The following is a 71214-nucleotide window of genomic DNA, read 5'->3' on the forward strand; positions in this document are numbered from 1 at the left end:
ACCCTATTTCAGCACACCTTGCACTCCAAGAAACCCTATCAAGGAGTGACTAACACTTACACCTTTTACAAAAAGGAATAAAGGAAAGATAACACCTGAAAGAAGATGCAAGAACTCAAAACCAGTAGTTCAATTGCTGCAGAGCTGCACCAGCACCTTCACCAAGATCAAGGTTTTCCTAGAACAAACACACTTGAAGATCCCTTTGGAAAACCTTTCAAAACCTCAATTCAATTCTTCTTCTCACACAGAAAGTGTTTAATCTCTGTCAAAATCGTGATTGCTCAACAACCTTTCATGTGAGAGAAACTTTTCTTTATATAGAAAATAGTTTCTAACTACTTTTCAAAAACAGTTGAAAAGTTGTTATGAAAACAACAGATTCAGTTTAAACTAAACAAATTTATTTTAGGAAAACTGTCGGTGCCCTAACCAACTTTCGAAAAGCCTTTTAGCAAACCAAAAATAAACCTATTCTTTTACAGAGAAACAAATTTATTTTTGTGCAGTATCCTGATTTTTGAGAAAACTCTAAAAAGCTTTTTGAAATACTTTTAACCATTTCATGTGCTTGATCTAAGCTTGATTAGGCATCTAGGATAGGTCATGTAGCAAAAGGCTACCTTACACATACACAAGCCTAAATACAAGACCATCTAAACCCATTACAAACTTCAAAGAAAACTAGTTATTTTCTACATCAAACACACACTAAAACTAGGTAGAGAAGAAGCTTCATCCATCTTCAACAATCTCCCCCTGTTTGAAGGAGATAAATCCCCTTTGCACTGCATAGCTTTGTAGAAAGATCATGATCAAGAACTTGTATAACACTAGATACCAGAAAAAGCACAAGAGCTTTTAGATGTTAAAACAGAATGTAACAGATTCAAGTATTGTTGTACCTCCCTACAGATTTAATATCTGGATCACATCAGCAACTTATATGAATTATTCCTCAACTGCCAAACCTGTATTAAGTTATTATTCTCCCCCTTTGGATTCATCAAACAGAATGGGAGCACAAGATAAAAGAAACACACCATAGCCATACTTAATAGTTCGAAATAAAAACAGCATAAAGTTTCATTACAAACCAGAAAACAAACATAACCAGTGCAGAAAATTAGAAACCAAATTGTTCAACAGGACATAACAGAAATAGATTTGGGAAGGATCACATGTTCTTATAGTGCAGCTCAGCTAGCTGCTCTTGGACCCCTTCAATCTGGTAGTCTAAGTGTTGAAAGCTTGCTTGAGTCATTTCGAAATATGTCTATTGATCATCTGTGAGTGTGTCCAGCCTGTCCAGAACCTGTCTTTCAAACATTGATAGAGGTTCACCTCTATATTCAGGTGCTTGATATGCAACCAATGCATTGTAATTTGAGGCAACAACATCTTCATTCACGAAAGAATGAATAGGTGATTCATCCATGTGTTGCACATGTTCATCTTCTCTATTCATCCCAGCATTCTCTTCCTCTCCATCTTCATGATGCATTATGCAGTATAGCAAAATCACGTCTTCCTCATGAAGAACAACATGATTGCTTCCTCTAGGAGTGAGTTGCCAAGTAATGATGTGAGCTACGAGTCTTGGGATTAAAGTCAAGTTACCTGCATGAAACCTAGCCACTTGTTCAGTAGGGTTTCTCACACAGCTTCTATAGAATTGCATCTTGTTGAACCCTTGTATTTCAGCAGTGTTCCCTTTGCTCACTTTCAGTCCTGAGTATTTGATTCCACCAACACTGCTCCAGATTTCTCTAGTGATTTTCAGCTTTACTCCTTTCACATAGGATACAAGATTCTTACCATCTTGTTCAAGATTGCTATAGAACACCTTCACTAGGTCTGGATAACGTTTCCAGTCATCTCCAGAAAACTTTTCAGTTTTTGATGCTTGAGAAAAGTTCTTGCTTCTGTCAGATTTTCTTCTCTCAGCCATGAGAATTCCAACACCTTAGGTACATTGATTTGCTTTCTGCTTGTCTCATGTATAAACCTTGTCATAGATTCAGAATCTCCAGCAAACCAATTTTCCAGAATACCTTGACTGTTGTTAGATTGTTCTTTGGACTTCTTCTTCCTGTGTGAAGAGGATGCCATTGCAAGTCAGTTGTTCTCAGCACCTATTCACAAATGGACAGTTCCAGCTAGAGAGAAAAATTAGCATACAATTCATATGATTAATAGAAACAGAATCAGAACTAATTAAAGCAATAGTGTTGAAACCTGAACAACTTGTAACAAGAAGTGAAAGTGTGAAAAGAAATTTGAAATAAACCAGATTAATATAGGGCACAAGGCAGATTTCAAAGATCACGGATTTTTAAAGCAGAATCAAGAGAAACAGATACAATACAGATTTTATTCTTGTGTGGTACAACAGGTGCAGATTTTGAATGATGCAAGAATATATTGGAAACATGTTTCTGCTTAGTAAATCAAATTTGTTGCACAATCAATGTTATCAAATCAGTTAGGATTTCAATACATGAATGTCATAAAACCAATGGTCAATAACCATAAAAGCAGTCAATGGTCAAGAAGAAAGAGAAAAGAAGTTATTTCTCTTTCCTAGTCAGGTCTGAGAATCTGTAACAGAAAAACAACACGTTAAAGCATAAAATAACATATTGAAATTGTTACTGCAGGGGACAATTTAAGCTAATGATACCCAATTCATTTAGAAGAAAGTAAAACCTATCTTTAACAAGAGGTTTAGTAAAGAGATCAGCCAATTGAAATTCAGTGCCAATGAATTTAATATCACAAGTTCCATTAGCTATATGTTGTCTTAGGAAGTGATGTCTAATTTCAATATGTTTAGTTCTTGAATGCATGACAGGATTCTTAGACAAATTTATAGCACTAGTGTTATCACAATTTATAGGTATCTTGTTTAAGAGAATCCCAAAGTCACTTAGTTGTTGCCTTAGCCATAATGTTTGAGCACAACAACTTCCAGCTGCTATGTATTCTACTTCTGCTGTAGAAAGTGCAACACAAGCTTGTTTCTTGCAATGCCATGAGATTAGACTTGACCCTAGCATGTGACAAGTTCCATTTGTGCTCTTCCTATCAACCTTGCAACCTGCAAAGTCAGAATCTGAAAAACCAGTCAAGCTTAAGGAAACATTGTTTGGATACCATAGTCCAACATCTTTAGTCCCTTGCAAGTATTTCAGAATCCTCTTAGCTGCATTGTAATGTGATTCCTTTGGATCAGATTGATATCTAGCACATAAGCATACAACAAACATAATGTCAGGCCTACTAGCAGTTAAGTATAGTAAAGAACCAATTAAACCTCTGTATTTTGATTGATCCACTGATTTTCCTGCACAATCCTGGTCCAGCTGGCAGTTTGTTGAAATAGGAGTGTTGATTGCTTTGCATTGGTCCATATCAAACTTCTTAAGCAACTCCTTGCAGTACTTTGCCTGATTTATGAAGATTCCATCCTTGAGTTGTTTTACTTGTAGTCCAAGGAAGAAATTCATTTCTCCTAACATTGACATCTCAAATTCACTTTTCATTGCAGCAAAAAAGCTTCACACATTTCTTCATTTGTGGATCCAAAGATGATATCATCTACATAAACTTGCACAAGTATAATGTCTTCTCTTTTCTTCTTTATGAACAGAGTTTTATCAGAATTGCCACGGTCATATCCTTGAGAAAGCAGAAACTCACTTAGCCTCTCATACCATTGTCTAGGTGTCTGTTTTAATCCATATAATGCCTTCTTGAGCTTGTACACATGTTCTGGATTTTTGTAGTCTTCAAACCCTGGAGGATGACATACAAATACCTCTTCATTAATGTAACCATTCAAGAATGCACTCTTAACATCCATTTGAAATAGCTTGAATCCTTGTATGCTGGAAAATGCTAAGAGCAATCTGACAGCTTCAAGACGTGCTACTGGTGCATAGGTTTCACCAAAATCTATTCCCTCTTCTTGGTTGTAGCCTTTAGCAACCAGCCTTGCTTTATTTCTGGTGATAGCCCCATGTTCATCCATTTTGTTCCTGTACACCCATTTAGTTCCTATGATATTCATCTCATGTGTTCTTGGAACTAAGGACCATACTTCATTGTATTCAAACTGGTTCAGTTCTTCTTGCATTGCTGCTATCCAGTTGCTGTCTTCTAGAGCTTCCTCCAGATTTTTAGGCTCTACTTGTGAGACAAATGCCATTGTCTTGTAGAATTTGTTGAGAGAATTTCTGGTTGAGACTCTTTTCTCAATCACATTGTCAAGTGTGAGATTCCTAGGAGTCTTCCATTCTTTAGGCAATCCTGCATTCACAATAGATTCTTTGACAGTATTTGGATTAGTTGCATCAAGATCATTAGATTGATTCTTTTGTAGAATGGTTCTTAAATCATCCACACCAGGTTCATCCAGAACAAATTTAGGCACAATACAATCTGTTTCATCAAACACAACATGTATAGACTCTTCCACAACAAGCAATCTTTTGTTATATACTCTATAAGCATGTCCATTTATAGCATATCCAATATGTATCCCTTCATCAGATTTAGGATCAAATTTTCCCAGATTATCTTTACCATTATTAAGAATAAAACATTTGCAACCGAAGACCCTAAGATGACTAATGCTAGGCTTCCTACCTTTATACAATTCATAGGGAGTTTTCTTAAGAATAGGTCTAATCAAGGTTCTGTTAAGCACATAAGAGGCAGTGTATACTGCATCTGCCCAAAAATATTTAGGTAAATCAGATTCATTTAACATGGTCCTAGCTAATTCTTCTAATGATCTATTCTTCCTTTCAACTACACCATTTTGTTGGGGTGTCCTAGGGGCATAATAGCTATGTATGATCCCATGTTTATCACTAAACCTATCAAACTTTGCATTTTGAAATTCCCCCCTATGATCACTACAAATCTGTTTTATGCTATTTTCATTTTCATTATGCAGAACCTTAGCTAGTTTCTTAAAGGCTTTATATGCATCATTTTTAGAAGCAAGAAACAAACGGTTGACCTAGCGTAAGAGCGTTGCCTCGTCACGAACCTCCTTTCCAGTTTGACTCCACGTGGCTCTCAAGTTCGCACCAGAGAAAACCTCTCTGAGAACCTGAAAACACAAGGTGGCGCCTCTGCGGCCGATGGCGCTCCGACGCTCAAGTTAGCAACAAGAACACCCAAAACTCAGAGAAAATATGCTTTGTAGAACCATACTAAAGGCACACAACCCTAGCAAAATGAGCTGTAATGAAAACGTACCTCTGCAAATTCTGTTAAGTTTACCAGCTAGGTTTCTTCTCTCTCCAGGCCGTTATGCTTTTGGACGCGTGGCTCGCATCCAGCCTTGCACGTGTCGTCATCTGGGCTGAGATAGCAGGTAGCGCCCAACCCTACACGTGTCATCATCTGAGCTAGGATAGCTTGAGCGTCATTTCTCTATTGCATCCAATCTTACACGTGTCATCATCTGAGTTGGAATAACAGGAAGCATCCAACCCCTACACGTGTCGTCATCTAGGTTGAGGTAACTTGAGTGTCATTTCTGTGTAGTAACCAGTCGCGCGGCTAGATCCTCTACTCAAGGAGTAAGCTAGCACGCGACATGCTCTAGAACACCACCCGACAAGGCGAGTATCGGGTGCAGCAAAGTGCACCATCTCTGTGATATCGCTTGTCGCTAATGGCACCCTCCTTATCGCCGCGTCATGCATGTTCTGGCTGAGGAAACCTTGCCATCAACGAATGTCCACTCTGGGAATCTTGTCGCTGATAGGAAAGATGTTCCCTTCAACCCACACGCCCTTCACGCCCTATGCTGGCGCAACAATCACCTTACTGAAACTATGCGCTTGAACTTACTCTTCTGAGCCTTCAGTAGCTTCAACTGAGTTTACTGGGAAATTTGGCGATGTGCTCCTCGCGGCGGCGTCAGACCACCTGATCTCCCATTGCTAAACACGTCGACGACAGATAAACCTGGCGACAACCGACCATGTTCACTACAGAACGCCAGTTCCATGAACCGGCGACTATGCTCACCTCTGAACCATCCATCTTTCTCTTGCCCACGTGTTCCGCTGAGCACGCCCCACATAGTCACGTGCTAGACACGTCATCACACCCGATGACCTGGTCGGTACACAAGCCCCCCAGTCTCGAGCTACGACTTGTTCAGCGAGGAGACTAAAGAGGTTTAAATCCGGCGGCTTACGTGGCTTTGCGTGTTGGCGCTCATACTGTTCACTGACTTGACATTTCACCAACTTCTTCGATCATTCGACGCGTGGACTCATCAACGGCCATTATTCACAGTCGTTTGCGCTTCTCGCAACGTTCGAAACTCTTAAACACTTCGCGCAATTTCAACGTTTCATTATCTTCTAGCTTTCTTCAAACTCTCGAAACGCTCCAGCGAATGCTCCGATTTCCCCAACCACCATCTTTCTGAATACTCTTCTGATCATCTAAAGGTAACTTTTTAATCACTCCTACTGATATTTGTTGCATTTTAATCGGTTTGCATCATCCATTATCTGTCTGGAGCATACGTTGTGGGATGTTTTCATTGCTTTGTTTTCTCTTTTCTGCGTTTAGGGTTTCTAAACCTTTCTCTGCGAGCCCCTCTTGTTTTTCCCTCTCCTCTTTTTCTGTCGAGTCTTTCTGTTTACGAACTCTCATACCTTTTCGTCTTCTTGCAGCTTCCTTGATGACTCGTTCAAAAATCACACCAAACCCTCCTCCATCTCCTCGCAACCCTCCGGCGAAAGCCCGTAGGGCAAACCCTTCCTCTTCCTGCGACCCCCCAAGGGGTCCCAGCGTCCCTTCCGACCGAGTCGGGAGACCTGTGTCCTCTCATCCTAGCCAACCACAACCAAACCCACCACAAACCTGCGCGATGGTGAAGCCTCTTCCAGATTACAAACGTCTATACCCGTGGGCCTCCGCAACCTTGCTGGGTGAGACTTCATCCGTCAACTCTGATCGCGACATCCTTAGCCTCAAGAAAGGTGATAAGGAACACCTCTCTTTCAGTAAAGAGCATGATGACAAAGTAGTTGTGCGGCCTTGTCCTCCCAGTGAGCCAATCTGCACCGATGATCAGGGGAGCGACGACGCCCCCTTCTGCTTCGTTTACACTACTATGTTCAAGAAGGTCAAGCTCCGGTTTCCCTTCACACGCTTTGAGAGGGAGCTCCTGACCGAGCTCAACAGCTGGGCGTTCATACGGGCTTACCAAATCATCTGCGCACACTTGGGACACTCGGCCTCTGTGGATGTGTTCCTTTACTTGTTCGAAGCGAAGAACCCGGGCGATCGTCTATGGGTCAGCCTAAATGGGGCCGCTGGGAGGTCTATTCTCTCCATCTTCCAGCAATCCTATAAGGATTGGAAGGGGAAGTTCGTGCGTGTATGCTGCAGCGATCAAGACCCTTCCCTTCTCGACGGATTCCCCTTGTATTGGGTGAACAAGGGGAAGAAGGAGTCAAGCTTCAGGAAGGCCAGGGGGCCAGAAAAAATGGGAGAACTTGACAAGGACTTGTGCGGTTTCTGGAAAAGAGTCGCCTCTTCCAACGTGGTTCTGCCCACTTCCTTCATCATCGCCTACAAGTTTCTTGAAGGCCAGCTAGACGTCCATATAGGTTCGTCCTTAAGTCCTTGAGTTCCCTTAGCTTATACTTGCGTCGCCCTGCCTTTGCTTTGATGTTGTTGTTCTGACTTGTGTGCAGTTTTAACTTTCCCCATGCCTTGTCTTACATTGCTTATGCTTCTGTGCATTGTTAACTGCCAAACTTTTGTGTTGATTGGTAACTGTGGGCCACTAATGCAGATATGATGCTGGGGAAGGATAGAATGGCTGAGCTACGCGCCATAGCCAAGTTCCATAAGCTTGCGGCGGGCTCCCAAACGATCTCGAACTCTGTTGCGGAGATCTCCGCCGCCCAGGGCCAATCTCCACCAGCTGGTCCACCCGCAGCAGCCGCTCTTCCAGCCCTCCAACGCAAGAAACTACCCCTCAAGAAGGCCAAGAGGAAAGCCCCCAAGGTAGTGTCTGACGAAGAGGCGGACGAAAGCACCGAGGACGGGCTAGTCTGCAAAAGGAAAAGGATGGCTGTGATCGAGCCCCCAGCAATTGAGAGCACCGTCCCAAACTTCATCGAGAACCCCCCAGCGCCTCCACAGCATTCGAGTCCGCTGGGGATGCTCTCGTTTCAAACGCCTCAGTTGCTGAAGCCGCTCCTGAGCAACTTGCTAATACGCAAGCCTCCACCCAAGCCGCCGAAGAACTCCCTGCCTCACCACCACGCCTCGAAGCTCCCCCCGCCATCCAACCTTGTGAGGGTGGTGGTGAGCACCGACCTCCACCTGCTCCAGCAACCTCAAGCATCCCAGCCCCTCTTCAAGAAGCCTTGAAGTCTTTCACCGTGCGCTTAAGTGCCATGGTTGACGATTGTCTTCCCCAAATCGTCGGCGAAGGGCTAAGGGACTCCTTGGAGAAGTTCGAACTTGATAACCGGATCAACCAGGAGGTGGCAAGCACCGCGAAAGCCGCAACAGAGAAGACCAAATGCGACATGCTGATGCAAGGCCTCGAGTTTTCGCGGGTCGAAAATGCCCTCAAGGATGAGCTCCAAAGCGTGTGCAAGGACAACAAAGAACTGCGCAAGAAACTTCATGACAAACTCCAAGACGCCGTCGAGCTGGAGAATAGGATCGTCCCTCTGAGGGAGAAGATTGCCACGCTGGAGGAGGCAAAGAAAACTGATGCCCAAAAGATGGCCAACTTGGAGAAGAGGTCAATCGAGAGGGAGACTCTTCTGGGAAAGGTTGAGCAAGATCGGGATAAGGCTTCCCAGGAATTAAGTGAAACCGCTGCTGAGCTTGCCCGAGTTCGCGAAGAGAACAGCGGGCTCAAGAAGAAGGCCGACGAGCTCGAGCTTGAAGTCACCCAGGTTCGTGAAGAGAACAGTGGGTTTAAGACGAAGATCGACGAGCTTCAGCTTGAGGCTACCCAAGTTCTAACTTTCGGCTTTGGCGCTACTTTGGAGCAGTTTGCTTGCAAATATCCCGACCTTGATCTCTCTGAGTTCTCGGTATACAACAAGGTGGTGGACGGCAAGATCGTACCCCCAATTGATTTATCGCCTTGAAAACTCTTATATTTTACCTTGGTCTGTAATAATTTTCATTCTGTTCGAACTGTTCGATACTCATGTGCACACACACACACACACACACACACATATATATATACATAATCTTCTAATTTATCTGTTGTGCAATCAACTGGTTTAACTGGATGGTTTTTTCTCAACTCAACGTACCTTGTACCAACCGGTACTTAACTTTCTGCAAACCACCTTAACTTAAACAAATGGTTAATTTGAAACAATAACGTTTAGTACGAAATCACTTACTCGGCAAAAAGGGCTTAGGTCGATCTTAGTATCTGAAACCTCTCTCGCCTGATCTACCAAGGGCCGACGGTATTTCTACGTCGTCACCCAGAACTTCGCTGACGCGGCCCTTGCCATGCGATTCTCTTTCTGCTTCAATCCCAAACCATGGGCTTTTGGCGACGTCATCTTCCCTTTAACTGAAAACGTCCCTTGCGGGACCACCTTCTGACTTCATCTTTCCTCACCTGGGAGGAGAGCTGTCTTTCAGATTGCTCTCTACCTTCCCCGAGCCTTTACCCTAAGATAACTTACACCATTGTTCCCTCATATGGGGGTAGAGCCGCCTTTCGGATCCTTCTCTACCTCCCTGAGTTTCAGAACAATAATTTGGGTGGTGGGGTGTCCTCTGCGAACCTTCCCCAACCACCCTTCACCTTCGATTTAACTGGTCTTACTAGGTCAATATTGGTGTCTCTCTCAAGGGGAAAAGAGTCCTTCTCCAACCCTCCTTTCCCACACTTGAGATCGTTAACACCCCTAACTTTTCAGTTTCACCTTGCCTGAACTCACTCGAGGGTGAGAAGGACTTTTCCTGATGCCTCAACTTGCCCAGGGGTTACATCTCCTCCTCCCCCGGATGCACTGAGGGCTTTCAACTTGCCTCAATTCGCTCACGCAAAGAGGTTTTGTGATCTGTTTTTGCCTGTGCTCGCTCACGGCGAGTAGGACTTTAATCTTTTCTCGCCTGCGCTCGCTCAGGGCGAGGAGGTCTTTTAAATCTCTTTCTCGCCTCCACTCGCTCAAGGCGAGGAGGTCTTTTAAATCTCTTTCTCACCTGCACTCGCTCAAGGCGAGGAGGTCTTTTAAATCTCTTCCTCGCCGGGAGGAAATCTGATACTTGTGCCTCCGATCGCCGGGAGGCGGTGAGGACTTAAAAATCTTTGTTCTTGTGCCTCCGATCGCCATATGGCGATGAGGACTTAGAAAACTTTATTCTTGTGCCTCGGATCGCCATATGGCGATGAGGACTTAGAAAACTTTATTTTTGTGCCTCGGATCGCCATATGGCGATGAGGACTTAGAAAACTTTATTCTTGTGCCTCCGATCGCCATATGGCGATGAGGACTTAAAAAACTTTACGTTTCGAAAACTTTGTACTGGATGCATGCGGTTTGGATTTACCATTTTTCTTAAAACTACACAAGGGCGATAGAGTCTTTCCCTACAAACTTGGCAAACAGACAGCATGCAAACTTAATAGCCGGGAAACTTTGATAAACTTCGAAACCTCTTTACTGGGTGACCTCATTAAAACCCTCCTTAGGGAAAAAGAGTGCCCCCTTGAAAAATTGCTTAAACTGATACATCTTAAACTGTTGGAGTTAATTGCTACTTACAAGGGCTTAACTGTAGTAAAACTTGAGATGGGTGGCGTTCCAAGTGCGAGGAATCGCCCCTCCCTCCAGTGTCTCCAAGCGGTAGGCGCCGTTCCCGAGTGCTTCAGTTATTCTGAACGGTCCTGTCCACTTGGGTGACAATTTGTTTTCCATCTCGTACTGGTGGGCCTTCCTCATCACCAGGTCACCATCTCTGAAATGCCTTGGCTTTATCTTGGAGTTGTACTTACGCTCAACTCTTCTCTTTACTGCCTCAGCCTTCACCCGCGCTTCCTCCCTGACCTCGTCCACCAAATCCAAGTTCATTCTCCTTTCTTCGTTCGAGTCTTCCGCCACGAAGTTCTGGAACCTCGGCGAGCTTTCCTGGATTTCAACTGGAATCATGGCGTCGCATCCATACACTAAGCTAAACGGGGTTTCGTGGGTTCTCGATTGCTCAGTGGTATGATATGCCCATACTATACGGGGAACTTCCTCAGCCCAAGACCCCTTGGCCTTTTCCAGCCTCCTCTTCAATCCTCTCAGCAGAACCCGGTTAGCGGACTCCACTTGCCCATTCGTTTCCGGGTGTTCCACGGAAGCAAACACCTGTTGTGTCCCGATGTCCTCGCACAGCTTCTTCAACAGGTGGCTTGCGAACTGAGTCCCGTTGTCTGATATTAGACGCTTGGGCACACCAAAACGACACACAATATTCTTCCACACGAAACTCTGGATTTTGTGTGCGGTGATCTGGGCTACTGGTTCTGCCTCGATCCATTTGGTGAAGTATTCGATCGCCACAACCAAATACTTCATTTTCCTGATCGCTAACGGGAAGGGCCCCAGAATGTCGTTTCCCCAAGTGTGGAACGACCAGGGGCTGTAGATTGACCTTAGCTCTTATGGGGGCGCCTTGTGCCAGTCGGCGTGCTGCTGGCATTGCTTGCAGCACTGGGCATATCTCTTGCAATCTTCCCTCATTGTGGGCCAGTAATAACCTGCACAGACAGTTCTTGTCGCCAGAGATCGACCTCCAATGTGGTTCCCACAAATCCCTTCATGGAGTTCAGCCATAATTCTCGTGCACTTCTCTCCGTGTACACATACAAGGAGAGGGTGTGTAAATCCGAACCTGTAGAGCTCGCCATCAATGAGGGTAAACTTGCTGGAGCTTTTCTTCATTTTTCTGGCTTCTGTTGAATCCATTGGGAGCACACCATCTGCCAAGTAGCGCTGGTATGGCGTTATCCACGTATCAGGCTCGTGGATAGCGCAAACTTGCGTCATGCTTACCTCTTTCGCTGGGTGCGCCCTGACCCTTGGCGTCCTCAAGGTCTCCTGCATTAGAGATCTATGGCTCCTCGCCGTTCTTTTCGTCGACCTGCAAACATGAAGAACCTGGTGGTCTGCCACGAATGCTCGAGGCGTCTTCAAAGTTTCTTGAATAACGGTCCTCTGTCTGCCCCCCTTGCCCGAACTGGCAAGCTTGGCTAGCAAGTCAGCTCGGGCATTCTGCTCTCTTGGCACGTGTACCACTTCAAACGAAGCGAAAGATCTCCTTAGCTCTTGCACGTACTCCAGGTAGGCTGCCATCTGCGGGTCCTTGGCTTGGAACTCGCCGGTTACTTGTCCAGTGACCAACAACGAATCGCTCTTGGCCATCAGCACCTTCGCCCCCATTTCCTTCGCCAACAAGATACCAGCGATCAAGGCCTCATACTCTGCTTGATTGTTGCTTGCTTTGAAAGCAAACCTCAGTGATTGCTCTATCAACACGCCGTTGGGTCCCTCCAAAATGACCCCAGCCCCGCTGCCCAGCTGGTTAGATGACTTGTCCACCGAGAGTACCCAACGAAAGTCATCCTTGGCGTTTTGAGCTGTTTCAGAAGACAGCTCGACCACGAAATCAGCGAAGATTTGCCCCTTGATCGACCCCCGGGGCTCGTACTTGATGTCGAATTCCGACAGCTCCACCGCCCACTTCACCATTCTTCCAGTTGCATTCGGTTTCTTCAAAACCTTTTGGATGGGCAAGTCAGTCATTACCAACACCGTAAAGCTCTGGAAGTAATGGCGCAGCCTTCTCGCCGAAAATACAACTGCTAACGCCGCCTTTTCTAAGGTCTGATACCTCACTTCTAGGCCTTGCAGCACCTTGCTAACAAAATAGATGGGTTTTTGGACCTGATCTTGATCCTGGACGAGCACGACGCTTATTGCCCTCTCAGTTATGGCAAAATACAGTCTAAGTGGCGTTGCTGCTTGGGGTTTGCACAGAACTGGTGGGCTTGCCAAATATTCTTTGAGCTTCATGAAGGCTCCTCACACTCCTTCGTCCAGAAAAACCTATTGTTCCTCTTCAAGCACTGGAAGTATGGGTGGCCCTTCTCTCCACTGGCCGATACAAATCGAGACAAGGCGGCCATCCGCCCCGTGAGCTGCTGCACCTCCTTCACGGTGGCGGGGCTCCTCATCGCCAAAATGGCGGCACACTTCTCGGGGTTAGCCTCGATTCCCCTCTCTGACAGGAGAAATCCCAGAAATTTCCCTGCTTCCACACCAAAGACACACTTCTCAGGATTTAGTTTCAGCTTGTACCTGGCGATGGTGACGAACAACTCTTCTAAATCGGCGACATGCTTGCTTTTCTCCAGGGACGTCACGACCATGTTGTTAACGTATGCCTGCACATTCCTCCCGAGCATAGGTGCAAACACCTTGTCCATTAGCCTTTGGTATGTGGCTCCCGTATTCTTCAGTCCGAAGGGCATCACCTTGTAGCAGTAGCATGACCTTTCTGTCATGAAGACAATATTCTCTTCATCCATGGGGTGCATTTGATTTGGTTGTACCCAGAGAAGGCGTCCAGAAAACTGAGTAGCCTTCACCCTGATGCATTGTCTACCAGGGCGTCTATACTCGGCAAAGGATAAGAATCCTTTAGACAGGCCTTATTCAGGTCTGTGAAATCAACACACATTCGCCATTTTCCAGCTTAAACGTCTTGCCGTTGATCTTCTTCTCGAGCCATTCTTCCACTGGCTGAGGCTTCTTTTCGCTGGCGATCAACTCCCTCGCGATACCTGTTTCCCTGGCGGTCTCCGAGCAGCTTCTTTCTCCCTCCAACCGAGCGGCGCTCTCGGACCTCGCCTTTATATCCTCCATAGGCACATCTCCCTCGGCGGCCACCTCCAACACCGTATCTGAAACTCGCCGGGTTTCCTGCGCAGGCTCCGCGCCAGGGGGAGGCGTTGTGGTTACGTGGCACACAGACCTCTTATTCTTGAGGCTGTTTTCGTAACACTTCTTCGCCTCCTTTGGGTCAGAGCAAATGGTGATGATCAAACCCTCCATAGACGGTAGTTTGACTTTCATGTGCCTTGTCAAAGGCACAACTCCCGTTCTGTTGAGCGTTGGCCTTCCCAACAATATATTGTATACCGACGGAGCGTTTACAACAAGATACCTGATCTTCTCTGCTTGTGAGGCCAAACCATCTGTGAAGGTCGTCCTCAACTCAATATACCCCCTTACCTCCACTTGACCGCCGGCGAAACCGTACAGGCAGCCCCCATAAGGCCTCAATTGATCGGGGGACAGTTGTAACTTTTCAAAAGTCGGCCAAAACATTACATCTGCCGAGCTTCCTTGGTCGACCAGCACCCGGTGGACAGTCCTTCCCGCTATGACAAGCGAGATCACAATAGGGTCGTTGTCGTGAGGTACAACGTCCCTAAGGTCTCCTTTGGTGAACGTGATGTCCACGTCGGGTGAATGGTCCTCAAAAACTTCCCCTGACATCACCGACCTCGCGTACTTCATGCGCTGAGATACAGTGCACCCTCCACCTGAGAATCCACCAGCTATGGTGTGGATCTCGCCGTGGACGGGCACCTCGTGCTGCTGTCCTTCATTGCCTGCTGGTTGGGAACCTGCTGATTGGCCCGCTTGCTTTTCCAGCAAGTAATCCTTTAGGAATCCGCACTTGACCAACTCAGCGAGTTGGTAACCCAAAGCCAAACACGAGTTGATGGAGTGGCCAAAGCTCTTGTGGAACTCACACCACGTGTCTGGTTTTGGACCCAAAACCTTCTCTGTCGTCTTCTCAGGCACTTTGAGCCTGGCAGTGATATTCGGGATGGCGATCAGGTCAGCCAACCCCATCACGAACTCATACCTTGGTGGGCGATTGGTCTCTCTGGGCCGCCCTGGCCCCTTCCCCTTACTCTTCTTGGGGTCATAAGGATGGCGCATCCTCTGGTCCCTCTTCCCCGTCGCTGCCTCCATTACTCTTTGCGGCTGGACCCTCGTCTGGGCACGCGGTTTAGCTGGGGCCACGTTTCCCCTTTTCTCGGAGACTTCGCTTTCAGCGGCGATGTGAGCTACGGCACGTCGCCGGATTTCAGCGAACGTGGCGGGGTGACTCCTGATAAGCGACTCACTAAAGGGCGCAGGTAACATGCCCTTCTTGAAGGTGTGTACAAACATTTCCTCGTCTTTTCCTGGCAAGCGGACTATCTGAGCTCCGAATCTATTCAGAAAATCCTTCAAGGACTCCCCTTGGTACTGCCTTACGTCAAACAGGTCGTAAGACACCAATGGTGGTGCCTTGTTCACTATATACTTCTCAACAAACATCTTGGAAAACTGTTGAAACGTGGTAATGTGGCCAGTAGGTATACTGACGAACTAGTCTAACGCTGTTCCACTAAGGGTGCTCATGAACACCTTACAGTAGACCGCGTCCAACCCCCCCGAGAGCATCATCTGGGTATGAAAAGCCGTGAGATGGGCCTCAGGGTCCTCCACCCCGGTGAAAGACGCTTTCACCGCCACAGTATTAGCCGGGACCACCGAGTCCATGATTTCCTGAGAAAATGGCATGGGAAAGCTGCGCGGTGGGAATGGGGGTGCAGATCTGTCCCCGACCGCATGCTCCTCCCGCTCTTGAAGGGCTTTACGCAGCTCCTCATTAACCCTGTTAAGCTCCTCACTTCTAGCTTGCGAGGCCACCAGCGCCTCGTGCATTCTTTCTTGCTCAGAACGTGATGCAGCCACGTTCTCCTGCAGCGTCCTCATCATATCCATCACCTGCGTCATGGACACAGCGTCCTCATCTGTCGACGGCACGATCGAACTGGATCGCGTTGTCCTCATCCTTTCTCAGCAGATTCAGCAGCTCAAAGAAACTTCAAACAAACGGTGAAAACTCTAGAAATCGACTGCGACAGCGAGCAGTCGAACAGAAAGCACCAAAAACTCAACAAACACGAACTATGGTTGGGAATCACCTTTTATACGGCCCCACGGTTGGCGCCAGATGATCCTGCTGGTTGACCTAGCGTAAGAGCGTTGCCTCGTCACGAACCTCCTCACCAGCTTGAATCCACGTGGCTCTCAAGTTTGCACCACAGAAAACCTCTCTAAGAACCTGAAAACACAAGGTGGCGCCTCTGCGGTCGGTGGCGCTCCGACGCTCAAGTCAGCAACAAGAACACCCAAAACTCAGAGAAAATATACTCTGTAGAACTATACTAAAGGCACACAACCCTAGCAAAATGAGCCGTAATGAAAATGTACCTCTGCAAATTCTGTTAAGTTTACCTTTATAGCTAGGTTTCTTCTCTCTCTAGGCCGTTATGCTTTTGGACGCGTGGCTCGCATCCAGCCTTGCACGTGTCGTCATCTGAGCTGAGATAGCAGGTAGCGCCCAACCCTACATGTGTCATCATCTGAGCTAGGATAGCTTGAGCGTAATTTCTCTATTGCATCCAACCTTACACGTGTCATCATCTGCGTTGGAATAACAGGTAGCATCCAACCCTACACGTGTCGTCATCTAGGTTGAGGTAACTTTAGCGTCATTTATGTGTAGTAACCAGTCGCGCGGTAAGTCCTCTACTCAAGGAGTAAGCTAGCACGCGACATGCTCTAGAACACCACCCGACAAGGCGAGTATCGGGTGCAGCAAAGTGCACCATCTCTGTGATATCGCTTGTCGCTAATGGCACCCTCCTTATCGCTGCACCATGCATGTTCTGGCTGAGGAAACCTTGCCATCAACGAATGTCCACTCTGGGAATCCTGTCACTGATAGGCAAGATGTTCCCTTCAACCCACACGCCCTTCACGCCCTATGCTGGCGCAACAATCACCTTACTGAAACTATGCGCTTGAACTTACTCTTATGAGCCTTCAGTAGCTTCAACTGAGTTTACTGGGAAATCTGGCGATGTGCTCCTCGCAGCGGCGTCAGACCACCTGATCTCCCATTGCTAAACACGTCGACGACAGATAAATCCAGCGACAACCGACCATGTTCACTACAGAACACCAGTTCCATGAACCGACGACTATGCTCACCTCTGAACCATCCATCTTTCTCTTGCCCACGTGTTCCGCTGAGCACGCCCCACATAGTCACGTGCTAGACATGTCATCACACCCGATGAACTGGTCGGTACAAAAGTCATCAACAATTACCAAAGCATAGTAATTTCCAGCTAAACTAGCAGTCCTAGATTGCCCAAACAAGTCCATATGCAAAACATCTAAAGCTTTATTTGTAGAAACCACATCTTTTGATTTAAAGGAAGTTCTAATCTATTTGCCCTTTACACAAGCATCACACAATCTGTTATTTTGAAACTTTATATTTGGTAAACCAGACACAATATCTTTATACATCAACTTATTCAAGTGATTAGTATGGATATGAGCTAATCTCCTGTGCCATAGCCAAGATTCATCACTTTTTGATAACAAGCATTCATTTTCAGAGTTCCTATTCATGATATCTAAGAGATAGATGTTATTTACCCTTCTACCTGTGAACAACACCTTACCAAAAGTTTCACTTGAGATTGTACATGTGTTGGTTTCAAAATTGACCTTGTAGCCCTTGTCACACAGTTGGCTAATGCTTAAGAGACTATGCTTTAGTCCCTCCACATATAGGACATTCTCAATTGTGGTTGACTTTGCAGTACCAACATCTCCTCTTCCAAGAATTCTTCCTCTATTATTATCTCCATATGTGACGTGTCCTTCAGCTTTAAGTTTCAGATTTGTGAATTCAGTAACATCACCAATCATGTGCTTTGAGCACCCGCTATCCAAGTACCATTGATTTTTCCTGCTTTTTTTCTGCAAAACAAAACAGATTTAACACATATGGTACCCTTTTCTAGTTTAGGGTCCAGCATGATTAATACCCCTCCTTAGGAAGCCATTTGGCTAACCCTTTGGGAACAAGGTACCTTCTAGCTTTACATATTCTAGAGATATGTCCATTTTTCATACAGTAAAAGCAAGATGCAGTATGCATAGTATTTGAACTGCTAAAAGAAGAAAAACATGTTTTGGAAGGAACAAAAAAACTGGATAGCTTTTTAACATTGTTCTTCATTCCAAGATTGTATCCTAGACCATTCTTATTAAAAACAACATTTTTTGAACCCAGCAGTGTTTCAAGAATTTCTCTTCCTTTGGTGAAACTTGATAGTGTTTTTAGCAGAGATTCAACCTGTTTTTCCAATTTCTTACAATTTTCACAAGTTTTTATTGATGCATGCAGACATGTTAATTCAAGGCTAACCAAGTCAGTTTTAGCTTTGTGTAATTCTTCTTTAAGAGCCTTAACTTTAGGTTCCAGTACCCTATTTACTTTGTTCAGTCTGTTACATATGACAGCCAATCTATTTGCTTCATCATGTGTTTCCATAAAGGCAATTAATAGCTGATCATAATTTTCAGAATCAGTTGAATAGTCACTTACTGAATCAGATGTTGATCCTTCATCATTCACCATGAAGCACAGATTTGCTTCTTCACTTCCAGTTGAAGAGTCACTTGTTGAGGATACATCATTCTCTTCCCAAGAGATATAAGCTCTTTTTCCTTTGCCTCTTTCACTCTTCTTGCTTGCTGATTTTTCTTTGTTTTGATTGTTTGGGCAATCAACCTTTATATGACCTGGCTTGCCACAACCAAAGCAAGTATAACTAGAAGAATTTGAGTCATTGGATATAGAATACCTTTTTATTTGTTGAGTTCTGTCTCGGTTCTTCCTTTTAAGAAACCTGCTGAATTTTCTGGTGAGCAGACTCAAGGTCTCATCATGTTCAAAATTCTTCTCTTCCTCACTTGTATCATGTTCCATGGTAGTCTTTAAGGCAATTCCTTTGGCTCTTTTCTCTAATGTTTCTTGTTCTTTCAATCTTTTGAGTTCTAACTCATGTTCAATCAATTTTCCAAAGAGTGCAGCAGTAGACATCTTGGATAAATCTCTGGATTCAGAGATTGTTGTTACCTTAGGCTGTCAGCTCCTATCAAGGCATTTAAGCACCTTTATGTTGAGCTCTTCCTTGTCAAAGACCTTACCAAGACCAGTGAGATGATTCACAATATGTGTAAACTGTTTCTGCACATCTACAATGCTTTCTTCTGATTGCATCCTAAACAACTCATATTCTTGAATGAGTGAATGCTTCCTTGAACGTTTCACATCATATGTGCCCTCATGGGTTACCTCTAGTACTTCCCACATCTCTTTAGCTGAGTTGCATTGGGACACTCTAAAGAGTTCATCCATATTTAGTGCAGAGGTGATGATGTTCTTGGCTAAGGAGTCATATTGAGCCTTCTTCCTTTCAGTTTCACTCCATTCAGACCAAGGCTTCTTCACAGTTTCTTCTTTGACAACCTGTATAGGTATACAAGGTCCACTGACCACTGCATCCCAAATACCCATGTCAATAGATTCCATGAAGATCTTCATCCTAATTTTCCAGAAAGCATAATTCACACCACCAAACATAGGAGGTCTATTTATAGACGCACCTTCAGCAAAAGGCATTTTAAACTCAGACATAATGCATACACTTGAGAAAAATACAAGCCCTAGCTCTTGATACCAATTGTTGGGTCTATTAATGTCTAAGTTCAAGAGGGGAGGGGTGAATTGAACATATAAAATTTTCGCAAACACAAACTGTTTTCAGTATATCAGAGAAAAAGAACAGATTGCTTTTAAAAGAAACAGATTGATTCTTCAAAACAGTCTAACACAATTTGAACTTATTCAGATTGAAATTGCAATCAAACAGAGAGGTATAACAGAATCAGATTGGTTAACTTTTACCAACTTGAAGAATACAGATTATACCAAGAAATCAATCAAGTTCATTCAACACAAGGTTTCAAAGAGAATGAGTCTTTGTCAGGATTTAATGAATAAAACTATTTGTCCTTAAACCAATTAAAACCTCATATACAAATACTTTATTAGTGATTAGAGAATTTTAACAAATCAAGAAGAACAGTTTTTATTAAACCCAGAATTAACAGATTTGATTTCAAATGAACAGATTTCGATCTTGACAAAATTAAGCAAAAGAACCAGAAACGAGTGCAGGGATGAGAAGAAAAGGACAAGCAAGTTTTTATACCGGTTCACTCATAAAGAGCTACATCCAGTTTCACCTTACTCCAAGGTGGAATCCACTAAAACCAGTTTCAATCACTTACAAACACAACAGTTCTGGAACACTACAAGAACAACACAACCAATGCTGAAAAACCCTATTTCAGCACACCTTGCACTCCAAGAAACCCTATCAAGGAGTGACTAACACTTACACCTTTTACAAGAAGGAATAAAGGAAAGATAACACCTGAAAGAAGATGCAAGAACTCAAAATCAGTAGTGCAATTGCTGCAGAGTTGCACCAGCACCTTCACCAAGATCAAGGTTTTCCTAGAACAAGCACACTTGAAGATCCCTTTGGAAAACCTTTCAAAACCTCAATTCAATCCTTCTTCTCACACAGAAAGTGTTTAATCTCTGTCAAAATCGTGGTTTCTCAACAACCTTTCATGTGAGAAAAGCTTTTCTTTATATAGAAAATAGTTTCTAACTACTTTTCAAAAAATAGTTGAAAAGCTATTATGAAAACAACAGATTCAGTTTAAACTAAACAAATTTATTTTAGGAAAACTGCCAACTCAGCTAACTGAAATAACTGACTGAGTTGTACCTTTGGTGCCCTAACCAACTTTCGAAAAGCCTTTTAGCAAACCAAAAATAAACCTATTCTTTTACAGAGAAACAGATTTATTTTTGTGCAGTATCCTGATTTTTGAGAAAACTCTAAAAAGCTTTTTGAAAAACTTTTAACCACTTCATGTGCTTGATCTAAGCTTGATTAGGCATCTAGGATAGGTCATGTAGCAAAAGGCAACCTTACACATACACAAGCCTAAATACAAGACCATCTAAACCCATTATAAACTTCAAAGCAAACTAGCTATTTTCTACATCAAACACACACTAAAACTAGGTAGAGAAGAAGCTTCATCCATCTTCAACAAAATAGTATCTATCAAGTCTAAATAAAATCCAGTGTCGAGGATTAAACGATAAGTCCCGATTGCTTCCACTGGAACCTTCTCTCTATTCCCCATGAAGACAAACTTTTCATTTGGCTTTATGGTTCGGGTTGAAAGGAATCCTTGCATCATGTTAGAAACATGAGTTGTGCATCCAGAATCAATCCACCAAGAATTATGTGGAACTTCAGTTAAGTTTGATTCAAAACATACATAATAAGCATTCATGGTGGTTGATGTACTCATTAATGTCTCAAAAAGAGACTTATCATCTTTTTGGGAGCGCTCTTCCACAAATTTCATAAATTCTTTTGCATTCTCAGTTTTGGGAAGAGACTTAATATTGTTTGTTATGCTCATTCGCATAAACATCAGGCTAAGTCTATTTGACTTTTCCCAAGCCCTATAATGAGCTTTCTCCTCATTGCTACTATCATCAGAAATAGAAGCAGGTTTCTCGATTCGAATGGCCAAATCAAGATCCAATACACCTAAGTGAAATTGGACTTTTTCACTCTAGTCAGCAAAATTTAGACCATTAAAGACTGGAACAGACGTAGCTTGTGAATGTAAGGCTGCAGGAACAGATACTGCAATCACACATGCTTAACATTAATACTTCGACTCATAAACTAAACATACAATACAGATTCAGAAAACATTCTATGTATACTAATGTTCTCATTTGGGAGATTCATTAATAAATTTAGACCACTAATAGTATTAACTTTATTTGGCAAGATATATGCATTAACTAGAAACACTTGTTATCTTTGGATATACAAGCAAAACCAATAACACATACTCACTACCAACAATCATATCCATTAATTATAGGGACAACTAATCAACCTTTGGGTGATCCAAAAAATGTCTTATAATAATGAATTTCCATTTACCCATATTTAAATAATTTAGCATCCATTCTATAGGTAATTGAAATAAAATTTATCAGTAATCTGAAATTAAATAAAACTTAAAGATTTGATCACTTTGGTGATCAACAAATCTATCATACAAATAATTTCAGAAATTATATCATTCATTGAAAAAAAAATCATCCATTATTTAGAATTAAATAAAACATAAAGATTTGATCACTTTGGTGATTACAAATCTATCATACAAATAATTCCAAAATCATATCATTAATTGAAATAAAATTCACCCATAATTTGGAATTAAATAAAACTTAAAGATTTGATCACTTTGGTGATTACAAATCTATCATACAAATAATTCCAAAATTTTAATTTAAAGAAAAATGTTCCGTCCGGTTGACCGGGACGTCTTCGTGCACGACCTCAACCGTCAGCTAAGGACTCCTTCCCACTGATTGCCTGTGAATTCCTGCAAAAAAGAGGACAAAGAGGCGCCCTAGCGGCCGTTTGCACTCCGACGCTCAAGTCAGCCAGCAAGAAACACCAAAACTGTCCACCCACGTATCTGAGCACCGCGTATGGCACTCTGAAGGTGGTAAAAGAAACTGTGTATATGTGTGTGTTGTCCCCTTCAGGCAAAAATATTCTCCAGTCACTTGTACGTAATCCTCAAGCACGGGCAAGCAACTAGAGAGTTTCTCCTAAATTTGTCAAAGGTTCCAACCCTTTTTCCAACATTCTCTGCGCTATTTAAACTACCCAAGCATTTAAAGCGCCTTAAAGCGCTTTTACTCACAAACGTAACGCACTCATTAAAGCGCTTAATTAGAAAACGTAGCGCATTTAAGACGTTTGAAACGCTCGGGAGCCATTATAGTACCTGAATGCTCGAAAGGGAAACTGTATTGAATAACTTTTAATTACCTGGCACCTGACTAAAGGGTGTTTCTATTCTGGCATGGCTGTCGTACACGTGGAGGGCCTCACGACGCCATGACCCCATCTGGGGGCGCTTCGACCCACCTGGGGACGTTTCTACGTGTGAGTCCTCCTGCTGGGGAGTGCTACTGCGCTAGGGGTGACTTTTTGGGTGCCAACTCATGCCCCCAAGTATCTAGCCACTTACTCTGAGAGCGTATCTGCCTTCCTCTCACACCCTGCACCCGGTTATCCTGGGCGTGACCTTCCTCTTGGGTCGTATCTGTCCCGAAGGCGTCTCTGGGGCGGCAGGGGTACATCGCGAGTCAGGCTACCCTTCACTGGTACTATCACTATGGCCTTGAAACCACCTTTTCCTTCTCTTTATCACTTTCCCGAGATATCGGGACCTGAGGCTTTCACACGGCGTCGTTCCCTCCATGGTTTTTCCTACCCATGGGTATCGGGGAACCACACCGTGATTACCTCGCTTTTACACTGTTCGATCTGGCGACGCCCTCACCTGGGCGACGCCTTCACCTAGGCGACGCCTTCACCTGGACGACGCCTTCACCGAGGCGACGCCTTCATCTAGGTGACGCCTCCACCTAGGCGTCGCCTTCACCTAGGCGACGCCGCGCTTTGGCGACGCCTTCTCCTGCCTTGGCGACGCTTCCTCTTGGCGTTCCTACACCTGGGCGACACCTTGAGCTGACTTTGACCTTCCAGTCGTTGACTTCGACCTTGACTTAGTCAACGTCCTGATACGGGACGGTACACAAGCCCCCCAGTCTTAAGCCGAAGACTTGTCTTCAGCGCAAAGACTAAAGCCTTGCCCCCGCCATCAATGTGCTTTCTTGATGACGTGTCATTCTCTGCTAACTCAGCAAATTTTCGAATTATTGACGCGACATTATCTGAACCACAGGGGTATACTTAATGACCGATTGGACATTCCCTGCAATGGGGATGATTACAACCTTTGGGCTACCCTTTATCACGCGCCACGTGGCCCATCGCGTGGCCCTCCTTTAGAGACCTTTGCGCTTCCCCTGGGCAAACGACCTTCTGACGCGTGGCTCGATCCTGCGACCCTCAATTTGCGCCTCTTGGGTTACGAAATGTAACGTTTAAGTTACCCCAAACCCCGCGCTCACCCTACTGTTACATTCATTCGCTCTGCAACTCCGCACTGTTCATCGCCTTCGAAAACCTTTTTCCTCTGCGACTGCGATTCTCTCCTTCCTGTGCCTTCTGCTGCCTCCATTTCAACAGCAAAGGTATGGTCTCGGATACCCACGACCTTTCCCCTTCGTCGCATTAGATTGATTTATTGAACTGCCTGGGACTGTTGTTATTCACGTATTACTGCATTTCTTCGCTTCTTCTTCCTCCTCTGATTTTTCTCGCGTGGGTGACGCTTCCTGGGGTTCTTTCCCCTTCTTGCCATGGCTAAACTTGCTAAACCCTTTTTCCTCTCTTCTTTCTCCAGCTATCTATTTTCACCATGACGCACGCGAACGCGGAGCCTGATTCTTCCCCTACGACCCCCAAATCCAACTACAAAGCCTTCTACCCCTGGGCCTCCGATGAGCTCCTGAGTGAATGCACCAGCCTGACTTCCTTCCAGGACCTGGAAGCTCACCGGGGGGATCCCCATCTGTACAACTTTAACGCCTTCTGCCGCACACACGACGCCCACATATCCGTCCGTCCCGGCAGGCCTGGGGAACCTGTTTGTTTGGACGACAGACCTAGAAAGGGGAAACCCTTCTTCTTCATGTACCAGACCGTGTTCAAGCGCGTAGGAGTGCGTCTCCCTTTCACTCCCTTCGAACGGGAGCTTCTTACTGAAATCAACACTGCCCCCGCCCAGCTTCATCCCAATAGCTGGGCATTTGTGAGGGGCTTTCAAATTCTTTGTGGATACCTGGGCATCCCTCCTTCCGTAGATGTCTTCCTGCATTTTTTTGAGGTGAAAAAACAGGGGAAAAGCTTTTGGGTAAGCTTTTCCAGGATCGCTGGCAGGATCCTCCTCTCCCTCTTCCAGAATTCTTACAAGAACTGGAAAGGGAAGTTCTTCAAGGTGTGCTGCGCCAAGCATGATCCCACAGCTTTGGATGGCTTCCCTCTTTACTGGACGGAACGCCCCAAATTGCTCAGGGCCAAAACCCTGGAAGAGCTATCCCCCGCCGATAGGGAGGTAAGCAAAGCCTTGGCGGGGTTGGGGATCGTCTTTGATACCTTGAAGCTGGTCGCTAGCGAGTACAATGCTCACGCCCTGACCACCTATTTTGGTAAGGGGCTCTCCCCTCATCTTTTGTGCTATAAGCAGCCTGCTATCGATCGTTTGTCTCCCCATACTATTATGCTTGTTTTACACTTGTACCGTGTTACTTGCATTTCATGTCTCTTTGCGTATCGTGAATTCGCGTAGCTGTTTTAGTACTAACCCTTACTGTTTGGTCTGTCTTGATGTAGGATCGGTGATGGGCGCTTCTAAGAGAATGATGCTGGCGAAGGCAATGAAGGAGGCACGGGCCGCCAAGGCGGGCACCTCCTCCACCCTTGCTGCCGACCCGGTTCCCCCACCGACTCTGTCGCCGCCTCCTCCGATCACCGCCGAGGCTCCCCTGAGTTCACCTCCGTCGTCTCCACACAGCCTCGCAGCACTTCAGACTCCTCGCTCTCCTCTACCCATCGCCGCTGTTCCCCTAGCCACGGTTTCGTCACCGGCTCCAACCCCCCTTGACAAAGGGAAACGGGTTTTGGAGATTCTATCAAATGATGAGGACTCAGAAGGCGTGGCTCCCTTCAGAAGAAGAAAATCTGCGCGGGTTCCTCTTTCGGTAGAGGCGTCGCCCCAGGGAGGGAACCCCTTCATGGATAACCCCCCGAGCGCGACCTCACTCCCACCCATGACACTCCAAGAGGAAAGGGGCGAAGGCGCCGAATCTGCCCCGCCTCCGCCGCCGGCAGAAACCATTGCTTCCCCTGCTTCCGTCGCAGCCGCCCCTGACTTCATTGCCATCCCTCCTCCGATTATGCATCTAATAAGGGGCTTTAGTGGCGGGACTCTGCCAGAGGGCACCGACAGGAAGGAAGGCATGCCCTTCTACTTGGGGGCCTTCTTGGCGGTGGCCCTTGAATGGCGCGCCCAGGCCAGGAACGCGGTCATGCAAGCTCAAACTCTCCAGGCCTTGGAAACAAAGGCGACTACTCTGGAGGAGGAAATGAGGACCCTGGGGCGTCAGAACGAAACTTACCAAACCTCTCTGAAGCAAGCGCAAGAGTCCAAAGCAGAAACTGAGAGGCAACTGGCGGAGGCATTGGAGCTCCAGGCTGGCTTCTTTACTCGTGAAGTCACCCTCCAAGTCCAGGTAACGGGCCTTCAGGAATTGCTCAAAGCTGATGCAGAAATCCAAAAGGACCTGAAGGACCGTTGCCGTGAACAGGCTGACAAGACGGAGCGGATGGAGGGGGAAATGGCCACCCAGGCCAAAGCTATGGACCTTCTCCGGGCTGACTACGACAAACTACAGGTCGAGGTCAGTCGACTTCGCGTTGAGAAAGAGGCTCTGGAGAAGCAGGTGACCTCTGGGGATGCCGCCGTTGAGGAGCTGGAGAAGGAGAAGAAGTACCTTATCCAGGAGATGGCGGGTACTTTCGAGGAGGGGTTCCAGGAGGCTCTGACCCAGGCGTCCTGTGAGAACCCTGGCATCAATGTTTCGAACTGCGACCCCATGCACCATGTCGTCGACGGGAAGGTCGTGCCCATGGACGTGGATGACTGAACCGCTGTCTCTCAACCGCCACCTTCACTTTCAAGCTTAATTCCTTTATTCTTTACGCTTGCTTTTGACTTTCTCTGTTTAAACTTGTAATTCTTTGAACTATCCGCACTCTTGTTACTGACTTAGGACATTCGCACGGTTGTCTTTATTTCTTTTTCACATACGATTCTGCCTATGCGATCTCGCTCTCATCTTTTCCCTTCATACGCTTCAATTATTTTATCTGTGTCCTGCCCGTTTCTCGCACTTCGTTGGGCGGTTTGGTATGATTGGGTAGGCTCGCTCGCCAACCCTTACGCCCGTGGAGAGGCCCACTAAGTGGCGCCGTATCGTCCACGAGACGACTCTAATACCGAAAGGCTCTTTCTTTGATCTTTTAACACTCGGCGCCCACGCCTAAGGAGAGGCCTGCCAAAGCAGCACCGTATCGTCCCCGGGTGTCTAAAACGCTGAGTACTGTGGGGTTTTTGTTCCCTCCATGGTCTTTCCTGCCCATAGGTATCGGGGAACACCCTGCCAGTGACTCGCTGGCATTCGACGGTCTCGTCTCCCTCCACAGTCTTTCCTACCTGTGGGTATTGGGGAGGCGACGCCTGCAACTAACTTTGCCTTTCTCTGATTTCTTCTCCCTCCTCAGTCTTTCCTACCTGTGGGTATCGGGGAGGTAACGCCAGTCGGTATTTGGGTTGGCGACGCCCGCGCCTTCTCGTCTGTCGTCGCCCTTTACGTCTTTCCTAGCAACGCCTCGGGCGTTACCTTTGCTTCGACATTGACTTTAATTCTTGCCTTGGCCAACGCCTGATAACAGCGAAGAGCCCAAGGCTTTGTCTGTGCCATCCACGTGGCGCTTCTTGTACAGCTGATGAGACCTTCTGTCATTCGACTTGATCCACGTGGCGCTGCTTGCATGGTCGGTGGGGTATCTAGTCATTTCATTTTCTGACTCCTGCTGTACCCCTGGCTCATTTCCGACGGCGCATCGTACCACTGGATATTCTGCTGATACGACGTTTTCTGATTTAAACCAGTGGTGCCAGCGTCATCCTTTCACCTTCTGCCACGTGTATCAATCGCACGGTGCATCCGTTCGTGTCGTTTGGCGCGCTAGGCGCTTTATTTAACTCTTCAAACTCTGGAACTATCTTCACCATTTTCTCACTCTTCATAACCTACTTGCGTTCTTTCTTCTTGTACCCTTTCTTCTTGCACCCTTTCCTCTCTGTCGAAGGGTTGTTCTAACTGCTCCCCTCGCTCAACTCTTGCATTTCCAGCCATCTTGATCTTGTTAAAGAATGTCCTCTCACGATGCTTCCTCCAGGGTCCGTCCCAAAGACTTGTACCCTTGGGCCTCGAGCGAACTTCTTGATGAGTGTTCATGCTTGCTTTCCACCAGGGCCGTTCGAGAACACAAAGGGGAGTTGTGTTCTTACGACCACCGGGCCTTCGCGAGGAGGCACGATGACGACATCGCTGTGCTCCCATGCACTCTGGGGGAGCCAGTGTGTGGCGACGAACGGGCCAACGACGGGGTCCCTTTCTTTTACTTTTACCAGGTGGTGTTTAAGACCATCGGGGTGCGCTTACCCTTCTCCTGGTTCGAGAAGGAACTGCTGACGGAGATCAACGTGGCTCCAGCCCAGCTGTACCCCAACAGCTGGGCCTTTGTCAAGGCCTTCGATGTCCTCTTTGGGTTTCTGGGTTGTGCACCCTCGGTTGACCTCTTTCTCCACTTTTTTGAGGTGAAGAGACAGAGACACAACCTCTGGGTAACTCTCAGCAATGTACCCGGAAGAGTTCTCTTCACACCTTTCCAAAGCTCGTTCACGGGGTGGAAAGGCCGGTTCTTCAAGATCTGTTGTACTGATCTTGTTCCCGACGCCCTCGATGGGTTTCCGTTGTACTGGGTGAGAGAGGAAAAGGTCTTCAAAGCCAAACCCCTCAAGAATCTGGCTCCAAGTGATCAAATAGCTTGCCGGATTCTTGCTGAGGCGGGAGGTTTTGACTATGCTACGGTGATCAGCTTGGAATTCAACGCTAGGACTCTTGAGAAGTACATAAGTAAGAACCACTGCCTTAGGCAACTTCGGCCTTCGTTACTCTCTAAATGTGCCTGTCTTTCTTCACTATGTCTCTAATACATCTATTCCCTTTGTGCAGGTTCGAAAATAAGCCAAGAAAAGAGGACACGACTTACTCGAGCGCTGCGGGCTGGGAAAGGGGCTTCGCCTTCCTCCAGTGATGACTCTGATGAGCGCTGAGAAGTGGCTTGTTTGTGTTTTTGCATTTTGTACTGAACATTGCTTGTAACAACAATTCTCCAATATCATAACTCTTTACAATGCCACTTTACTTTTCATATGCCTCATACACCGCGCGACTTCCTTTCGTCTCGTTCTGCCAACGATGCATGCTTTTATTTGGGCGACGCCTTCTTTCTGGGCGACGCCAAGGCCTAGGCGACGCCTTCTTCCTTGGCGACGCCATGGCCTAGGCGGCGCATCACATTACTTCTAACAAGGGAAAATAATGGCTGAAAACCAAAGCACTTCTTTTTCTCAACTGGTTATTCCATTCATTAGGGTGACCTCATTAAAAAACCCCCAAAAGGGAAAAAGAGCGTCCCCTTCAACTAAACTGTTACATGCTGCTTACATAAATCAACTGAAATAAAATTTTAAGTTGGTTGCATTCCAACTGCGCGGGATAGGGCCCCCATCTAAAGTCTCCAGGTTGTACGAACCGTTGCCCTTAGCCTCAGTAACTCTGAAGGGCCCGGTCCACTTGGGAGACAGCTTATTCTCCAACTCATAAGGGTGAGCTTTCCTCATCACTAGGTCGCCCACCTGAAACTGTCGTGGCTTTACTTTAGAGCTATATTGCCGCTCCACTCTTCTCTTCATCACTTCAGCTTTTATTCTAGCTTCTTCCCTGGCCTATTCTAGCAGATCCAGGTTTACCCGTCTCTCCTCATTAGATTCCTCCACCACAAAGTTTTGAAAACGCGGTGAGCTTTCGTGTATTTCTACTGGAATCATCGCGTCCGACCTGTACACCAAACTGAACGGCGTCTCCATAGTAGAGGATTGGGGCGTGGTGTGGTATGCCCATACGATCCTTGGCACCTCTTCCGCCCACACCCCTTTGGCCTTTTCCAACCTTCTTTTTAATCCCCTCAGCAGAACTCTGTTTGCTGACTCTACTTGTCCATTGGTCTGGGGGTGTTCGACCGACGCGAACACTTGCTTGATTCCCACCTCAGCGCACAGATTTCTCAACTGCTGACTGGCGAACTGGGTCCCGTTGTCAGATATCAGGCGCCTGGGTACGCCAAAGCGACACACGATGTTTCTCCACACAAAATGTTGTACCTTATGCGCAGTGATTTGTGCCACGGGTTCTGCCTCTATCCACTTAGTGAAGTATTCGATGGCGACAATCAGATACTTCATCTGCCTGATTGCCAGTGGGAAAGGGCCCAGGATGTCAATACCCCATGTGTGGAAAGGCCACGGGCTGTAAATGGACCGCAACTCTTCAGGCGGCGCCTTGTGCCAGTCGGCATGCTTTTGGCATTGCCTACACCGTTGGGCGTGCCGTGCGCAATCTTCTTTCACTGTTGGCCAGAAGAACCCTGCGCGTATTACCTTGGAGGCTAAGGATCTTCCTCCCACATGGCTTCCGCAGATGCCTTCGTGTAGCTCTGCCATTATCCTGGTGCACTCATCGCCACTGACACATGTTAGGATAGGGTGAGTGAAACCGTGCCTGAACAACACCCCATCCACCAAGGTATATCTTACGGCGTTCCTTTTGATTTTCTTACCCTCTTCAGGGTCCACTGGAAGGGCCCCATCCGCCAGGTACCGTTTATAGGGCGTCATCCAGGTGTCTCCCGTGGACAGGGCACAAACCTGCATCTGCTCTTCCTCAGACACACCCGCGTACGTACTGATGCGAGGCGCCCTCAGCGTATCTTGGGTTAATGAGGAATGACTCCTCGGCCTTCCCCTTGATGCATAAATCTGGAGGACATCCACCCTATTGTCTTCCACGAATCGACGCGGAGCTTTGAGGGTCTCCTGGATCACTGTCCTCTGTCTACCCCCCTTGCCTGAGCTGGCCAGCTTTGCAAGCAGGTCTGCTCCCTCGGGACGTGTATCAACTCAAGAGCGTTGAACGCCCCTCTCAACAACTGGACGTATTTGAGATACGCCGCCATCTGTGGGTCCTTCGCCTGGAACCCACCCGACACCTGCCCCGTGACCAACTGGGAGTCGCTCTTCACCAGGAGGTTCTGTGCGCCCATCTCTTTGGCCAAGAGCATTCCTGCAATCAAGGCTTCGTATTCTGCTTGGTTGTTACTTGCCTTGAAGGCAAAACGCAAGGCCTGCTCGATTAGTATGTCGTCGGGTCCTTCCAGCACTATTCCCGCACCACTCCCTTGCTGGTTTGAGGAACCATCGACCGAGAGCAGCCACTGTGAACCCGCTTCCACTTCTTGCTCACCTCCGGGCGAAAGTTCTGCTACAAAATCCGCATACACCTACCCCTTAATGGATCCTCTAGGCTCGTACTGTATGTCGAATTCCGACAATTCCACAGCCCAGCGTACCATTCTTCCTGCCACATCGGGCTTCTGCAGCACCTTCTGTATGGGGAGGTTGGTCATTACCACCACCGTGAAACTGTGAAAGTAATGACGGAGCCTCCTAGCCGAGAACACTACCGCCAGTGCCGCCTTCTCCAGCGCCTGGTACCTTGTCTCGGCTCCCTGTAAGGCTTTGCTTACAAAGTAGATGGGCTTCTAACTCTGGCTCTGCTCTTGTACCAACACAGAACTGATGGCCCTATCTGTTACAGTAAAATACAAACGGAGGGGCACGCCCGTTACCGGTTTGCAGAGAACCGGAGGCGTCGCCAGGTACTCCTTCAGTTTAACGAAGGCCGCTTCGCATTCCTCAGTCCATGCAAAGCGACTGTTTCTCTTGAGGCACTGGAAGTATGGGTGCCCCTTTTCTCCTCCAGCGGAAACAAACCTCGAGAGCGCCGCCATCCGCCCTGTCAACTGTTGAACCTCCTTTACCGATGTCGGGCTCCGCATGGCAATAATGGCCGCACATTTGTCGGGGTTCGCTTCTATACCCCTCTCGGTGAGCAGAAAACCCAAGAATTTACCGGCCTCTACCCCAAAAACACACTTCTCGGGGTTCAACTTGAGGCGGTACTTGGATATCGTGTTGAACAATTCCTCCAAGTCTGCCATGTGCTGTATCCTGTTCTGCGACGCCACCACCATGTCGTCCACATAGGCGTATACATTACTCCCGAGCATTGGCGCCAAGACCTTATCCATTAACCTCTGGTACGTGGCGCCCGCATTTTTGAGTCCGAAAGGCATCACCTTATAGCAATAACTGCATGTTTCAGTCATGAACGCAGTTTTGCTCTCGTCCCTGGGGTGCATCTTGATTTGGTTGTAACCTGAGAAGGCGTCCAGGAAGCTTAACACTTTGCTGCCAGACGCGCTGTCCACTAAGGCGTCAATGCTGGGCAGCGGATAGGAATCCTTCGGGCACGCCTTATTCAGGTCCGTGAAGTCAACGCACATTCTCCATTTCCCGTTTGCCTTCTTCACCAGAACGACAGGCGAGCCACTCAGGGTACTGAATCTCCCTAATGTGGCCAGCACTCAGCAGCTTCTGCGTTTCGTCTTTCACCACCTGTTGTCGCTCCTCATTGAATTTCCTCCTTCTCTGACGCACGGGGCGAACCGTGGCGTCCATGCTGAGGTGGTGGCACAGAAAATCGGGGTCAATGCCCGGCATGTCCGAGGCGGACCACGCGAAGGCATCCATGTGGCGCGAAATCACTTCCGCCACCCCTTCCCGCTCTTCTGGGTTTAGCGAGCTTCCTAACTTGAAAGCTTTGCCGCCAATCTCCCTTTCTAGGATGTTGGTAGCGGGTTGCTCCCTATCATCATCATTGGCGAGCGCCGCTTCTTCTACGGGCGCCGCCTCCTCCCCGTGCGCTTCCTCCATTGGCGCATCTGCTTTGGGCGTCGCCCTTTCTGCTATGGCCTCTTCGGGGGTCTGCCTAGCGGGCGTCGCCTCGATCATCGTTGCGTCCGTGATCGGTGGACGCTCGTACACCATGAAAACGCCTCTCTTCGTCTTCAGGCTGTTTTCGTAGCATTTTCTTGCCTCCTCTTGGTCTGATCTGATGACTATCACCCGGCCACTGAGGTCCGGTAGCTTCATCTTCATGTGCCGGGTGGAGGATATTGCACTCAGACGGTTTAGCGCTGGTCTGCCCAGCAAAATGTTATAGGCAGAATTGGCGTTAACGACGAGGTACCGAATGCTCTCTGTTCGGGAGGCCTCTCCGTCCGTGAACGTAGTCCTCAACTCCAGGTACCCCCGGACCTCTATCTGGTTATCCCCGAACCCATACAAACATCCCGTATAGGGACTCAGTAGATCGGGGGACAGCCGTAACTTATTAAAAGTCGACAGAAACATGACGTCTGCCGAGCTTCCTTGATCAACAAGCACTCGGTGGACCTTTCTCCCAGCCGTGAGGACCGAGATGACAACGGGATCGTTGTCATGGGGCACCACATCTCGGAGATCCCTTCTTGTGAACACAATATCTGACTCCCAGGGCTCCCCCGAGAGCCTCTCTTCGATTGAATTTACCCCCCTCGCGTATTTCTTCCGCTGGGAGGCGGTGGGTCCACTGCCGGAAAAACCTCCAGCAATGGTGTGGACCTCGCCAAGCACAGGCATCTCGTGTGCTGGCTCATCCGCCGGCGACGGCAGGGTGGCGGTCGCGGTGGACTCTGCGACATAATCTTTCAAAAACCCAGTCCTCACCAGCTCATCTAGCTGGTAGCCCAACGACAGGCAATTATCAATTTGGTGCCCGAAAGCCTCGTGAAATTCGCACCAAGAGTCTTTACGGGGCCCTAGCACCTTGTCGGTCTTCGCCGGTCGCCTCAGCCTCTCGGCTATGTTGGGCACGGCGATCAAATCCTTCAACTCGACGACGAAGTTGTACCTCGCCGGTCTTGCTCTTTCTCTGGTGGGGCGTTCGCCTCCTGCGGGGCCCCGAGGCTGGGGCTTTCTGGCCTCGTAGGGGCGTCTCGCCTCTGGCTTCTTTCTCCCCGTCGTGGTCTCATTGACTCTGACGGGTTGAACTCGCGCCGGTCCCCTTGGGCGTGAGGGCACGGTACTAGTGCGCTTCACACATACCTCCCCTTCCGAAGCGATATGCTCCACCGCCCTGCGCCGTAATTCTGCGAAAGTCCTAGGGCGATTGCGGATAATAGATTCTCCAAAGGGCCCTGGGCATACGCCTTTCACAAATGCGTACACGATCATAGGCTCCTCGGTTGTACCAACCTTCACGACCTGGGCCCCGAAGCGATTGATATACTCCTTCAGGGTCTCCCCCTGATACTGCTTCACGTCAAACAGGTCGTAGGAGACCGGCGGCGGGGCCTTGTTGGCCAAATACTGTTCTCTGAATAACCGCGACAACTGGCGGAAAGATGTGATATGGCCCTCGGGAAGGCTGATGAACCAGTCCATAGCCATCCCGGTCAGGGTGCTCATGAAGAGCTTGCACTTGGCGGCATCAGAGCCGCCTATCAGGACCATCTGCGTGTGGAACGCCGCGAGGTGCGTCTCCGGGTCCTCCATCCCAGTGAAAATTGCCTTGGGTCCCGCGAACGTGTTCGGGATTGCTGCGTCTAGGATCTCCTGCGAGAACGGAGTGGAAAACTCCCTTGGTGGGGAGTGATTCTCCATCTCGTCGTGCCCAGGCCGCCTCCTATCGTTTCTCAGGCCCTGGCGCAACTCCTCATTCACACGGTGGAGCTCTTCGTTGCGTTCATGCGAGGCGTCAAGATCTGCCTGCATGCGCTCCTGCTCCATCTTCGAATCCGCCATGTCCTGCTGCAACCCCCTCATTATTTCCAGGACCTGCTGCATGGATAGGTCTGTGGGGGCTGCGCGCGCTGGTCTTCGTCTGGTGGGGGCCATTGTCACTCCAACCTCCTTCAGCACTACCGTAACCTGGTAGCTTTTCACGAACTTGTGTGATGGGACTGATGTTTTATATCGGCCCCACGGTGGACGCCAAATGTTCCGTCCGGTTGACCGGGACGTCTTCGTGCACGACCTCAACCGTCAGCTAAGGACTCATTGCCACTGATTGCCTGTGAATTCCTGCAAAAAAGAGGACAAAGAGGCGCCCTAGCGGCCGTTTGCACTCCGACGCTCAAGTCAGCCAGCAAGAAACACCAAAACTGTCCACCCACGTATCTGAGCACCGCGTATGGCACTCTGAAGGTGGTAAAAGAAACTGTGTATATGTGTGTGTGTTGTCCCCTTCAGGCAAAAATATTCTCCAGTCACTTGTACGTAATCCTCAAGCACGGGCAAGCAACTAGAGAGTTTCTCCTAAATTTGTCAAAGGTTCCAACCCTTTTTCCAACATTCTCTGCGCTATTTAAACTACCCAAGCATTTAAAGCGCCTTAAAGCGCTTTTACTCACAAACGTAACGCACTCAGTAAAGCGCTTAATTAGAAAACGTAGCGCATTTAAGACGTTTGAAACGCTTGGGAGCCATTATAGTACCTGAATGCTCGAAAGGGAAACTGTATTGAATAACTTTTAATTACCTGGCACCTGACTAAAGGGTGTTTCTATTCTGGCATGGCTGTCGTACACGTGGAGGGCCTCACGACGCCATGACCCCATCTGGGGGCGCTTCGACCCACCTGGGGACGTTTCTACGTGTGAGTCCTCCTGCTGGGGAGTGCTACTGCGCTAGGGGTGACTTTTTGGGTGCCAACTCATGCCCCCAAGTATCTAGCCACTTACTCTGAGAGCGTATCTGCCTTCCTCTCACACCCTGCACCCGGTTATCCTGGGCGTGACCTTCCTCTTGGGTCGTATCTGTCCCGAAGGCGTCTCTGGGGCGGCAGGGGTACTTCGCGAGTCAGGCTGCCCTTCACTGGTACTATCACTATGGCCTTGAAGCCACCTTTTCCTTCTCTTTATCACTTTCCCGAGATATCGGGACCTGAGGCTTTCACACGGCGTCGTTCCCTCCATGGTTTTTCCTACCCATGGGTATCGGGGAACCACACCGTGATTACCTCGCTTTTACACTGTTCGATCTGGCGACGCCCTCACCTGGGCGACGCCTTCACCTGGACGACGCCTTCACCGAGGCGACGCCTTCATCTAGGTGACGCCTCCACCTAGGCGTCGCCTTCACCTAGGCGACGCCGCGCTTTGGCGACGCCTTCTCCTGCCTTGGCGACGCTTCCTCTTGGCGTCCCTACACCTGGGCGACACCTTGAGCTGACTTTGACCTTCCAGTCGTTGACTTCGACCTTGACTTAGTCAACGTCCTGATACGGGACGGTACAAAAAATAATACATAAAGCGGAAAAATTAATTTTTCATTCCTCACTTTCAATCAATTAATTAAACTTTAATTTAATGAACATAATAAAATTTCATTAAAACTTTAATTTAATTCAAATTAAATTACATTAAAAATTAATACATAAAATGGAAAAATTAATTTTGTATTACTCACTTTCAATTAATTAATTAAACTTTAATTTAAATGTAAATTGAATTACATTATAACATAACATAAATTTGAATTAAAAACTTTAATTGAACATTAATCAAAATAAAATAAAATTGATGACATAAAGAGAATTCAAAAAAAAAAAAAGAACTTGACCAAAATGTTCCCCACATTATTCACAATTAAAAGTGGAGCCAATGACGTAAGGTGTGTTGAAGATGGTTGTTGCCCCTTTAAGACATGTGTTTGATGAAGCCATTTGTACACATTTCATGTATTGTTGTATTTGCTTTAAGAATGTCTTAGGTATAGGTTAGAGGTTGTTTAAGAGTAGGCTTTTTTCCAGGTACGTCATCTCTTAACCCCTGACCATGTGATAAGAGCAAGCACAAATTTTCTGAAACTGTTTTTCACATGTTTTGCAAAAAAACACCTTTACTGCATAAAAATAAATTTGTTCTTTTCTAAATAAACATATTATTTTTTAAACTGATGCATTGACTAAGTCTTTTGGAAATCAGGTTTTGTGCATCAAGTATTTTGACTAAGTCTTCTCTCTTTCAAAACTACTGTGTTTCAAATAGTTAAGTCTTTTCTGTTTTTGTTTTGAAAAATAAATTTGTTCATCTGTAAATGAATAGATTCTTTTTAGTCTGGTGCTATGTTTATCTTAAACAGTTTTTTCGTTTTGTCCCTGCACCAGAATGGTTGACTGAGTCTCCTTCACATAACAAATTCTCTAACTGCTTTTGAAAATAAATCTGTTCATTTTATTTTCAATCTGTTCTTTTTATAACAGCTTTAACTGTTTTTTGAAAATCTGTTATAGGTTGTTTTTCTATAAAAAGAAAACTTAGTCCTACGTTTAACAAGAATCATACATTTGAGAAAACAAGTTTTACATCAGAGAATTAAGGATTTACAGAGAATTAGCATGTGTTCTTGAAAGATTTCAAAAATCAAAAGAGTGTTTGTTCTTGTTTGGTTCTAAAGCTTGGTGAGAGGTGCTGCTACTGTTTGAGCAATCTGTTCTACTGGTTTAAGGCAGATTTCTACATCCTCTATCAAGTGTATTCGTTTCATATTTCTTTTCTTGTAAAAGTGTGATCGTAAACTTTTCTTGATAGGGTTTCTTGAAGAGTGTGTGTGCTGAAATAGTGTTTTTCAGCAAGTGTGTCAAGTTTTTTGTAGCGTTCAAGAACAGTGGCTGTGTAAGTGTGTTTGATACATTTTGTTTAGTGGATTTCACCTTGGATTAGGTGAGACTGGATGTAGCTCAGTTGAGTGAACTAGTATAATTGTTGTCTGTTCATCTCTCTTCATCCCTGCACTCGAATTCTTGTTTATCTGCTAATCTACCATAAATTGAATCTGTTCAATTAAAAATAAATTTGTTCTTTCTAGGCTTGTTCATACAGTTCTTATTTTCTGGAAAATCAGTTTGGTTCTGTGAAGAAGATATATGATCTGTTAAATACAATTAGAACAGGTTAATTGTGATAGGTTACATAATTGAACCTTAATCACTTGCCTTAAAATTGAAGATTACTATTTTTGTTGTTCACTGTTTTCTCTATAATATCAGTGTGTGTGGCTTGCAAATTAATCTGCATAATCTCAAGAATAACTTTGTTGATATAAACGTTTTCAAACATAAATAGTGTCAAATAAATCTGTTCATTTCCAAATAAATCGATTTATTTTCTGTGTACTGTGATAAAAACTGATTCTGCGAGAAACTTTTAAAAGGTGAATTCACCCCCCCCCCCCTCTTGGACTTTGACACTATTGAACCCAATAAGGTGCGCATGTGATTCATTAATTAAATTAAAAAAAAATAATAAGATAAGTGCATGAATGAATGACCTAATTTGGAGGAATGAATTCATGCGTGAATCCATTAATTATATTTTATTTCATTCCTAAACTTTAATGCTAAGTAAGGTGCACGCCTTTGCTTTTCGTTTTCTCTTTCTTGCTAAAACCCTAATTCTATTATTCATCCATCACAGTCGCCATCACCCTGCACCACGTAATCTCCTCCTCGCCGCCGCGCCCCACCGCGCGAACCACCGCTTCGCGTGCAGGTCAAAAAACGTGTTCGCACCATGCGTGCCACCGTGCAGCCACCGCACCGTGCCGCACCACTGGCACCGCTGCAGTCATGGGTGGTGACGGAAAAACGCAGGTTGACAGCAGCGACAATCCCACTAATAGGTTTCGTATGGTGCTTAACGCCGTTAATGGCATTGGGTGCAGATTAGGGTTCTTGAGGAATGAAAACCTTAATCTATAAACCCTAATTTTAAAATTAGGGTTCTTTAATTTTGATCAATTAACATTGGGAACATAAATAGGGTTCTTTTAAATTTTGGAAAAGCGTTAATGGAGAATCACAAAAAATGAGCAACGAGACTCTGATACCACATGTAAGTTAAGATATGAATAAACGTAAATTGAACATATACAATAATGTTCGCATATAGATCTTATCATATCATGATTCTCACTCAATCATACAATCAAGAAGGAATAGGCACTTACCTTTATCCATGAGTGATGCATGAGTGATCCTAATTGAGCAGTTACTTTATCTCCTTTGTCCCAATCTATCTCTTAGCAATTTTGTTCTTGTCACACACTTTCGTGATGGTTATCAGTGAGACAACTATTATTTGCAGAGATAGAACCCTATAGTCTTTAGTTCCCAATCTCCATCAGATGTAGGTTTTCCATTAGGTATATCATTAGATATATATTTCTCACATTAACCAATGGGCCTGTAATTCTATTATTATTATTAAATCATATTCGGACCCAAAGCCCAAACTCTAAGTCATGTGAGTCACTTTATAGAAATTAATTTACATAATTTCTTACAATTCAAGTGTTTGTCGTATGGAAATGATTGGAACGTGTCCTTTTGCATGTGGAATTGATTCAATTAGCTTCCACATCATTAACCCATTAGAAGTAGTTATGGTGGGTATCAGTTTGCAATCAAAACAATAACGAATTTTAAAAAAAAACTAACAATCTTTGAAAAAAACTTATAATCATTTCACATACAAGAGCACTTATTCCAATCATTTACATACTAGAAGTACTTGAATGGTCTAAATTTTGGACCAAGAACGAAAATCATTTTTTTGTTATAGTACATGGACTATAATCATATTTAACCCATGATTTTTAGACTAGACATTCTGACCAAGTTACCTTAAGCGTACAGTAAACAAATTTTCATCAAATAGTATGGTGCTAAAGCCAGTAAATCATGTGCTTAATCTATGGTGCTAAACTCAGTAAACCATGTGCTTAATCTATGCATTAGTAAGGTATCATCTACATAGTTATCGATGTTAGAATAATTGGTCGAGTTCAAGATGGGGTGAATTAAACTTTGAAAGATTTTTACAATGATGCGGTGAATTAAACTTTGAAAGATTTTTACAAAGATTTGTGTTAGAATGGAATTCTTTGAAGAATCAAACAATTTGAATATTAAGAAATAGATTGAAAGATACAACATAATATAAATTATCACATGAGATGATTATTGCAAATGCTGTAATATACACACACTAGACGATTAATATAAATGTATTATACTATCACTGGAAATGTGTTAGATGATTGAAACAAATCACAACAGATGATTATTCAGATGATTGTTTCACAAGACACTTAAATAGTGATTGTATCGGACGCTTTCTTCACAATGCACTAGATGTTAGCCATTCACACAAAGATTGTATCAGACGATTATTTAATATACTATACAATCAATTCAAACAACACAAGGAGAAATAGAATCTCAAACTAATTTTTATACTGGCTCATTCTTTCTCAAGAGTTACATCCAGTTTCTCATCCACACGATTTTGAATTGGACTTTCTTGACATTATTGCTATAATTTTATTCAAAATGTTTTTTTGTATGCTTAAATACAGATTGTGATTAGCTTTAGTATGAATGATTTCATTTATTGAAGTACTGGCCAACTGGACTTGGGTATATTTGAGGCTAAAATGTTGGTCATTCACAAAAATGGTTTAGGATGTTGTGACCTGGTGTAAGTTTTTGCACAGTTGTCAGAGATGATGATGAATAAGGTGAACTGAGTTTGTTTATCACATGTAAATTTTTTTTATCACATGTAAAATTTATTTATAACATGAAAAATGAAATCTATTACTTTAAACATTTTGAACAATGTAACATTGGTAACACAAACCCACTAACTAATAAATTTGTCCAACCTAAAACGTAAATTATAAATATTGTACACAACTACAGGTTCGACTGGTCCACTATGATATTAGAGAAATTTACCTCGGTGTCCTCCACTGAGGTCACTTCACACATAACTCATACACCACCCCACCGAACAACAACAATAAGCTCAAAATGTCGGGAATTTATTTAGTGTGTAGAAAGTTGATAGCATATCACCATTTATTCCTACACAAGTCACCACTTATTGAGACTAACTACATTTTTACTGAGATTAGAGAACCTTTCCTCGGTGTTCGTCATTGAGGTGACCTTACACACACCTCATGCACCACCCCACCCAAGAACAACATAAAACTCAAAATTTCTAAAATTACTTCACTCTGCAGAAACTTGGTAGCAAGTCACCATGTATTCCTACCTAAGTCACCACTTAGTGTATCTGTCACTAACTACATTGACATTGACATTACAAAACTTGACCTTGGTGTACTGCACTGAGGTCACTTTACACACACTTCATAAACCACCCACCCAAGAACAACAATAAGCTCGGATTTTCAAAAACTTGATCAATGTGCAGAAACTTGGTAGCATGTCACTACTTATTCCTATACAGGTCCCCACTTACTGTTACTATTCAAACCGATATTAGAGAACTTAACCTTGGTGTCCTTCAATAAGGTCACTTTACACACACCTCATGCACCACCCCACCCAAGAACAAAACAAAGTTTAAAATTTCGAAAATTACATCACTGTGCAGAAAAATGGTAGCAAATCAATATTTATTGCTACACGGGTCCCCACTTATTGTGACTAACTACATTGAAGATGAGATTAAAGAACTTGACCTTGGTATCCTCCACTTAGGTCATTTTACACACACGTCATGCACTGTCCAAGAACAAAACAAAGTTTAAAATTTCCAAAATTACATCACTGTGCAGAAAAATGGTAGCAGATCACCATTTATTGTTTACAGAGGTCACCACTTATTATGACTAACTATATTGAAGTTGAGATTAAAGAACTTGACCTTGGTGTCCTCCACTTAGGTCACTTTACACACACGTCATGCACTGCCCAAGAACAAAACAAAGTTTAAAATTTATAAAATTATTTAACTGTACAAAAACTTAGTAGTAGGTCATCACTTATGCCTACACAGGTCACTACTTAATATGGTTGTGACTAACTACATTAACAATGACATTTGAGAACTTGACCATCGTATCCTCCACTGGAATGACTTTATACACATCTCATACAGTGCACCGCCCCACCCAATAACAAAATAAAGCTCAAAATTTCTAAAATTACTTTGTTGTGCAAAAAGTTGATAGTTGGTCACCACTTATTCCAACTAATTGACATTGAGATTAGATAACTGTACCTTGGTGTCTTCCATTAAGGTCACTTTACACACACCTCATGCACCACCTCACACAAGAACAACACAAAAATTTATAAAATTACTTAACTGTGTAGAAACTTGAAAGATAATTGTGGTGGTTAGTCAAATGACGTATTATATTGAAATTTGTTATGGTTATTAATAACTGCCATAATAAAACCGCCATTTTTTTTACTGTTTTTTGTAGTGAGAATGCCTATTAACATTATAGCAAGAAAGAAATAAGAATGTAAATGATCAATAAAAAATACTATTAAATTTTACTATATCAATAATATATAACTATTTTGCAAGTTTATAAGTATGTTCAAAGTTTTAAATTTTCGAATATTTTAAAAAGACGTTATGTATGCAAATTCTTTTATATATGCTTGAAAATTATGAATCTCATAAATTATAAATAAATAAATAGATTTGTTGGATTGATAAAAATATATTATTGATAATAACATATGATTTTTATTATTCAAATTTTTATTTCATTTTGAGAAAAATAATTCATATGCTTTATATAAATTATATTTTTGATATCATAACAAATTTGTTTTCAAACGTTAGTTTTTGGAAATGTTATACAAATATGAGATTTTTTTTAATGTTATTAATTAAACATTTGTGTAGTCTAAATTAAATAAATAGATTTTAATATTTTAAAAAATTAAGTACTTAATGATTACTAATATCAAAATTTTAATTACATTTTTTTATTTTTAAATTAAAATATGATATATTTTATTAAATTATTATATTATTAAAATATAACTATTAAAAAAAATTAAATTTGAAAAAATATGTTTTAAACTTTATAAATTTATTTTTTACCATATTAATTTCCCGTCACATCACGATTTTAAATTTTCTCTTTTTTTCTTCTTCTATCTTATGACTTGACAGAACTGCACTTACCACTCTATGTTTCTTTGTCGAAATTGGGACCAATTAGATGCAAGCCAAAATTTGTTGTATAAGAATATTTTTCTTAATTAAAAGAAGGAAGCTGATATATGGACCCTGTCTACAATGACATTATTTTACGTTTGTAATTCTTGTTCTGGATATTATTTTACGTTTTTGCAGGAAATTGTTACAAAATTATTGTTTGAATTGAGTGCTAAATAGAGTTTCAAAAAGTAATCAATCTGTTGCATTAATTCTCTAACAGTACTTGTTATAATTCATCATATGTTGCGTTATGTGATAAGTATTAGGTCAAAAATATTTATTTAATAATAGGAAGTAAGTATACAATGTTATGTACGATTATACATTTTAAGTTCTGGCTTGCTGTTTTTAGAACAATGTGTTTACTATTTTCTATGTGATTAACATGCATAATAAGGCAACTACACTTATATATATGATTTTTAAAGTTTAATTCTTTGTTACTATCCCATATTCAAATAAAAGGTATATTCAATTCATGTATTTTATTATTTTCGTATTTAATAAATGTTATTTAATTCTTTTAGTAACAGTACAATTCTTGATGAAAATATGATATTTAAAGAAGAGACTCTACAATAATCCTTTCATCAATAATTTTTATCATAATTAATACTTTTATTTTTGATTAATTTTACGCTTAAATTATCTAATAATAACTAATGTAATTTTGATTTATAATTATGATAGACCTCATATTCCATATCAAATTGAATGTAATATATCAACAATATTTTTCTTTATTTTTTTAATATTATAATATTATAAATTAAGTCTATAATTTTTAAGATATGTACTGTGGTTAATTATATTATAAAAAATAAATATATTTCTTATATTTCATTTCATTTGATTGTCTTGTAAGCATTTTAAATTATTAATTATTGTTAGTGTTTTTAATATACCAATTGCATCTATTTTTAATTTATATCATTCTTAATTCATTTAATTTTAACTTATAAATTATTATATAACTAATATTATAATTTAATATTTTATGTGAGAAAAACAAATTTAATTTAATATATGTAAATATAATATTTTAAACAAATTCCCGTACATTGGTGAGAGGACTTTTCTCCTCCTCCACTTCTCTTCATTTACTTAATTTAGACTTACTTCATAACCAACTTTAGTAATATAATAATATATTAAAATTTTAAATTAAAAGTAACATAAATATAATTAAAATATGATTTTGAATTATGAAATAAAAGTAGTTTGTGTTTTGCAAAAGTATCACCACTTAATTAAGAAAAATGTGAAAGATCTCTAAATATGAATTTATTAACAGAAGAGCATTGAGAGCACCATAAAAGGCCATGAGAAAGCAAGAAGGCACGTATCAATGCCTTCAACCAACAAAATGGTAACCATTGTGGCTTCTCACAATATCACACCAAATCAACCAACTCCCAATGATCCCTTATGGCTATCAGATAGTGACCAAATCGGAAACCTACGCCATGTTTCCTGTGTTTATATTTACAAAGCAAAACACAACAAGCACGTCACAGAGAGGCTGAGGAACTCTCTTAGCAAGACTTTAGTGCACTACTATCCAGTTGCTGGCAGATTGAGATTGACAAAAAGTGGTCGAATGGAAGTGAACTGCAACGCTAAGGGAGTCACGTTGCTCGATGCTCATACCACAAACTCATTTGCTGATTATGGAGACTTTTCACCTTCTCTATCCACAGAGCAACTTGTTCCAAAAGTTGATTACACTCAACCTATAGAGGACATTCCTTTAATGCTGATGCAGATAACAGGGTTTCATGGTGGTGAAGGCCTTGCCATTGGAATTGTTACCTCTCATCCTTTGACCGATGCAACCAGCATGATGCCCTTTGTGAACAATTGGGCAAAGGTGGCTCGAGGAGAAGAACTAGACCCTAATGAAATTCCATTTCTTGATCGAGTAGTGCTCAAACTACCACAACAACCTTCATCACCAAGTGTTAAACTCCCAGAATGGAAGCCTGTGTCGCAAGCACAAGGAATAGAGCAAGGGCAGAGAAGTGCTGCGTTGTTCAAACTCTCTTCAAGACAGGTGGAGATACTAAAGAAGAAGGCTAATAATGATAAAGCTTCAAATGAAGGGGTAAGACCTTATAGCAGATTTGAAGTTATTGCTGCTCATATATGGAGATGCGCATCTAAGGCTCGTGCATCTGCTGAGAATTCAAACCAACCAACCCTAGTTCGGTTTAGTGTTGATATTCGCAGTAGATTGAATCCACCTCTTCCTAAGAATTATTTTGGGAATGCTTTGGCGAAAACAGTGACACCTAAATGTTATGAGGGAGATATCATATCAAACCCTTTACGTTATGCTGCTCAGAAGATAAGAGAAGCAGTTTATGTGGTTACAGATGAGTATATAAGAGCACAATTAAGTGTTATTTTAGGGCAAGAGCAATTGGACAGCATAAGTGCTTTTTTTATGGGTCAAGGACATCGTGTGAATGTGCCCTATGCTGGGAATCATAACATTCTCCTCACAAGCTGGATGGGCATGCCAGTGTATGAAGCAGATTTTGGTTGGGGAAAACCTGTGCATTATGGGTTAGCAACTACCTTTGAAGAAGATAGAGCAGCAATTCTTCCAAGCTCAGATGGAGATGGTGTTGCTGTCACCATATTTTTCCAAACAGCACTTATGGAGCTTTTCAAAATATTATTCTATGAGGATTTGTTTTTATCTTCATTATAACTCGCATGGAACTGTGATATACAGCTGTTGTGATTTGGAGTGCTGCTATGATTGCAGATTATTTATTTTGGTTATGTTAATCCTCCATCATGATTACTGAGTATTTTTGTTGTTATGTTTCTTTGTTTTCAGTATTATAAGAATTGATGATGTTTATGTTTTTATTTTTTACTATTTTAAGTTTGTTTTTGTTCCTTGACCAATGGTAGTTGAAGTTGGGTTGAAAGCTGAGAGAAAAACATTCCTCTTTGTGGTTTTCAACCCACAGATTTTCTTCTCGAGAACCTCAAACAACAGCAATTTTCAATTTGTTGCAGGAAAAGTTGTGCCTGCGGTTTGGGGTCCACTGAATCTATTCTGTGGTGATTGATTTGGGTTTTTGGAAGAAAGTGGAACACTTGATTATATATAATTTTTCTTGAACAAAAATTATTTGATGGAGATTTTGCTTGAAGAACAAATCCGGTTTTGTTAATGTTCAGAAGTGAATTTAGCACTGTTATGGCCTGTGAAAAAAAACGAGACTAAATACGAGAATGTTTGGAAATTTTATCAAAATGGGGCACTTTAGGTTGTAAATTAGTAAATGGGAATCAACTAAATTTATTGACATTTTTAGTGAATCAACTAAATTTATTAATTTGTCTATTTTTCTTAATTAAAATTGTTAATTGAATTAAGTTTAAATAAAATTAAACATTAGATTTGATAACTTCCGTATATTTTATGTTAATTAAAGTTATCAATTCGATTTACAAGTTGAGTAGATTTTTTTAAAATAAATGATAATTAATATTTTTTAAAATAAAATATATAAATAAAAAAATTATTTTATAAATAATATCAAAATTTAATTTTGTTTTATTTAAGAAAATGATATATAAAGTTGAAGAATTAAAATAATTTTTTACAATAATTTTAAATAAATTAGGTTAATAAATAATTTGTGTGATAAATTAAAAATGATATGATTTATGTATAAATTTTTTATATTATATAATATACGAAAATATAAATTATATAATATCTAAAAAGTAATTATATACATGTATTTATGCTAAAATAAATATATTAAAAAATAAATTAAATTATTGAATATAAGTCATTAAAAGAAGATGATATTAAAATATTTGATGAGAACAACATTACAAAGGATGATTTTATTTTCTAAATGGATAATTTTCTCCGTTGTGACCTTCATTGCGAAAATAAGAACATTTTTTTGGCTTGTCCTAAATTAGTTGATCCATTTCATTATGTAAACGAGTTGTAATTGGTCATCCTGAGTTTTTACGTCGCATGTGAGGGTCAGATATGAAATTTGACCCGGTATAAGTAGACTAATAATCATCATTTCGAACGGGGTGGAATTCAACTTGATATGCCTTTCTAATCCTCTGGAGGTTGTAAACTGGATCAATGAATGTCGTCATTTTATTTATTCATTGCTGATCAAAAAAAAAATATTTGTAAATGACAAGAGGAACAAACGACAATAATGTGACGACAGGGAAATCGAAGAGCTTGGAAGTGGCCACAATCACACCACCAATCATTTAATCTAACTGTATATGACTAAGGTTGTCGACCATGTTGGGGGGTGGCTAAATTCTTGGACATCAAATTCAGAATTTTCTGCATTAAACCTTTTCACAAAACACAAAAGCCGAATCTTGATTTTTTCTAAGTAGGGTTGTGATATCTTCTGGATAATAATGACCAACGCGTAACATGATGTCTATTTTGAAGGCTTTTTCAACAAACCATGTTTTTGTTTTTTCAAAAGTTGCCTTAACCAAAGCGGAAATCAGCAAGGAACGAGCTCCTTTAAGCACGAAGTTAATGCATTTCGCTAGATTTGTGGTCATATGACCATACCTCTTTCCACCCATCATATGCTTGAGTTCATTTCTCAATGCTTGCTTGAACTCAGATCGCATAACTGATACCTTTGCCTGTACTGTGGGTTGTTTTATCTTATAAGTTGTCATAAAGAAATAAATGAAATTAGTTAAATGGTAAAAGGTCATAATTCTCTATGAGGGATGGTAAGGAATGTTATTACCCATGTTAATCAACTATCATTTGAGCTCGACATTTTTGAATTTTTTGTTGAAATTCGATGAGATATGGCGTATTCAATACACAAAAACGAGGTCGTCTCCTTCCTATCCAACTTCTTCGAATTGTAATGTTGAAATTATATTGATTCCTCTATCAATAATTGGAAGAACCAAATTAAGGCATCCTGAGTCTCGCCTTCAACAATCACAAATGCCAATGGAAATATGTTTTGATTCCCATCTTAAGCGATTGCGGTCAACAATGTTACATGGTATCTTTCGGTTAGAAATGTACCATCAACTTGTACAATGGGCTTGCAAAAATTGAAACCATCGATACAAGGCTTGAAAGACCAAAACATGCGATCCAACGTGTAATAAAACTTTGTCTTGAACACCATCAACCATACAAGGAGAAGCAATATACTACACAGTTGTCCTCGGATTGCTTTCTTTTACTGCTTCCAACCATCTAGGAAGATCATTGTAGGACTGTTCAAAATCGCCAAAGGCTAAAGCAAAAGTTTTTTGTTTTCCCAACCAAGCTTTTCTATATGTGATAGTATAGCCATGCAGATTTTTTTATTTCTGCAATTAAGCTTTTAATTGGGACAGAAGGATTTGCTTTTACTGAAGTCAGCACCATGGGCGCAATATGGGTTGAGTCCAAATTAACATGGTCTTTCGAAAGATTTGTTAATGAACAACTATGTTGTGCATCAATTTTCTTTATCTCCCATTGACTTTGGAATTTACTAAAAGATGCACGTATAATCTGTTAGAATGTATGGCTTTAAACTAGAGGAGAGGGGGGGGGGGTGAATGGTTTAAAGAGGGTTTTCGCAAACTTTTAAGTCTAGAATGAAATTACTTCGAGAAAACTTGATTCAGAATTTAGTTTGCCAAAAACACAAAGCAATTTAGCACAACACCAGAAAAACAATCGCTTGTTTCGCAGAAACAATCGGTTGTTTATACCAGTTCACAATATAAACTGAATTTAAAGAGTTTAAGGGATAGAGAAATTGTACACACAGATTTATACTGGTTCACTCTTAACCAAGAGCTACATCTAGTCTTCCCAGAAACCCCTAGGGAATCCACTAAGCAATCAACCCTAGATTACTTACAACACCACCAAAGAAGTGACATTGATCCCCTCAAGACACACACTTCCTTTGGCTCAACACAAACACTACTAAGAATGCTGATCTTGACAACCTCAAGAACACACAACACTTCTCAGCTTCACACACAGAGTTTCTTCAAAGTACAGAAGGATTACACTTGTTACAGAAAAGATCTGAAATCAATACAAGATGAAAATCCTATATCACACTCTCTTGATCAAAGCAATCTCCAACTCTTCAAAAGCAAAATCAGTGAAAAACTCAAATATGTTTTTCTTTGATTAAAACTAAGTTCTTGTTTTTTACATAATCTGAACAAACTATTTATTACATTCAAAGACTGGTCAAAGCATTTAAAACTGGAGCGTATTCAGTTATAAAATCATTTAAAGCTCAGTCAAAGCACAAAACAGTTTTCTGTTATGGTCCCAAAATAAACAATCGGTTGAATGCTCGAATCAATCGGTTGTTTTGGTTTAACAACAAGTCAACCATCAAAAACAGTTTTCAACCTTTCTAAAAACACCTAATTATAAAACAATCGGTTGTTTCGACAAAACAACAGGTTGTTTTTCACTTAGTTTGAAAAACATTTTCAATTAAAAAGGTTTGAGAATGCTTAAGCTTTGGATTCAATCAAGAGTGGATTTACACAAATAATCTACCCCAGATCCTATCTAAAGACAGCTCAGCAACAACAAGCACATCCAGCCTTCCATCAAACTTCAAGGGTTTGGATTCTTCAAAGCTTGAACACGCTTGATTCAACATTATCTCCATTGGCACCTTCAATCATGATGTATGCACCGAGCCACATATCTATTTGACTTTGATTCCACGAGAACAAATTTGTAATTGTTGTATATGTGGTATTGTTTTATGGCATTCAGTGTTGCTCATTTGACATGAAATACAGGTGTCCATTGAGGTCGCAGTCAATGTTATGTTCGCATTGACTGCTAGACGGAATATTGTGAAGAAGATATGTTTAATTAACTAATCTTCATCATCCAAATCAAAGGTGTAGTTCACTTCATCTTCACTTATGTCATCCACGATTTCTCCAATTATTGGTTGGCTTAGTGACATTCCACGACATTCCACAATAATGTTATAAATTTTTTTCATTACCTTTACGGTTTTGTTTGAACTTTACATTAGAAAGAGAAAATAATGTATCCAACAAACCTTATCCTCAATTTTTTTTAGTTGAATACAAAAATTGAAAAAAGAAAAAGTAGAACAAGGATGAGTGTAATAGCAAAATTGTTGAAGTAATGTGCAATAACAAAATTATTGAAGTAGACATATAAAGAATCACATTGAAATATTTTAATAAATCTAGAATCATGTTGAAATTTTTAAAAATTTTGGAACTGAATTCACTTTTAGTGATTAATATAGAGATTGAAATGATAATTAAGTTTATTATAAATTAAAGAAAATATAATATTTTTTAAAAATAAAAGGATTAAAATATTTATATAGTTAAATTTTAAAATCTGGCTGGAATAGTACTTTAATAAAGAAAAATGTGGCATCCTATTAAATTCAAGTGGCATCCTATTAAATTCAAGTGGCATCGTAGTAAAATAATTTTTTTTGCATGCAAATTGTACATATTAAAATAAACGAGCGTGGCTCTCGCGCTCCAATATTTACTCACTTTTTAGCTATCTTCCACCTAATCATTCGGACATAAGATCTACTTTGTCAAGAGGCAAAGGATTGCCATCTCCCTTTCGAAGAAACCTTCATATTCCATATTCCGGTTTGGATTGAAGTTTGGAGGTGTGAAAATTTGAAAAAGTAAACGTATAAAAATTTGAGAGAAAAATGTGAAGAAAGTGAGTGTATTTAAATTAGAGTATATTAGAGTGAATGTATGAGAAAAGTTGATTCGAGTTTGTGAGTGGGATGATGGTTTGAGAAAATTTTGAATTATTTTAAAATGTGTAAAATATAAGATTACAAATTTACCCTTTTCTTTAAAATATTTGAATAATGAAATATGAATTATTTTTATTTTCATTTGAGTTAGTAAAACTTTTATAAATTATTTTCGATACCGTTAAATAATTATTTTTAATAAAATATGAATTATGTGACGAAAAATATTCAGATGTAAAATTATTAATATATGTAAAAATAGTAAATTGTTATAAAAAATAAATAATTTAAATATTTATAAATTTAAAAAATATAATTAGAAAATAATTTTGTATTAAATGTAAATAGTATTATTATATTTATAATAATAATAATAATAATGATTCTTATGTAATTTGTTTATTATAAATAACTAGATTGTGTTATATTAAAATTTTATTTTATTGTTAATTTTATTAATTATTATTATTTCTTTTTATTAACAATATTATTAGTTATTTGTATTAGTTAAATTTATTTAATAATTAATATTTTTATTTAGATAATTTTAATAGTATTTCATTTTTATTATATCATATTATATATATATTAATTATACAATGAAAAAATAAGTAATTTGTCACTTTCATGTAAAGACAAAAAGGAGATTAAAATGGAAAAAACACACTAGTCTACGTGGCTTTTCACAAGGTTTTTTGCATCAATTTATCTGTAGGTTCCAAGAAAATCTATTGAGTGAGTCTCTATCTAATGAAAAGCAAAAACAATGACATAAGTGTAATCTCTCACCTCTTCTTATATATGGGTGGCAATACGGGGCAGACCGTGCAAGTCAACCCACAATCCACTATAAAAAATGTGGGACAAACTCATTATTTTAGCCTACTTAGGCTTCCCTCGCATAAGCCATAATTCGCACAAACCAAGCACGGGACATGGCAAGCCAACTGCTAGCCCACATAATAATGATATGGGTGTTTCTTCTTGCATCCCATCAAATTTCTTCCTACACCCTATCAATTCCAGAAATCAAATTTCGGAAACAAAAATAATTGTTTCAAATTCTGAAAGGTAAAATAGTTGTTATGGAAAGGTTATTCTTGATTTTTTTTTTCTCTTCTGAATTTTCATTTCAAAATTTCACTTTTATGATATGAAATCTAAATTCCAAAATTGATGAGGTACAAGAAGAAATTTGATGGGGTGCAAGAATAAGCACCCTAATAAAAAAAAATAGAAAATTGCCTCCTCCAACTTTTGGTTCTCATCAATGTCATGTCCCCAATCACCCCACTGTCTCTCCTTACTCTTGCCATTTCTGTCACACCAAACACTTTTTCAGTTCATAATGTGATAGGAATATCAGGGGAATGAAAAGATATTAAAAGAGGTAAAAAGTGGTCCATAGTGATGCAAATTGAATATTGTCACGCTAACACTATCACCATGCAATTTGCAAACAAGACAACGAGTGTTTTCTATAATATTACAAGTGCATTAATATTTTTTATTTTTAATAAAATTTTAATTATCTTATACAGGCACTACAAAAAAACGTGTATATTGCGGCGGTTATTTTCGCAAAACCTGGCGTTTTTAACCGCCGCATTATACGTCTGTGGCGGTACCGCGTACCGCCAGAATTCTTGCCGCCACAAAGTTTAATGTGGCGGTCAATTGAGAACCGTTGTAGCAGACGCCATATTACGCATTGTATAAAGCGGCGATTTTAAGGGTGTAATTGGCGTCAGTTATAAATATCGTAATTTTAAAGCTGGGTAAACCAATTCTAATGTAAATAGTGGCAGTTTTAACCGCCACTTAATATAGTATAGTATGACATTTATAATACACTTTATAACTGTCATAATTCGAATATTAAATATTTAATTTTATTTTTAATATTTATAATAATTTATTTAATTTTATTTTATAATTTGATTTCATAATATTATTTAATTTCGTATTATAATTAAACTTTAATTTTATTTTTAAAATTTATAATAATTTATTTAATTCTATTTTATAATTTGATTTTATAATATTAATTAATTTGATATTATGTTTCATAATATAATTAAAATTGATAAATATAATAATCAAAAGATGAGTTCATTCATTCATTGAAAGAACAAAGTTCATAATGTCAAATTAATACAAATAACAAGTAAATTAAATTGTCAAAATATAAATTGTTTCACTTTCTAAACATATTACAAGTAAATTCTCAATACTAATTTGTCTTACTCCCTCCACTCGATCTTATATTCTGGTTTGGTGATGGAGCACCACTAGCAACATTCGGTGCCTGAAATAAGTTAAAATATGTTTAAAGTTAATTGAAAATTTTTAAAAAATAAATGAAAACAATATTATAATAAAATTTTAAGTATAGTAATTTATAGAAGCACATTATACAAGCAATATGTAATCTTCATCATAGGATCCCACCTTGTCTCTATTGTTATCACCAAACCTGTCACCATCTCTAGATCCAAAGCCTCCATACTTACCACTGCTCTGAAACTCCAATGTAACTACATTGAGCACCCAAAAGAAAAATAAAAAAATTATTTTATGACTACACATTCTATTGTAGTAGTTTGTTGACCTGATAATTCTAGGATGAAAATATTGACAAATTTGACCTACTTGTCACAATTTGTAGCAACTTTATTTTTGACATCATGTATCTTATATTATCCCTATCATTCAAAAGGGACACAATGTTTTCATCCTTTTTCCTTGCATTGAGTCCTACGTCCTTCCCACTTGGCTCAACATATTCAAAACTAGAAAGTGCCTTAACCAATCCAAAGTAAATTAAGATAACATCAGAAAATACTCTTTTATTTTACTGGTCAACAGAGTTGTTAATTGCAAGCATGAAATTAGCTAAATACAAGAGAATTTCCCTTACTGAAAAATGAAAAGTATGTTCTATAATGTCGTCAACTGCACGTTCACATCCATGTGCTACCAAATACTCGATAACCGCTAACGCCTGAATTAACATAATTCAAGTTATTGAAAGAAAAGCAAATTGTATGTATCAACACAAAAAATACCTCCAAAAAGCCTTTTCTTTGTATCTTAAAATCTTAGGAAATGACATGATTATTTGGAAGGCATTACCTTGTATACATATCTCCAATCTTTTCCAGTTTCGCCCAGTCTTGTCCAAAGGACATTCATGGCCATTTGACATTCAGTAGCAGTATAAAAGAGAAGCAATAATTTAGTAGAACAAGTATCAGAAATTTTCTCAAAATACAAAAACAAAAAACAAACAATAAAAGTAATATAACCGGAAAAAAAGATAGATAGATAGTTGTTTATAATTTTTTGGTAGCCGGGGAAATCTCTGTCAGTGCAGTACCATGAGGACCCCAAGGTTCATTATCAGTTGCATCGAGCACCTAATTTGTGAAAAATGGTAAAACAGTCAATAAAATAATACTAGTGGCCAATACTAGTGACTTTATAGTTTGTAAATATATAAAATCTGGTAGTCCAACACAATGGCATCAACAAATTATTCAAAAATTACTTGATAATAGGTAGAGAACATTTTCTCTTTTCAATCCATCCTTAAAACACAAATTGATGATTTTAGAATTGTTCTGCACCCTAAATCTCCTTAAGTTTCTTCTCATAAAACATTTGTATCACATCAAAATTTAATGTTAACACTTTCCATGATTCCTAAAAGGGGAAATAGTTAATGCATGAATGTATAAATCTCCGTGTACTAGTAAGAAATGATCCATCTAACTCTTCTCTACAAACCTTGAAAGAGAACAAACTAGTGTTCAACATCAATATATGTTTCCTACAAATTATATCTACCACATAATAAGTTGAATAAACAAGTTTTAAACTAGTAGAATTTTTTCCAACTGATTGAAAGTATTTGGTGAAAGTGTCCATTTGTCAAAACTTTCTAATCAATTTCTCTTCCCATATTGGTGATAAAAAAATCTCTTCCCATAACACGTTTTAATTTAAAATTTATTAACGAGCTGAATTTAAAAATACTCATACCAATAATATTCAATGAATTAAAATTAATTTTCACAAATCTTAAAACAAAATACCCATGAAACAAGAAGAACCCTCTCTGTGTAACCCCCAAAATTTGACAAAGGTTTAAAAAGCACCAAATAAACCTTATGATATAATCGTAAATCTAGTTATGCACTACAAATCACTATTTATAAACTGACAAATGGACCTAACATGAAATTCTAAAAGCTAACATAACTTTTGCATCCAAATTGAATAATCTCCCCTAAGTGTCACCTAATAGTTCTGCAAATAGTCAAAGCTCAAAGGCTGTTGGTTTTTTAAATGGCCACCATCCAACTGGCGTTCTTATCCTTACAGGGTGGGATACAACACAACCAATTCCTAACAAGCCGGTCTTTTCTTGACTCCCAAAATTTAATAAAAAAACATTAATTTAAAGTATATTTCTTTGAATTGTCTTATTTGCAATTTCAATTTTTCATCAATGGAGAATCAATTTTAGAAACCCCACAAGCTCATTCAACTCCCAATATGATCCAAGTGGTTTCCAATGGACCCCTTCTACAGTACTTGATAATATTACTCGTCACCCCTATTTTTTTTTCATCCAGCTTAGCTATTATAGTTTCAAACCCACTGCGTCTTTGAAGAAAACACCAATGTACTTAACTACACACAACTATGTAAGCACTTTTATTACTATAATAATATTAATTAACTATCTTGTCACATATATTAATTATAATCTCCAGCAAAAAAACCCAACATTATTAAAAATGATGCCTATAGAGAATATAACCCAATAACACTCATCACTCAGTTGAATCCAATAATATCTTATAAAACGGTTTTTCAAAACTTATAAAACATGTGCTAATATCTTAATAATATCGTTACGAATAGCTACAACATAAACAACATTCAACATCGATGCACAAAACTTGACAGTGAAATCGTAGAGCTTAGCATTCAACATCCACAAAAAAGAAAAAGAAAAATAAATTGATAGACAAATTGTGTACCTACAGCATTCAACATCCACAAAAAAGAAAAAGAAAAATAAATTGATAGACAAATCGTGTACCTGCAGCTGGCGAAATTGTAGAGTTTTCCGGTGCTTGTCTTATTTGCAATTTCAATTTTTCATCAATGGAGAATCAATTTTAGAAACCCCACAAGCTCATTCAACTCCCAATATGATCCAAGTGGTTTCCAATGGACCCCTTCTACAGTACTTGATAATATTACTCGTCACCCCTATTTTTTTTTCATCCAGCTTAGCTATTATAGTTTCAAACCCACTGCGTCTTTGAAGAAAACACCAATGTACTTAACTACACACAACTATGTAAGCACTTTTATTACTATAATAATATTAATTAACTATCTTGTCACATATATTAATTATAATCTCCAGCAAAAAAACCCAACATTATTAAAAATGATGCCTATAGAGAATATAACCCAATAACACTCATCACTCAGTTGAATCCAATAATATCTTATAAAACGGTTTTTCAAAACTTATAAAACATGTGCTAATATCTTAATAATATCGTTACGAATAGCTACAACATAAACAACATTCAACATCGATGCACAAAACTTGACAGTGAAATCGTAGAGCTTAGCATTCAACATCCACAAAAAAGAAAAAGAAAAATAAATTGATAGACAAATTGTGTACCTACAGCATTCAACATCCACAAAAAAGAAAAAGAAAAATAAATTGATAGACAAATCGTGTACCTGCAGCTGGCGAAATTGTAGAGTTTTCCGGTGCTGGAGAAAATCATAACTCCGACTTCAGCATCGCACAAGATCGCAAGTTGCTTCGCCTTCTTCAGCAAACCATTCCTTCGCTTCGAGAAGGTGACTTCCTGTCCCCATACCAAACCCTAACAATCAGATTCTTCCGATTCAGAAAAGCACTCGCTGTAAAACAGATCCACACACAAAACTTCAATTAGATGAAGAAGAAAAAACAATAAAAAGCGAAAATCAAAACAACGCGGTTGTGAAAGAGAAAATAGAAGACGCTTGGATCCACATGTTGTGGTGACGAAGGAAGACCAATTTAGTAACTAACTAATTAATAAGTTAAACAAAGAATTTTGGGAATAGGTTTTTAAAGGATTTTCAAAAATTTGGGAGAATCAGGGGAATGTAGGAAGCGAACGAGTAACTTGCAGAGATGATGGAGAGTGGAGAGTGAAAAAAGAGCGAGAAAACGGGATTGTTTCAAAAAACTCTACCTCAAACGGAGCCGATGGTGGATTTGGCATAGAGAAAATGGTGAGTGGCGGAGAGAAGACGTTGCATCGTAGCGAGAAGATGGTGGATGTGGCAGAGAGAAGAGCAACAGAGAGAAGACGCGAGTGAGTGAAGTAGGTGAGGGTTTCACAATGAGGTGCGCGAGTGAGTGAAGCGGGTGAGGGTTTCGCAAGGAGGGTTTTCATGAAGGCTTAACCTGAGGAGTTTTCGACCAGGATTTCATTAGGGTTCGACGCAGAGAGAAAGGAGGAGAGAGGGAAAAGTCACAAATGAGGTTTTCAAAAACAACATTAGGGTTCCTGAATAGTGAAACTAAATTTTAAAAAAAATAATTGGAAATAATAAGGCGGATAATTGTGGCGGTTCAAACTGACATATTCTGAAGGATAATTATGACAGTTAGTTAAATGTCATATTATACGGAAATTTGTGACGGTTATTAATAACCGCCATATTAAAACTGCCACTTTATACATAATTTTTTGTAGTGAGGCTTATCCGGAGGCTTGCGAGTCATCCCTTATGTAGGGCGGGCCAATAGAATCAACCCTCATTACTTAGACGGAGCATGCCAACTCAACCTACATTTTGTAGGCTAATGTGGTGCGGGCCAACCCGCATTGCCACCCTTATTTCCATATTGAAGTTAAGGAATTAATGGCTTTCGAGGGGCTCAAATAGGCTCTATCAGAAACAAGGTCTCTAGTTGAGAACTCAAGAATGATTGGGACATAAAAATAATTAGACTCCCTACTAGAAGCAATATGGGTTGAATGGATCCTGAACTCAAATCGCAAACTTAAAGAAAAGCAAATACGACATCCAACAAGTGCTATTCTACACTTGTCAAGTACATCAATATTCTTACACCTCTGCAAGTCGCCAATTATTCTCTACCTCTCCAGATAACCAATCCTAATCTCCCCTTAACAATGAGAAAACTATCTATTGAGAGAATAATGAAAACTCACATGGTATACTTCACGGTGTGAATGATTTACAAAGGTTTAACTCACAACTCAATGTCACATATTCGCTCTATAGAAACAAATGTAACTATATAATACTATTCTAATCGCCAACTATGAAACATGTTTTCTTACTCTTAGAAAGCCTATATATCACCCTCTACACTTTATTGTTGTATTTTTCATCTTCAAGGTCTTTATATAGTCTTATGAATTGCGATCCTTGAAGCTTTATTTTCTTCATTCTTCAATATAGCTATTAGACACTCAATATAGAAAGATATGCTTCTAATTGATCTTTGTGTGTCTTGAACGTGTAAGACCTTTCAAAAAAAATCTTTATCTTCTTCTAATATATGAACGTTGAAAATTTGATCTTCTTAATTTCAATATCTTGATCAATCTGCCACATCGATCTTCATCTTGAATGCACGAGACACTTGAAATGAAAACTTATACTCTTATGAAATATGCATGTTCTTTAATTATTATAAACATTTCAAAATGTTTTTTAACTGTATTTTATTAGAACGTTGAAGTTTTGAATTAATTAATTTTGCACTATTATTTTCCCAGTTCTTTTCATAATCTTTCATGTGTTAGACGCTCAATATGGAAACATTGACTTTGATGAAGTTTGTGCGTCTTTAATGGGTATTTGCTCTTCAAACTACTTTCTTTATATGTATGAATTTTCTTCGTTGAGGTTGGAACATCTATAGACTTTGATCTTTCCATTTTTGCACTCTTCTTCTTTTTCGTATCATACACTCAAATATGAAGGTTCAAATATGGTGTTCAATGTGTTTTTTCCATTTATTGCACTTCAAAACATCTCTCTCTCTGAATATCTTTGTTTGTATTTTCTTGATATTACGTCACTTTTAATCTACGCAAATCTCGCTCATTAGCTTCATCTCTTTCCAATCAAATGCTAAATATGAAAACTTTGTCTCCGTTTGATAATTTACGGGAACAATATCATTATCAACGAATATTATAATCAACAAAATAATTCATGGGTATTATTGAAACAATATCCTTGAATTATCGAGACTTTCTTTTCTCAAATATTTCACTAGAAATCCATTTTTAAATACTTTTCAAGTTAAGATAAAATTTGAATGTTGTAGTATAATTATATTTAACTTAGATATTATTTACTTAATATATTTCAAAAAACTTTTTTTTATATAAAAAATATTCAGGATTGTATTCGAAAATATTTATTATCAATATGAAACACATTTATTATCTATAGCACTCATTTATATATTTTAAAATATTTTTATCTATAATAATTAATGTGAGATCTCAACACAATTATTATTAATTAATGTTTCTCAGAAAACAATTTCTTTACATAATTTGTCAAAGTTTTTTATGAACGGTTAATAAAAATTATTTAATTATACCAGTTAAATAAATATTAAAATAAATTAGATAAGGATAATCTAAGTCAATACTAACTTAATATATATATTAGAAAAAGAATATTAATATCATCTAACTGACATTAATTAGCTTTCAAAAACATGTTATTAACATAAACTAGATTAATGCTAATAAATGTTAAAAATCTTAGTATAAATTAAGTTTATATTAATTTAAATAAATATAAAATTAAATAATAAAATTACATTTTAATAAATATTAAAACTAAACTAATTAATATCGACTTAAATTGCCATAATTAATTCTACTTGAGTAGATTATATAACCAGAATTATTTTTTCAACAATTAACTGTTAATAATCTTATAAAAAGAGATGAAATACAAGTTAGTAAAAGAATATAAATAAATGAAGTGAAGTGGGTAATATTTTATTATTTAGCATAACATAATTAAAAATGGACGAATTTAATTATATCAATAAACATATATCAAAGGTAAATAAATCAACTTCGTATAAATATAATCCACATACAAGATTTCTTATCAGGGAGAAAAAAAAGTTTGGTCAAAAGTATCAGCTTATTATATTCATTTATTTTTCATGTAAGTCCATTCACATAAAATATAATTGATCGTGTTCCTCGAGTTAAGAGTTTAATATTTTGTATTAACCTGAAAAGGGTCCTATAATTATTTACTCCAACCAAAATTGTCATGATTGTGATTCTCTGTTTACATATGTTGTATGAGAAAATAGTTTCGTTTGAAGTATTCAACTCTCTATCATTGAATTTTTTATGTTACCTGATAGAACATTGTAGACTTTTATATCTTAATATTGTAGATTTTAATTAGCCTTTGTTATCAGTTTCTTTGAAAATATGAAGTATCAAACCAGTTGCTACATTTTCTTAATTAATGCTTCAGATTATAGAACCAATTGTCACACAGATTAGCATTCGCCTATGAGAAAATGTGGTTTTATGGGCTACCCCCTTCACTCTCAATCCTGTTTCACTTTCAGAATTCTGTTGTAGTAATGACCTATACTATTTTGGTCTTACTTCCCTCAGTGTCTGATTGCTCTTTTTAGTTGTTAATGCCCTTCTATGAGTACCGAAGTTTAGCTCCATGGATTAGTGATTTTTGGATTAAATATGTTGTTCGCATATGTACTATAATACGAAATTGGTTTTCGTCTATGATTCAAACTTTAGGTCATTCAGGTGTTTGTATTATTGAAATAATTGAAACATGTCCTTTTTTGCATGTGGAATTGATTCTATTAGGTTCCACATCATCAATCCATTAGAAGTAGTTATAGTGGATATCGGTTTGCAATCAAAACAATAATGAATTTAAAAAAAAAAATTATCAATCTTTGAAAAAAAACTTATAATCATTTCACATACAAAAGCACTTATTCCAATCATTTACATACTACAAGTATTTGGATGGTCTAAAGTTTGGACCAAAAACAAAAATCATTTTTTTGTTATAGTACATGGATTAAAAACATATTTAACCCATGATTTTTAGACTAGATGCAAATATTATGGTGCTAAAGCCAGTAAATCATGTGCTTAATCTATGGTGCTAAAGTCAGTAAATCATGTGCTTAATCTATGGTGCTAAAGTCAATAAACCATGTGCTTAATCTATGCATTAGTAAGGTATCATCTCACATAGTTATTGATGTTAGATAATTAGTCGAGTTCAAGATGGGGTGAATTGAACTTTGAAAGATTTTTACAAACACTAATACAAAAGATACATTTAATGACGACTTATTATGACGGTTATATTTTACCTGTCATAATAAGTGAAGCGGTGACACAATGGTAATTATAAAAGAACTTATTATATCTTTTATAAAAAAACCATCATAATAAATATATTTTATATCTTTTAATAAAGAACCATCATAATAAATATATTTTATATCTTTTACTATGACACCTGTCATAGTAAATTTTTTTTAGAGTTTTACCCTTTTACTAGTTCATCTCTCCATTCTTCCACTAACATTGTCTCCGTATTCAACAAATGTTCATGCTTATGCTTTTTTACTCACATCTTCCTACTCTCTTTGCCTCTCTACGTAAGTTCAGTTCTTCTCTTTTCCTAATTTCATTTTCACCCTAATTTCTCATGTGTGCTTTGTTTGTGGATGTCTCAAATAGATTTCCAAAGTGTTAGAGACATTGAAGATCTACACATCTCTCTGAAATTTGTTAGTTTGCGTCGTCAAAATTTTTCTGCTGCTTGTGCTTCCATTGCGTTCAACAGGTATTTCTTCACTGCAAATCTCGTTCCATTTCTTCTTTTTGTGTCTTCCATTGTGCTCAACAAGTATTTTTAGTTGAAAAATATTATTCTAGTAGGAACTTTTTAGTATGTAATAAATTTGAAGTTGGAGAAAAAGAGAATGGAATGGAAGATTTAGGAGAAGGAGTGAATGGGAGCAGTGTTGGGAGGAGTGTGTTGTAGCATGAGTGCCCAAAAAGGAGAATAGGGAAGCGCGAAAGTGCAAGGCATGGTGCGCAGAATTTTTCAGAGATGTATGGATTTACTTTTTCTACTTTTTCACTTTTTACACTTTCTACACTTTTTTCACTTTTTGATTTTCATTACCCACACATGATTTTTTTATAATAATATTAAATATTCTGTATTGGTTTAAATTTTTGAACAAACAAAATTTAAAGGCAATTAGAATGCAATTAGAATTTGTCCCGTAAAGTGGTTTGTGCAATTAATATGAGTGTATTCCCAAGAAAAGAACCATCATGGCAACCAACCACGTTGAGCATGACCTCTCAATATTCATCTTCATATTCAAAACTTACATGACAACTTAGCTTGTCTTGTCATGCTTTTCCTCTTCATTAAACATTTAAATAATCACAATATAGAAATGTGCAATTACTACCCAAATGCATTGCTGTATAATATTTATATTATACATAAATATATAATGTGTATCATAATTTCCTTTCTTGTCAGCCAAAATATATAGTGGGAAAATTTGATACAGACTCCATGCATTGATCTTGTGCTGTGAAGACCAAGTTCCTATCCAAACTAAGTTTATTTAATAATCCAAAAAGGTATTCCCAAAACCTCCAAACCTTAAAATGAATAAGTGAGTGTATTAGTGATTATTATTCAATTTGAAGATAAAGTGAGGAATTTCGTTGAAAACGTAGAAACTATGAGAAATTAGGAACACATGGATTTCTGCAAAGTTGGTTTCGTTTGCATTGAGTGTAATGTCTGATTGAAGTTGATTTCACGTGTCATTCATGATCTCGTAGTATCATAAAACAAAACCAATAATCACAAAATCCAAATAAATACCATCACCAGGTTGTACCGGAGAGTACTTATAGGTCCTTATATATAATTTTGTGACATGATGATTTGGAATATTTTCTTTATTTAATTGTGTGTGTCTTGATCTCTTTCCTTAGTATAAGTTGTTAGGAAAATCGATACATAAAAGTGTTTGTAAGATGTAAATTATTATGATTATAACAAAATATTTTTATATATTCTTACTTTTCTATGTTTTTCTTTCATTCTTCGAATGCACCAGCTTTCTTGTTTTGTCTCTTCCCAAGTTGTCGTTGACTCTTTAACCTACATTGTCTAAGGTATGTAAAATATTTATTTGTTATTAATATTTATTTTATTGTATTTATGATTTGTATGCTATTTCAAATTTGGCAACATTGTATGATGATATCCCAAAGACGATCCAACCTGATCCGTAAATACACTAGTACTCATAAAGTTAAAATATATAGTTATTTGTTGTGTTATGTCAGAGAACATAACAATGGATTGAAGTTGGATTAATTAAAAACGCACAACAAATGAATATGAGAATGGAGTACAACAATTTCTTGAATTTGCAAAGGTGAATGTTCCGGATAATAATGGAAGATTTTATTGCCCGTGTGTGAATTGTTTGAATGAGCGAAGACTACCGACTGAAGTTATTCGAGAGCATGTTCTTTGTGATGGTTTCCTAAAAAGTTACACAAAGTGGATATGGCATGGTGAATTAGTAGACATACCAAGTGTACATATGTCTGAAGTTGAAGCACAAGAAGTTGATTTAGAGCTGGATGATCAACTAGAGGAAATGATCCGTGATGTAGGATATGATGCCTTCCAACATGCACATGTGTATGAAAATTTGTGTACTGATGCTGAAAAACCTTTATATCCAAGATGCACTAAGTTCACTCGATTGTCGGCGGTATTAAAATTATTTACTGGGAAGGCAAGAAATGGGTGGACAAATAAAAGTTTCACAGAATTGCTTGAGTTGTTAAGTGACATGCTTCCTGAAGATAATACGTTGCCAACACGTAATTATGATGCGAAGAAGATATTGTGTACAATGGGTATGAAGTTTGAAAAAATTCATGCATGTCCCAATGATTGTGTGTTGTACACGAAGGAATTTGATAACTTACATCAATGTCCACATTGTGGGATATCACGATACAAGAAGAAATATGATGATTTTGAACATGATGTTAAGAAGGGTCCTCCTGCAAAAGTGTTGTGGTATCTGTTGAAGATGGATGAAGCTCATCTCTATCCAGTCTTAGTGTGTTTGATGTAGATGTTAGCTAGGTTGCTTTGTAGGTTGTTTTCTTGTGTTTCTCTTGTGTTTCTTTTCTCATCCCTGCACTTAATTCTGTGTTTTCACATAATCTGTCAAGAAAGGAATCTGTTCTATTAAAACAAAATCTGTTAATTCTGGACCTGGTTAAATCTGCCATTCTAACTTGTTAATCAATTCTCTAAACATAAATCAAGCTGTTGTGTGAATCTGTAATAGGGTAAAAAGGGTGAATTGTTTTCTTTAACTGAACTGTGACATTTGATTCATTACTCTAGATGGCTTATGTTAAGTAAAATTGATTAATTTTGTGCTACAAACTGCAACTTTATAAACTGTGAAAGTTAATCAATTTGGTTCTGGTATTGCTGCTGGTTGATCTAAACCGTGTTGATCATGTTCTGGTTGTGCTAAAAGTCATCTGTAAAACAATCTGTTTCATTTAATATGAATCTGTTCTTTTCACCTCTGTTAAACTGAAAAGCAGCCTCTTTTGCGAAAATTTGATAAGCTCAATTCACCCCTCCCCTCTTGAACTTAGACACTGCTTAACTCTAACATATACTCCTTGGGAATGCTTATCTCTTCTCTCTTGAATCATTCGCGCAAGAAATTAATTAAAACGATGCGAACTAATTAAGAAACCAAAGTTTAAGACAAGGAAGACTCTCAAACATGCGTTCAAGTACAACCTCTCACAAAAACTAGTTTTTAAAGAGATTAGACAATAAAAAAAACTGCTATAGAAAATTAAAAATCGAAACTTTTATTGAACAAAACCTCATAACTCAATAGGAAATTACAAAGGAATCAACAAAAAATGGTTAACCTTCCATGCGGAGGCAAAACAAAAAAATTACAAAGAAGAAAAGAAACTAAGAAAACCCTATGAAGCTCCTCCTTTTCTCCTTGATGCTTGTGTCTTTTTATAGGCTTTTATGCTCCAAGGATCTTGGGAAAATATTGTAGTTTTATTTTGTTAACAGTTTCCAAGTTTCCAACTTTCCAGAATTCTTGTATTTTGCAAAAGATTTGCTTCCAATTCTGTTTCTGAGATATTGTAGATTTTATTTTCTCTTTCTTCTCGAAATTTGTTTCCTGTTTTGGTTCAAGAAACAACTTGAACTTTTGCATATTTGACTCATTCACAAAGGTAGATGCTTCCTCTGGATAATTTACTCTAAAAACACAAAATTAACAAAAATAATAGTTAAGGCCCAAATAAACCCAATTATAAGAATATTAATTAAAACAATGGATTTATTTATTATTATAGTCCAATAATCTATGATTAAGGCTATTGTGTGTGAATAAATATATGTTCATCACCTTCTTGATGAAACCGTTGAAACAAGGAACACCCACTACAAGAAAATCATTAAATAGAAATCAATTTTAGAGACCAAAATTAATTAGTTGTTATATTGACTAACTTAGATACTATTTTAGAGACTAAAAAATTTTTGGTTTCTAAATTACTTTCTATTATTAATAAGTAGTTTCTAAATTGGTATCTAATTAGCTACCAAGCTTTTTGCTACCAAATTTTCTTGTAGTGACCCATATATGGTTGGTTAAATTTTGCTTAGAGTATAATTGACTATATATAAGTTATATTTAGCTAAGAAGTGTTTGTGGTGGTGCTGAAAATGACAACTCGATTAAAGGGTTGTTAAATACAAATGAATACACACAGACCCTTTTGAATAAATGTTTTTGAAATTCCTATTCCATATCATCATTTTGTTCTTTTTTAATACTTCTTTTATTTTTGTAAATTTTTTTATTCTTTTGATGATAGTATTTTGTTATATTGCATGTAATCAATGTATATTATTATGAGTATATACTTTATTAATCAGGTTAGGAGGTCAAACTTTGTGGATTTCTTGTAACAATTTAATATCTTTTTCCAAAGAAGGCCTAACAACATTATAACAAGAAAGAAATAAGCATGTAAATGAATAATAAAAAATATTATTAAATTTTACTATATTAATAATATATAACTATTTCGCAAGTTTATAACTCATGTTCTAAGGTTTTAAATTTTCGAATATTTTAAAGAGACATTACATATGTGAATTCTTTTATGCTTGAAAACTATGAATCTCAAATTATAAATAAATAAATTTGTTGGATTGATAAAAATATATTATTGATAATAACATATGATTTTATTATTCAAATTTTAATTTTATTTTGAGAAAAAAAATATTTTCATATGCTTTATATAAATGATATTTTGGAAATCATAACATAAATTTGATTGAAAACATTAGTTTTTGGAAATTTTATACAAATGAGATTTTTTTTAATGTTTTTATCAAACATTTGTCTCGTCTAAATTAAATAAATAGATTTCAATATTTTAAAAAATTAATTACTTAATGATTACTAATATCAAAATTTTAATTATATTTTTTAAATTTTAAAATATGATATATTTTATTATATTATTATGTTATTAAAAGATAACTGTTAAAATGACTTTTTTTTAAATGTGAAAGAATAAATTTTTAACTTTATAATTTTATTTTTTATCATATTAATTTCCTGTCACATCATGATTTTCAATTTTCTCTTCTTTTTTTTTTCTATCTTATCACTTGACAAAACTGCACCTACCGCATTATGTATCTCCATGGTTTTTTGTCGTAAGGGCAACAAAGATGCAAGCCAAATTGTATACGAATATTTTTCTTAATTAATATATGGACACCGTCTACAGTGAAGACATACACCTACCACTCTAATAAATTAATTTTTTTATTTTATTTTTTAATTAAAATATTATTATATTATTAAAAGTAGCTGTCAATTGTTTATTTTTTTACTATTTGGAGTGTTAAAAATTGTTTTCCTTAAAAAAATGCTTAATAATTGCCAAAGTTTGAACACGTAGTTTGTTATAGATTTCAGAGCACATAAAGAGTCTCATACAGATTGAAACATTGAAGCCTTGAAGCAAGAAGAAGATGGTAAGCATTGTAGGTTCTTACAATGTCACCCCAAATCAACCAACTCCCACTGAACCTTTATGGCTATCAGATAGTGACCAAATCGGGTTCCTAGGTCACGTGCCCAATATCTTCATCTACAAAGCAAAACACACTGAAAACCCCATCCAGAGGATGAGGAACTCTCTTAGCAAGACTTTAGTTCACTACTATCCAGTAGCTGGAAGATTGAGATTGACAAAAGCTGATCGAATGGAAGTGGATTGCAACGCAAAGGGAGTCACGTTGATCGAAGCCCAAAGCACAAAATCATTTGCTGATTATGGAGACTTTTCACCCTCTGATTCAACGGAAGAACTTGTTCCAAAAGTTGACTACACTCAACATATAGAGGAGATTCCGCTGCTACTACTTCAGGTAACAAGGTTCCATGGTGGTGAAGGGCTTGCCCTTGGAGTTGTTATCTCTCACCCTTTGACGGATGCCTCCGGCATCATCCGCTTAGTGAACAATTGGGCAAAGGTGGCTCGGGGAGAAGAACTGCTGCCTAATGAAATTCCATTTCTAGATCGAAGAGGGCTCATATTACTACCCCAACACTCATCACCAGATGTTAAACTCCCAGAGTGGAAGCCTGTGCCACGAACACCACAAATGGAGCAAAAGAAGAGAAGTGCTTTGTTGTTGAAACTCACATCAAGCCAGGTGGAGATGCTAAAGAAGAAGGCTAATGAAAAAGCTTCAAAAGAAGGAGTAAGACCCTATACCAGCTTTGAAGTTGTTGCTGCTCATATATGGAGATGTGCAGCCAAGGCCCGTGAATCTGGTGAGAACCACCCTACTTTTGTTCGGTTTAGTGTGGATTTTCGTAGTAGATTGAATCCACCTCTCCCTCAGAACTACTTTGGGAATGCTTTGGCCAAAGGAGTGACACCAAAATGTTATGAGGGAGATATCATATCAAACCCTTTAGGTTTTTCTGCTGAAAAGATAAGGGAAGCAGCTCATGCAGTTACAGATGAGTTTATAAGGTCACAGTTAAAGGGTAGTTTAGGGCAAGGGCAACAGGATCACATAAGGGCTTTTTTCAAGGGACAAGGGCACCTTATGAATGTCCCTTATGCTGGGAATCATAACATTCTGCTCACTAGCTTGACGACGATGCCAGTGTATGAAGCAGATTTTGGTTGGGGAAAGCCTATGCATTATGGTATAGCACAAGTCTTTCAAGAAGATAGAGCACTGATTGTTCGAAGCCCACATGGAGACGGTGTTCTTGTCACCATATTCTTCCAGACAGCACTTATGCAGCCTTTTCAAAAATTCTTCTACGAGGATCTGTTTGTGTCCTCGTTATAACTCTTGCCTTTCTAGTGTGACAAAATCTGTTTCCATGTTTCATTGTTGACGCGCAAAAAGGTTCAGTTATTTGGCTCAGGGATACGCTTGTAATGTTTTGAAATACTGAAATACGCTTCTTCGATGTTTGATTAAGAGAGTAGAGGTGCTTTGAAGCTGATAAAATAAGGACTGTGATGACAACCTTATAACTTGAAATATGGAGTAATGCTTAGTGCCTAAGCCAACATAAGGTAAGAACAGGTGGGACAAGGCAGAGTATAGTACCTCGTACATATACATATAATAATCTGAATCATATTCACACTTATGAAAATTACAAAAACAATTCTTAGCATAATCCACTGAAGAAACAAAGAGATGTTCTGCAATGCAAATGAGATAGGCATAAATACATTCTATTAAGGAAAGATGCAATCAAGGGATTTAGCGTGCCGCCTTGTTGAAACCATTGATAGCTTCCTCACTTTCTTCTAATTCAACTTTAAGCAAAAACGTTTCTAACTCTTTGTAATATTCATCCACATTTAGCGTGCCTTGTTGAAACCGTTGGAGTCTCAACATGAGGTCTTTCCTAAAATGTGGGGGCACAAACCTAGCGTGCATTTGATCCTTTAAAGAGTTCCAAGAGTCCACGGGAGGACCCTTGTGATAGATAATGTCCGTTACAACACCATGCCACCATTTCATGGCATAATCACTAAACTCTAAGGTGGCTAGCTTAAGCTTGTGCTCATCTTGGATCTCATGGATCTCAAATATTTGTTCACACTTAGCCTCCCAATCTAAATACACATTAGGATCACTAGAGCCATTGAAACAAGGAAGCTTGACCGAAGGTAGCCTAGCCTTTGCATCTTGGTAGTATCCATCTCCACGGTGATGTCTCTCCCCTTGGTTGTGATGTCTATGTCCATGGAATTGAGGTGGAGTTCGCCTTCTCCTATGGTCCTCTACACGGCCAAAATCATTTGAAGAACCTCTTGATGAAGGTCTATGTGAATGATGTCCATCATTGATAGAGTGAGATGGCCTAGCTTGTTGCACCTCCATCTTTTGCAATTTTTCTTCCAAACGCTGAATGGTGCGTTGAGCTTCATGCAATTCACCAAGGACTGAAGCTTTGGAAGGAGAGTGCTGCTTGTAAGATTCACCACTTGAATAGCTAGCCATTTGCAAATGAAAACAGCAAACACAAAAAACAGCAAACAAGTTAAGAAACAAAGTTAGCAAAAATTAATTTGGCAACCAAATTGCCGAAGTGAAACTGGCCTAAAAAAAATCACTCTCAAAGAAATAATGTCCCTGCACCAAGCTGATCTTGAGGCCTTAGGAATCCTCAAATGAAAGATGTCAAAGCAAGGCACACCAATCTCAAAGCCAACCACAACAAAACCAATGAAGCAATAAAGACAAACAAGAAAAGGTATAAGCAATAAAAGGCTATAACAAAAGGAATACTAGATGTATGACAAACTCAAAGAATAATGAACAAAAGACAAGCAAGAAAATAAGGAACTCAATGAGAAAGTAGGCACACAAAAGATACCTAAAGAAAAGCACTAGAGTAGATGAAGAAAACAAAAACAGAGCTACTGGAAAATATTTTTTTATGCAAACTATGCTTGATGTTCACTGATTTAACTGGAACTATATAAAGCGAACTGGATTATGAAATTTTAACCACAGAAACTTCAAGATCTTTGCTCAAAAGTGGCACTGGAATTACTCAAAAACAGTAAGCCAATTAATTGAGATAAATTTTTCAAAATCGCTGCCAGATTACCGTATTTTTTTCGGCAGAATTGTACAATTTTTGTATTTTATTTATAATTTTTTGTGTACTTTGAATTTTTGAGTAATTATTTTTTCTACTCTTTTCTAACACTTTGAAGAACACAAATCCAGAATTTCAGAATTTTCCAGTGAGTAAATCAATTGCAATAAGGAAAAGCAGTAAGCACGTTTTCAAAAAACAGAGGAATCCTAACAGGAATGAAAAACAAAATTAAGAACTAGCAAAGATATAATGGAAAATGATGTATAGGAACTTGTATAGGTCTAAAATACAAGTATGAACTCAATTCTAAAACAGAAAATGCACAAAGGATCAAATATCAAACTCAGAAAAAATTATATGACACCAAAGCAAGAAACAAAAAAATTCAATAAAAGTACTACAAGAAGTGATGACAATTATGGAAAAACATGACTAAGACAAAACTTGTATGGATTCAAAAAGGAAAATACTCAAACACATGATAGGCACAAATAAGAAAACAGCAATAAAACTCAAAATAAGCCTAAAAACAGAAATGTAAACAACAAGAATTATAGAGCTCTTGAATTAAAGTGCAACACAACTCAAAAATTAAACAAGAACACACCTAAACTCTAGATACCACATGATGTGATTCCAATAGCACAATATGAATGATTCTTGACATTCTTAGGAATCAACTTGAGTTGGATATGAGGTAGGCACTTTTTATAGAATTGGATCAAGGTTCTATGTTCAAGAACTCACCAAGACTAGTACCAAAACCCAAACTCACATGGAAGATCCATGTATTGTCAAATTGAATAAAAAACAACAACTAGAAATGAAGAAGAAGCAAAGAGAATCGGCAAAACAGCAAAGGAACTAAAATGCCGAACTGAAAATGCAAGAACACAAGCTAAGACATGAACATAAAAGGAGAAGGAAGGAAGGAGAAGAGAAAGCTCATGAAGATGGAGGAATTGGTTGGATGATCACGCCACTTAGAGGATGGAGACTCCAAGATGAGTGTGCTATGCCGCCACTTGAGG

The 71214-nt window shown here is 39.5% G+C and overlaps 8 protein-coding genes across 11 annotated transcripts; 2 read left to right on the plus strand and 6 right to left on the minus strand.

The window, feature by feature from the left end:
* Positions 1–2587: 2587 nt before the first annotated feature.
* LOC137833430 (uncharacterized mitochondrial protein AtMg00810-like) lies at positions 2588–3545 on the minus strand. The gene is made up of 2 exons (XM_068641782.1): positions 2684–3545; positions 2588–2601 (listed from the first exon to the last, which is right to left on the minus strand). Exons 1-2 carry the CDS (start codon positions 3543–3545, stop codon positions 2588–2590), a joined length of 876 nt encoding a protein of 291 aa, XP_068497883.1.
* An 8145-nt stretch (positions 3546–11690) lies between these two features.
* Positions 11691–13103, minus strand: LOC137833431 (uncharacterized). The gene is made up of 2 exons (XM_068641783.1): positions 12639–13103; positions 11691–12473 (listed from the first exon to the last, which is right to left on the minus strand). Exons 1-2 carry the CDS (start codon positions 13101–13103, stop codon positions 11691–11693), a joined length of 1248 nt encoding a protein of 415 aa, XP_068497884.1.
* A 642-nt stretch (positions 13104–13745) lies between these two features.
* On the minus strand, positions 13746–15428 carry LOC137833432 (uncharacterized). The gene is made up of 2 exons (XM_068641784.1): positions 14493–15428; positions 13746–14396 (listed from the first exon to the last, which is right to left on the minus strand). Exons 1-2 carry the CDS (start codon positions 15426–15428, stop codon positions 13746–13748), a joined length of 1587 nt encoding a protein of 528 aa, XP_068497885.1.
* Positions 15429–17393: 1965 nt separating this feature from the next.
* Positions 17394–19065, minus strand: LOC137833433 (uncharacterized). The gene is made up of 2 exons (XM_068641785.1): positions 18388–19065; positions 17394–17936 (listed from the first exon to the last, which is right to left on the minus strand). The coding sequence occupies exons 1-2, from the start codon at positions 19063–19065 to the stop codon at positions 17394–17396; spliced, it is 1221 nt and encodes a 406-aa protein (XP_068497886.1).
* A 45-nt stretch (positions 19066–19110) lies between these two features.
* Positions 19111–19569, minus strand: LOC137833434 (uncharacterized). The gene has a single exon (XM_068641786.1). The coding sequence runs from the start codon at positions 19567–19569 to the stop codon at positions 19111–19113; it is 459 nt and encodes a 152-aa protein (XP_068497887.1).
* A 24730-nt stretch (positions 19570–44299) lies between these two features.
* On the plus strand, positions 44300–45858 carry LOC137833052 (spermidine hydroxycinnamoyl transferase-like). Its single transcript, XM_068641436.1, has one exon. It carries the CDS (start codon positions 44328–44330, stop codon positions 45693–45695), a length of 1368 nt encoding a protein of 455 aa, XP_068497537.1. The 5' UTR covers positions 44300–44327; the 3' UTR covers positions 45696–45858.
* A 7099-nt stretch (positions 45859–52957) lies between these two features.
* LOC137833053 (clathrin interactor EPSIN 1-like) lies at positions 52958–57606 on the minus strand. 4 transcript variants are annotated; one of them, XR_011084662.1, is made up of 6 exons: positions 57063–57602; positions 56557–56742; positions 53914–54197; positions 53699–53782; positions 53230–53581; positions 52975–53086 (listed from the first exon to the last, which is right to left on the minus strand). XR_011084662.1 is itself a non-coding variant. In XM_068641439.1 (5 exons), the coding sequence occupies exons 3-5, from the start codon at positions 53977–53979 to the stop codon at positions 53012–53014; spliced, it is 225 nt and encodes a 74-aa protein (XP_068497540.1). In that variant the 5' UTR covers positions 53980–54197; positions 56557–56742; positions 57063–57606; the 3' UTR covers positions 52958–53011. The 4 variants fall into 4 exon arrangements, 2 of the variants coding, with proteins under 2 accessions (XP_068497540.1, XP_068497539.1); XM_068641439.1 differs by lacking the exon at positions 53230–53581 and having other exon boundaries at positions 52958–53086; positions 57063–57606; XR_011084663.1 differs by lacking the exons at positions 56557–56742; positions 57063–57602 and adding an exon at positions 55892–55926.
* A 9379-nt stretch (positions 57607–66985) lies between these two features.
* On the plus strand, positions 66986–68538 carry LOC137831203 (spermidine hydroxycinnamoyl transferase-like). The gene has a single exon (XM_068638781.1). The coding sequence runs from the start codon at positions 67063–67065 to the stop codon at positions 68401–68403; it is 1341 nt and encodes a 446-aa protein (XP_068494882.1). The 5' UTR covers positions 66986–67062; the 3' UTR covers positions 68404–68538.
* The last annotated feature ends 2676 nt before the right edge of the window (positions 68539–71214 follow it).

This window comes from Phaseolus vulgaris, chromosome 6 (assembly GCF_000499845.2).
Source record: "Phaseolus vulgaris cultivar G19833 chromosome 6, P. vulgaris v2.0, whole genome shotgun sequence".
Taxonomy (NCBI): Eukaryota; Viridiplantae; Streptophyta; class Magnoliopsida; order Fabales; family Fabaceae; genus Phaseolus; species Phaseolus vulgaris.

Bases quoted from the DNA above. Each gene is read 5' to 3' on its own strand.
- LOC137833431 (XM_068641783.1), bottom strand. From the start codon at position 13,103: ATGAAGCTCAAAGAATATTTGGCAAGCCCACCAGTTCTGTGCAAACCC. The intron at 12,474-12,638 runs GTACTCTCGGTG...TTGTTGGCGAAG, and splicing joins CCAAGGATGACTTTCGTTGG to GAAATGGGGGCGAAGGTGCT.
- LOC137833432 (XM_068641784.1), bottom strand. From the start codon at position 15,428: ATGTTTGTTGAGAAGTATATAGTGAACAAGGCACCACCATTGGTGTCT. The intron at 14,397-14,492 runs GTGATCTCGCTT...ACTTTTGAAAAG, and splicing joins CTCACGACAACGACCCTATT to TTACAACTGTCCCCCGATCA.
- LOC137831203 (XM_068638781.1), top strand. From the start codon at position 67,063: ATGGTAAGCATTGTAGGTTCTTACAATGTCACCCCAAATCAACCAACT.
- LOC137833433 (XM_068641785.1), bottom strand. From the start codon at position 19,065: ATGTCTACTGCTGCACTCTTTGGAAAATTGATTGAACATGAGTTAGAA. The intron at 17,937-18,387 runs GTTAGCCTTGAA...TTTGTTTTGCAG, and splicing joins ACAAAGCTAAAACTGACTTG to AAAAAAAGCAGGAAAAATCA.
- LOC137833434 (XM_068641786.1), bottom strand. From the start codon at position 19,569: ATGAAGATCTTCATGGAATCTATTGACATGGGTATTTGGGATGCAGTG.
- LOC137833053 (XM_068641438.1), bottom strand. From the start codon at position 53,979: ATGGCCATGAATGTCCTTTGGACAAGACTGGGCGAAACTGGAAAAGAT. The intron at 53,783-53,913 runs GTAATGCCTTCC...ATGTTAATTCAG, and splicing joins ATTGGAGATATGTATACAAG to GCGTTAGCGGTTATCGAGTA. The intron at 53,582-53,698 runs GTAAGGGAAATT...GGATTGGTTAAG, and splicing joins AACATACTTTTCATTTTTCA to GCACTTTCTAGTTTTGAATA.
- LOC137833052 (XM_068641436.1), top strand. From the start codon at position 44,328: ATGCCTTCAACCAACAAAATGGTAACCATTGTGGCTTCTCACAATATC.
- LOC137833430 (XM_068641782.1), bottom strand. From the start codon at position 3,545: ATGAAAAGTGAATTTGAGATGTCAATGTTAGGAGAAATGAATTTCTTC.